The sequence below is a fragment of the Lagopus leucura genome, unplaced genomic scaffold (assembly GCF_019238085.1).
Source record: "Lagopus leucura isolate 7727_CA_CO unplaced genomic scaffold, USGS_WTPT01 138-7_obj-0_obj, whole genome shotgun sequence".
NCBI lineage: Eukaryota > Metazoa > Chordata > Aves > Galliformes > Phasianidae > Lagopus > Lagopus leucura.
This window is the reverse complement of record NW_024966853.1, coordinates 11,383-76,023: the sequence shown is the minus strand read 5'-3', so window position 1 is coordinate 76,023 and position 64,641 is coordinate 11,383. Positions and strand designations below refer to the sequence as shown.

Genomic DNA, 64,641 nt, shown 5'->3' with positions numbered 1-64,641 from the left:
GGAGAGGAGAGGAGAGGAGAGGAGAGGAGAGGAGAGGAGAGGAGAGGAGAGGAGAGGAGAGGAGAGGAGAGGAGAGGAGAGGAGAGGAGAGGAGAGGAGAGGAGAGGAGAGGAGAGGAGAGGAGAGGAGAGGAGAGGAGAGGAGAGGAGAGGAGAGGAGAGGAGAGGAGAGGAGAGGAGAGGAGAGGAGAAAGTAGCTGAAAGCATCACCCTGGAGAGCAGCTCTTGATGGCAGTTCTGCTGGTGTTCAGCAGTTGGTTGGAGGCACAGTAGATGGTTCTGAGCCACCTTTGGCCTATGCTTGGTGGGATTGAGACTGAGGGCTCCTTCCAGTCAGCAGAAATAAGAAGATTGTGCCTGACTCGTTTATAGCAATAAAATAAAATAATATAAATAATTTAAAAGTGGGATATATGAAATTTTAAAAAAAAACATGACCTCTCTTCAAAGGTTCCTGGCATGAATTAAAATTTTATTTTTCTCCTTCTCTTTGAAAGCTGAAGCCTACAAAAAGCTGGAAAACGGAAAGGGGAAAGAAACTCTTAGATCCTCTTTAATTACACTCACTGTCATCGATAATACAAGACCTTGAGCACAGCAATTGTGTTTCTCGTGCTACTCTGAGGCAGATCTTCTTTTTAAGCTGTTCTCTGGACCTCCTAACCTGGGGAAGGCCAGATCTGGTGATCTCTCACTAAATTCTGCACCTGTGATCCCCCTGTCCTAACCACACATTCAGATGAAGTGAGGGGATGCCATTATCCCACTTGTAGAGAAAGGGAATTGGAGCCTAAATGTTGGAATATAACCAACAGCGATCAGTCCAGGAGTCTCCAGCTGAAGAGGTCGCAATGACAGAATCACAGAGAAGTCCCAACAGTCGCTGAGGCTCACTCCATAACTGATGAAAAGACACAAGTGCTGTTGAGGTTGTTCAGCGAATGATGGACATCACCATTAGGATGAGACAAACTGCAGTTGCAGATTAGATTGACCAATGGTGTTCATGGGCTAGAGGACATGGTAGGATCTTACTCTCAGGCCAAAGAAGCCAGACACAGCCTAGCCCATTCCCTTCACTCAGTGATGCACCACATATAATTCAAGGATATTGCATCAGCTGTGCCAACAAACATGGAATAGTTTGGGCCCCTTCCTTTGCAGAGGAAATGAGAAAGGTCCTTTCCAAGGACCTTCACAGTGGAAGGAAAATCTCTTTGAAGCCTTCCCAAACCTTCCCACTAGTGTCAAGCTGGCCCGCTCCTACACACTGAATTTCTTCGTCTTCCATCTTCCATTTCCCTCCTCCCTTCTTCTAGGGAGGACACAACACGTCTAAGAGGGCTCTGGAGGTATTTCATGATGGCAGAAAGGGACAGAAAAAGCCTAGCAGCTTTTCCTATCAGAGTGCCTCCCTGCAGAAGCCCCCCATGGAGCTGTATTCTGGAGAGAAGATTCCCTGTGATGATAAAAATATGCTCAAAAGGTCTGCTGTCAGCCCCCATACATAAATGTGCAAGCTCAGCAGCAGGTTTGCTCTGTATGTGTGCTGGTTGGATTCGACTTGATATATAGCAGAGGGGCATCACCACTGCAGCCACTGAGAAAGATTACATTTTTTCATTCAGCAGATATCATCTTCCATAAACAGGGGCAGCCACAGAGCACAACGCTCAATGGGTATCCCATGTGACTCAGAACAAGTGGGGGGACACATATGAAAGTGGGGAATTAAATACAACCATTGCTCAGCTGTCCAGAAAACACTGCTATTGCTGAATCCCAGTACTTATCTCGGATAACAGTCTACACATGGATAAATTCCCTGTAAGATTAAAGCCTAATTCTAGAGGAATCTCTGCAGTCAACAGCTCTACAGACCCTGAGGGCAGTAGGTGCAAAGCCAACGCATTCATCAGTGAACTTACTCTGCAGAAAAATCAGTCAAAACTTATGCATCAGCAAAACTGGAGGAAGAGTTGTCATCCAAATTTTGCTGACCTGTTTTTCTGAGAAGAGCAACTCAAATTGAATCACTGCTACTGAACCCTTTCAGTGCTCCAGTGGGAGATCTACAAGTATGTGATTACCAACCCACTCAGAGGAATAAAACAAGGACCTGCAAGAGAATTATTTACAAGAAGGGCAGAAAAATTTGCCTGTAAATTGTTCCTGAGCCCTACTTCAACTCTTCTTTATGTTTTTACTGATATAAATAAGCCAAATCCAAACAAAATAGGTTACTTCCAGATGTGAATCAGAATATGAGAATCATAGCATCATTAAGGTTGGAGAAGACCAGTAAGATCATTTAGTCCAACCATCTCCCCATCACCACCATGCCCACTAAACCATGCAATCACCACTAGGTGAAACTGAGATTCAGAAATTCACAATTCTTTACCTTGCAGTGACACAGCTCAAGGCCATCAGTTGTCCAGTTTACACCCAAAAAGCCATATGATATTTTTCAGCTCTGCATCATACCCCAGAGACATCCCACACACTGCATGGCCCTTGAAGCCGTTAGCCAGGCCACCCTAAGTAGGACCTCTCCACCAAAAAGAGAAAAACAGAGTGAATTAATCCTGGATTATCTTCCATTTACCCTCATACACTTGACGATCCCAAATCTGACTCTGTCATCTACCTCAGTGAAAGTGGGATGAAATCTAAGTATGAGGCTGAACCAGCAAACCAGGCAGAGGGCTGGCTCAAGGTTGGTCCAACAACCACCACAATTAAGTGTCAGTGCAGTCCCTGGCGTGGATTTTGACCAAACTGATGAGCACAAGACATGAATCTGCTCGTTTCATGAGAGAGAACGTTGACTGTCTGAACAGGAGCTATGCTGTGCCACACAGCCCTGGGACCAGGAATAGGTCCTGCTAACTTCCAGTATAGATGCAACTTGCATGCACAGATTTAAGCACAATTTGGGGCAAGATGGTTTCTCAAGGACCAGATTTCTGTAATTTCATTGTGGACTTTTCTAGTTGGCGATGTGTCCCCCATCATCAGAGCAGGTTAATCAGCTCAGTGCATCGTCAACCAAGTACCCACAAACAGTTAATACAATTACTACATGCTGACACATCTTAGGTGAAAACACCCTTTGAGATACCCAGCATCTCCCCAGCCTACCTGTTGTATTTTTTCTCCTTCTATCGTGAGCCTGATTGTCAATTCATTATATTCTAAATGGTGGAGCTCTCCCACAGTCAATGTCTCATAGGAATTGAGTTTCATCTGATTCATCTGCAAGAATTCATTTATCTCAAGAGATGAAGAACGGGGTTACTCAGAGAAGGAGGTTGAAACTAAGACTGAATTATTTGTAAGAAAACTGGTACCAATGGTGCTTGGCTCAGTGATAAAATAAACTAAGATACATACAAACAGAAACAAGAGGAATCAAACTACCCCTTTCAGCATGGAAATCCAGAGCCTCGTGGTCAGCTTTCTTATTTGTCTTTGACCAGAGTGATGAATCTTTCCAAGGAAGGAGACCCCAGAAGACTATTTGGGTGCCTGTTCCAGTGTTTGACCACTATGGTGATGTAAACTATTTTCCTAGTATCTAATCATAATTTTCCCTGTTGCAACTTGAGTCCATTGCTTCTTGTCCATCTACTATAAACTCCACTAGAGCCTGGCTCTTGGTTGTCTCTACACCTTCCCACCTCGTAACTATTAGGACACAAGAAGCTCTACCTTATGCTTTCTCTTCTCCAGGGTGAGCTTCTCCTCAGACATCCTACACACCATCCCCACAACCACCTTGGGCTCTCTCTTCGCTGAGCTCCTTCTAGAATGTCCTTATCTTTCTAGCACTAGAGATCCCCAGCCTGGGCAGTGCTCCAGATGTGGTCTCACAAGTGCCAAAGAGGAGAAAGATCACTTCCCTACAGCTGCTGGCTGCAGTCTTGCTGGCACAGCACAATATAGGGCCAACCTACTTTGCTGCAGGAGCATTGCTGACTCACTTTTCCACCACAACCCCCCCTATTCGTCTCCATAATTCTGTTTTCTACCTCACTTGGCACCCAGTTCATGCTTTTCGGTTTTACAAATGGTACCACTCCTTATTCCAGCTTTCCCCCTGAAATTTTAATAAAATTGACTCATCAATAATTCCTTCATTCCTCTTTCTCTCACTTTTTAAAGACAGGTACTCTGATTTTCCTTTTCCTCTCTTCAAGATCTTCCATGTACTCCCTTGAATGGCTCTTCAAGCTCTGCAGTTTCACTAGCTTTCTCTTGAAATATTTAAGGATGAAGTGAGGGCAGCCAATTTGAAACCCTCTCATGCACTTGAGTGCTGAAACTGACCCTTTCCTATTGTAGACTGAGATATTGCCTCCATATCCCTGTTGTTTATATTGTCCTCTGGTCACAGCTGATATCTTTAGGAAAGACTTCACACACACACAAAAAAGACTCTTCAATATTCTCAGCAACATCCATCAATTTCTCCACCACTGAACAAAGAACCAGGGATCTCTCCAATCTTTGCTTTGCTGAGGCACTACATATGGAACCATAAAAGCAGCTGTGTAAGTGCATGCATTTGTGAAGAGACATGTCCCTTGATTTCATGAGGTGTCCTGCTTTCTCAGTTCATCACACAAAACATGCTGGAGGGGCTTTTCCAGTCAGTGCTGCACCAAACCCAAGCATCTATGAAAGACCCAGCCCTCACAGTACCCATGACAGATGGGAGACAGATTTAAAGCACCAAGCCTTCACTGAATTCTTTGTTTTGTTTTGTTTTTTCCCATCCCCTCCTTCTTCACCAGAGTAGAGATATAATTTAATAACTCAGTATTTAATTAGTAACAAAGCTAAACAGATTTGGGGGATAAGAGCTGTATTATGGCGACATTCCCTTGAATGGAGCTCCAATCATCCCTTTCAAGTCTAATTGCTTCATGTTCGCCTTGATTATTAAGATTACTCTGGAAATTCCCATGGCTCTGGTCACCAAAATGCACAAGAAGGCTGAAAGTTCCTGGAGCAGAGCCCACCATTCTGTGTGCCCATGCACTGCTGAGTTCTGGTGCTCCCCCAGAATGTCTTGTCTCTCCTGAATTTATTCTCAGTTCTCCAGTGGGGAAGTGGTTGGAAAAATTTCTTCTCAGAAAGAGTAGAAAGGCATTGGCACAGGATGCCCAGGGAGGTGAGGGAATCACCATCCCTGGAGGTGTTCCAGAGCTGTGGAGATGTGGCACAGGGGGACGTGGTCAGTGGGGATGGATGGTGGGACTTGGGGGATCTCAGTGGTCTTTTCCAACCTTAATGATTTTACATCCACCACGACTGTCCACACCCAAGCTGGTTGCAGGCAAAACAATTCAACACTAATCTCCACACTTCCACATCCACAGTGGGTGTCAGCAGAGACAAACTTCAAGGCATGATGCTTCCACTTTCCACCCCAAGGCTCTTCACAAGTGACAGAGAGTGCAGCAAAAATCCATTATTCCACCAACCTCACCACAAACCAGTTGCCACCCAGGAACAAACCAGATTATTCTTAAGACAATTACTTCTAATTGCAGTATTCCCTGTTCCACTTCTCTCACTATGCTGGCCAAATATGAATGCATGGAGTGACAGAGAGATGTTTATTGCTGAAGTTCTGTGCAAGAACGAGGGTTGGGAAGTCTGCAGGCATGAAGATGTTCAACAGCTCCCACAAAGATACTGCGTGATCTCCAGAACCCAACAGGAGATCTGGCTTCTATGACTGAAGGCTTCTCCTCTGACAGAGCTTGCTTGTTGCAAAATAACAAACTCATTTTAAACCAAAATCATAAATGCTCACCTGCAGGGATCATTAGGCTAATGGTTTGGCTTTATCTATCTGTCTGTCTACCTATTTATCTATTTTTTTGTTGTGCTTAGTAAACAAATAAGATTTCAGCATCCCCAAATCATCCAGTATTTACAGTCATAGAATCATAGACTGGAAAAGACCACTAAGATCATCTAGTTCAACCATCAGCCTTGTTGCAAGGAGAAAAGGTCCTTCTTCTACAGCAAACCTGGCACATGGGTTGGGATTCCCAGATCCCACTGGATGAGATGCTGATGCTTTGATGTGATGTTGGGTCGGTCTCTTTTCTTTGTGTCAGTCTACACTCACATACATGTGCGTGTTGACTCAGTCCCACAGTGGGTGGGCTCTCCCAGACCCTAAAGATGAATGCAGAGATCCAGACCTCAGATGAAGCCCTGCTTACTGTCAGTCACATCTGTGTGTCTCATAGGAAAAATCTTGTGTCAGTCTTAATCTAGCAGTGAGATTTTTCCCTCTCTTTATGTTCCTAACTTGCTATTGAAAACCTTAAAGCTGACCTGTTTACATATTCCTAAATGTACTTCTGCTTGCCTCTATCTCTGGCTGCAGTATTTCTGCTATCAGTGGGAGGTTGGTTTATATTAGCTTGGAAATCCATTGCATGTAATTGCTGATCTCTGTAGTCGTGTTCACTATTGCTAAATCTGCTACAGCTCTGGCAACTTCTGACTTATTATAGTTTGGATCTGGAGTCCTCCTCCACTACTGCATGAAGTTAAACAGCAATAGAATAGGCTGCATTCTCTCACTTAGAGATTTATCTACATTCGTACCATTATGAAATCAGACCACTGCCTCCACTTTTCTCAGATGGTACACAGTCCTAGTAAAACCAATTGCTGAGAGCTTTGACAAAGAACCAGCGAGGATCTAGTCAAATCTGATGCTGTTTGCTGTGAAAGGAAAGCAATTTCATGCAGCTCTAATTAAACTGTCATAGTAGTGGGAAAAAAATTACCACATATTCTGCTCCAGACAGAGACAAAATCTTCAAACACTTTCATCAGCAACAGTGCCAACTGGGAATCATGTTTTTCTCATGCTGTCTCCTCTTTGTTGCTGATGTGAGATGGCAGCATGGAAGCCTGGTGGAAACCTATCTGCTAGCTGCAGATGGTAAATCAGCTGCCTCGAAAGTGCAGCTGGAGATGTGAGTTGGGCCTAACCAACCTCCAGGCTGCATTTCTATTATCTCCAATTACATTTGTCATTCTTTGATCTTTCACAATTCTTCATTTCCAAGCTCGAGATGGTGGTTTTATCAGCCGCAGCAGACGATTCATTAGCCAGCTTTACATGCAGTTGCTTTCAGTGTGGGAATTTCTTTCTGCAAGAGATAATGAAAACATATTTATAGTAATAGAGTGGTCAGATGGTGCAACCAAGCCCACATCTTCATTTTAACAGATGGAGACCTATCCTTCTGTAAAAAATAGTAGGTACTTTCCTCTACTTCTACTAAAATATTAAGAGCTGTGAATTCTAACCATTACCTGTCAGTGATGTCTCTCCCTGCAGTGGTGTCTTTCAACCATTAGGACAGGAAGGCATTGGGAAAGGCTGCCCAGAGAATCTGTGCAAACACCACCCATGCAGGTTTTCAAGACCTACCTGGGCAAAGCCCTGAGCAACCTGATCTGACCTGACAGCCGATCCTGCTCTTCCCCCCCCATACAAGAGTAGCACACCCAAAGGGCACAGAGCCCATCTGCCAGCTTTCAAAGAACCACGGAATATCCCGAGTTCATAGAATCATAGAATCAGAATCATAGAATGATGGAATGATTTGGGTTGGAAGGGCCCTTTGAGGTCATCTAGTTCCAACCCCCTGCTGTAGGCAGGTGCACCTCCCTTTAGACCAGATTGCTCACAGCCCCATCCAGCCTGGCCTTGAACACTTCCAGGGAAGGGACATCCACAGCCTCACTGGGTAACCTGCTCCAGTGAAGGAACCCATAGAGCTTCAGTTGGAAGAGACCCATAGAGATCATCAAGTCCAACCCCTGGCTGCACACAGGACCACCCCAAATCCAAACACTACGTCCAAGAGCACTGTTCAAATAATGCTTGAACTCCAGCAGCTCAGGGCTGTGCCCATTGCCCTGGGCAACCTGTTCCATACACACCACCCTCTGGTGAAAAACCTTTCCCTGAAACTGAACTTTGATGCAGAAGGAGAGAGTAAACACCCTCCTGAGCTCCCTCCTGTCCCTGTGCTTATCTTCCATGTAAGCACAGACTCAATTTGAAGCACAGATGAGATCTTCAAAGCTGGGGCACTTTCCTAACACCTCATTTGTACTTCAACATAACTAATGGTTCCTGAAATTGCTCTGCAGCCACTGGATCAGCTCATCAGCTGCTTGCAGGTGTGAAAACTGATCTAGACAGACCAAGCAGCCAGGGCTGTACCTACCTGCAGAATCAGCATCTCGCACACCATCACTCTGCATCCAAGCAGAACAATGGCAGGAGAGTTTCTGGGTGGTCCTTCCTATAGGACAAAGTAGCTGATAGGAGGAGAAGCTGCCAGGCTTTGGGAAATCACAGACCCTGCAGGAAGCTGCTGAAGCCTCTGTGGTGAATACACATGCCAGCTGAATTTATGTCCTGGGTGGATGGGATTTATTGCAGCAGTGGTACTGATTAGGTTCAGCAAATGGCAGTGGTGCAGCTCACACGCCTGCTTCTTGGAGGTGGGGATGGGCCAAGACACTGCACTCAGTGGGCAGCACCCGGGGGAAAGCAAGCACATTTTTCACTAGCAGCAGGGTGAGGAACTTGAATTGAATAAAAATCTGTGAAGCACGCTTCAGGATGCAGCTCTTCACACCCCGTTCCCTGAAGCTGACTCAAAAACCTCAGCAACATCCTGCAAGGTCTGAGCACAAGGCGTGTTTTCCACAGTGGCTCCATCACCATCTCTTCTGCCGAGTGCTGAGGCCACCCCTCTGTAGAGAGGGAGAGGTTATTGGTTATTGTTGGCTGCAAAGCTCACTCCTCTCATGGAGCCAGCATGGTGGGATACCCTCCCAGTTCTGCGCTGTGTCGTGATATATGGCTTCTGCACAGAAAACAGCATGCTGCAGATCTAACAACAGACCCCTTACAACACACTGTCACATCAGGATTTTGATGTGTGTTCCTTTCCATTGCAGCACTCAGTCTAAAATACTGATGAGTATGGGCTTGCTCGATGCTCAGTAGGGTAGCCCTTCTGGGAGCCCTCTAAGATCACATCCTATTTCATGTCCTACTGGCTACATGCCTGTTCATACTGCCAGCTACATGCTGGCTCAAGATAGACCTCTTCCCTTGATGCACCCTCTCTGTACCAGGTTTTGAAGGTGCTACAGCTCTACAGTCACTACAGCATCATTCAACTGAGCCAACTGCATCATCCACCATCTATGTCCTGTGATGCTCCTCACATTAATACCTCCAGCTTTCAATCTCCTTGTTTCCCATCTTCCTTCCCACGAGCCATCATGCTCCCAGTCTGCCTCCAACACAAGACTCTGAAGCAACAGGAGACCAGCTTTCCCCTTGCAGCTTCCTTCTGCTTTGATGTTCCTTTTTCCTTCGCTCCTTTAGCATAACATCACACGGCAGTGAGCAGTGTACAACCCGTCATCAGAGGGAGAGGGGAGATCAGTCAGAGCCATCTTCGTATTTTTCACTTCAGCTGAAAGCCACACATGTGGATTTTAAGACTATGCTAATTTCCTGTCAGCTCTGTAGGCTATCTGTCACCCAGGCCCATATATTGTTCTCTCTCTCTCAAAGAAGGAAATAATTGAAACTGGAAAAAGAAATAGCACTGAAGAGGAAGCTACGTGGTCTCAAAGGGATTCACTTGAAAACTGAGGGCTCCCCCTCCAAGCTTTGGTCTGAGTCCCAGACAAAAGAGCAGGGACTAGAGCCTACCACCCAATGGGACGGTGGCCTGGAACCTATGAGGGACAATGTGATGATTCTGCTTTATTCTGGGATTCCAGGCTACATCCCAGTGCAGGAACAGGGGAAAGGCACGGGAGAGAGCAGATTTTAATGCAGGGAAGGCAGGAGAAACCGCAAGGTCTGTTGTTGTGCAGTGCAGGAGGCTCAAAGAGTCCCTATCAAAGCATGCACAGCCACAACCTCAGATGTTCATTAACATTCTACTAAGTCATTAGCATATGCTAACCACCAGAAAACATAATATGCTAAGCACAAGGAAATACATAGGCTGATCAGCAGCTTGTTTTGCCACATCTTTCTGCAAGCCCACAGATACATCAATGATGCTGGAACCCCCGTGTGATCACTGTACAAGGCTGTCTGCTCTGTGTCATCTCTTCATCTGCTGCATCCTCCTGAATGGCCAACGGTCCATGTCTGACTTGGAATTCTTTCTTCAGCCCTAGGTGGTCTTCTCTAGTCTCATCTATCCCATAGATAGACACAGTCCATTTCTACTGTTCCTACTTGTGGCAACCCCAGCACTCATCATCCAGCTGACAGTTTCTGCTACAGACAGAGAAGCGAGCAATATCCTGTAAGAACCACAAGAGTTTGTGGTGGTTTGGAAGAAGGTTTGGTTTTCTTTCCAAGGATTGCCATCAGGAATCATACATCATAGAGTCTTTTGAGTTGGAGGGTCTCTTAAAAGTCATCTAGTCCAACTCACGGCAGTAAACAAGGAAACCTACAGCTCCATCACGTGCACAGAGCCCCATCCAGCCTGACTCTGTGTATTACCTGGCACACACAGTTATCCTCAATACATCTGAGGAATGGATGGATGGAAGAAAGGAATGGTGTTTGCTTGGGCTTTTTGGTCACCAGAAATTCTGACTTTAGGTCAACACGATCCACCTTTCCAGTTTGCAACCCAAGGGTTTCTCTAGCAAAGTGAGCAGTTGTGCAGCCTGACCCATCTGGCATTTTATCCTGAAATCAATAGCTGGCATAACTGGTGCTACAACAGAAAATCTTGTTGCCAGGAATGTGCATGAAGAGATTTTTTTTTCCACAGTAATAACATTAGAGAAAAAAAATATTCAAGACTTCTTCAGTGTCAGTTCCGTGATAGAGGCTGATGTACCACTCAAAAACAGAGCAAACTTCTCAGGAGACAGAAAAGAATTAAAACCAGGAGAAGTTTTACTCTTTCTCCTGCCAAGGGAAAATAATCTCAGCCAACAATGGATTTGTTTTGGCCAATAATTGCACAGGGAAGGAAAGAAATAATAAAAAAAGTAAGAGAAATGGGATGATGCAACAAAGAAGTCTTGTTTAGATGTGCTGGTCCTGACTGCCCATACAGCATCCTTGGGGCAGCCTGAACTTTGCAGAGTATTTTCTTTTGTCTGCTTTTAACCAACACACCTCTGAATTCAGGTGCTCCCACCCCTGGCACTGCAAGATTTCTGAGCTGTTCTGCTTTCACCTTATCCACTGCCTTCCTAACACTGGAAACCTGAAGCGCGTCTCTTCTCCTCTCCAGATTGAGAAGTCCCAGACTTTTCAGTTTTTTGTTATGAAAGAAATACATCCACTCTTTTTCGATTATTGTAGCCCTTTTTTCTTCCAACTCTACTATAGATAGGCATGCTCTTCTCATAGGATTATAGCATCATTAAGGCTGGAAAAGACCTCCAAGATCACCAAGTCCAACCCCAGCCCATCACTACCATGCCCACTGACCATCTCTCTCCAGTCATGGAGTAAAGCAGCAGTGTCAGATCTCATAGCACTAATTGAGGACATCATATTCACCTGTTGAATTCTGGCTCATTTCTGACATTCCTGTGTCAGCTATCCAACATGGACACAAAAGCCTCCAAAAATAGAGGTTTCCCTGTTTCTCCTGCAAGTCACTTCATGGTTTCAACAATTTATTGCTGTGAAATGTTTCCTATGTCTGCCCGATGCCCTCTCCTCAAGAACTTTGGGCCACCTGAAGACATGAATAACAACTCATTCTCCCATCTCTACAGCTTCCTCCTTGTCGTTTAAAGACCATCTCCATGTCCCATTCTCATACTACGTTTTCTGTATAAGCCAGCCCCTCAGCTTTTATTTCTGCAACAAGTTTTCCCTTCTTCAGAGTCTTTCCTGAAGCAGGATCACAGAATCATGGAAACTTAAAGGTTGGATAAGATCTCTAAGGTCACCAAGTCTGCCTACAACCCACCCCTCAGTGCCTCACCAACCTCATGCTCTCCAACCACATCCCTCAGTGCCACCTCTCCACAGTTCTGGAACATCTCCAAGGAATGTGACCAGCTATCCCAAACTCAAGCATCGTGCTCAAGGCCAGGATCCCTGCAGGCTCTGTACCCTCACTGCAAAACCTTGGTTCCAGTTCCTTCAGTGATACCATGTCCCCCATGGCACCCAAACCCCTCACCTGCAGGACAGAGACAGCCAAGCACATCAGCCCAACTGATATGATCAGTTTTGCTGATCTGACCACAGGATGAGGAGAATGCCAAAGGCTAATGATCTATCATTACTTCGGCATCTGCTGACTTCACAAAGAAAACAACCCACCACTTTCAGAAAGAAAATAACCCACTTCTTCCCTTCATCTGCAGACTTAGGAAGTGCCACCACCTCCCTGTTGAGCTTCCTTCCTCTCCCGAGGAATCCACAACAGAAATTATTTTGCTTCTAGCTGCTTTAGGGCTGGGAGCTTTCTGATGCACTTCATTTTTTTATCTCTCAAATCAGACGCTTGGCAGCAAGTGAAGATCTGCAGCAGCTTTTAAATAAATAGAGGCTGGCACATGTTACAGAAGGATGTAGACCTTTTTGCATCAGCTGACGCCACTTAGAGAACCACAGCCGACCTTCCAAACTCGTGAGCCTCACTCACCTGATGAGCACAGCCCACCCACCCTCGCCATTGTGGGCTGTTATGATTGCAGGGTGAAATCAACCTAAAATGTCCTTCCAAGAACAGGTGTCTGCTGGTGGGAGATGGAAGCACTCATGAGCTCAGCAGGTTGGAAGCTTTACAGGCAGCAGATCTGTGCCAGTTCCTTGCTGGGTTCAGGAGCTGTTTCCCCTGTTGACTCTTTGCTGTTTGGTGCAGGAGGCTGTGTGAATGCACCAGCAGAGATACAGATGGATCTTGCACAACAGCTTCCAGGCTACTAAAAGGAGTGTTGAGGGTGTGATCTTGCATAGCATTGATGGGGATGTAAGGGATACACAGCGCATGGCCAGGAGCAGGAGGAAGACCTTGCTCTTTGCTTTGTTGAGACAGTTTTCCCCATACACATCATTATTGTGGGGGTGGAACTGGATGATCTTAGAATCATAGAATCCTTAGAGTTGGAAGAGACCTTTAAAGGCTGCATACTCCAACTCCTCTGCAATAAACAGGGGCATGTACAGCTAGACCAGGTTGCCCAGAGCCTGGTCCAGCCTTGCCTTGAAAGTCACCAGGGATGGGGCATCTACCATATCTCTGGGTAACCTGTGCCAGTGCCTCAACACTCCGACTGTAAAAGACTTCTTCCTTTTATCCAGCCTAAATCTCCCCTCTTTAAGCTTGAAACCATTTCCCTTTGTCCTATCACAGCAGACCCTGCTGAAGAGTCTGTCCCTTTCTTTCCTGTAGCTCCCCTTTAGATACTGAAAGGGATACTCCAGATACTTCAGGGCCCCATGCAACCCAAGCCATTGCATGATTCCACGATCATTCCCCTGCTATGTGCCAAAGCAGATGGCATTCTCCGAGAAGCATCCAGAGGGACGTCAGCAGACACAGCCAAAGAAGGCACTGGCACCATCACCAGAGACTGAGCTCATTATTAATTTTATTATTTTTTTATTTGGCCCCAGTCTGTCATCCTACCATTTTGCATGTTTGTAGCAGTTCCTATTTCCCCATGATTACAGAAAATTTAATTAATAATGATTGAGCCAATAGATCAGGGGCACTTAAGCAACTAGAAATGTACTGAGGGAAGAGAGGGAGTTTGATGATGGGCTCAAGTTTTGCAATATCTTTCAAATAAAGGTGGTTTCTTGTGTCATATCATCTGCTGAAGGGTAAGAGGAGGGCTGAGTCGTGTATCAGAGCCTTCAGGGACATAGATGAGAAGGACCCCCAAATTGAGCCCCAGCTGAAATACCTTGAGCACTGGGTTCAGCTCTGCATTTCCCATCATGATTGCTTTGATACACTGATATAAGCAGTGTAATGTCAGCTGCAAGGTCCAAGGTGACCGCTATTTGTTACAATAATCACTGGTTTAAACACAGTTTGTATGAGCCTTGAAGTGCTTAGAGTCTGCTGTCATCAGCTCCTCTCATCTTCCTAAAGCTCTTCAAAGAAGACAGAAGGTGCTGGGCTCTGCATATAAATCAAAGTCCAGGCACAGAGTGGCCCTAATACCAACCATTACAAACAGTCCTTTATATGAAATACGTTCGTAAACCCAACAGAGCCAAAATAGACAATTTATTTGGGAGATTTGATTTCTTTCCTCATTGACAAACTGTCAGGCAGCACATTAAAATGTGCACCTCTACCAGGTCATCTGCTATTCATCAAATAATTTGTGAGAGCAGAACTCGCATGCACAGAGTGCTTTTTTATTGCCACTTCATGACAAGCATTCAGCAGTTGACCTGTTTTGACTGACATTACTGACCTCATCCTATGAACCCTGCTCTTGCAATGTATGAGAGGTGATATACGAGGGTGGATGGTAATAGGACAAGGGGGAATGGCTTTAAACTGAGACAGGGGAGGTTTAGGTTGGATATTAGGAGGAAGTTTTTCACTCAGAGGGTGGTGAGGCACTGGAACAGGTTGCCCAAGGAGGCTGTGGATGCTCCATCCCTGCAGGCATTCAAGGCCAGGCTGGATGTGGCTCTGGGCAGCCTGGTCTGCTGGTTGGTGACCTGCACACAGCAGGGGGTTGGAACTGGATGAGCACTGTGCTCCTTTTCAACCCAGGCCATTCCATTATATGATTCTATGATAGGATATGATATTTAGACTGATGAGATTGTAATGCAGGCCATTAAACCCTAGCAACCACTTGAACTTGAATGGAGTCAAATCCAGCTGGCGACCGGTCGTGCGTGGTGTTCCGCCGGGGTTGGTGCTGGGGCCTGTCCTCTTCAATATCTTTATTGATGACCTCGATGAGGGCATCGAGTGCACCCTCAGTAAATTCGCAGATGACACCAAATTGGCTGGAAGTGTGGATCTGCCTGGGGGTAGCGAGGCCCTACAGAGGGATCTGGACAGGCTGGAGAGCTGGGCTGGAGCCCATGGGATGAGTTTCAACAAGGCCAAATGCCGGGTCCTGCACTTCGGCCACAACAACCCCAGGCGACGCTACAGGCTTGGGGCGGTGTGGCTGGAGGACTGCGTAGAGGAAATGGACCTGGGGGTATTGATTGATGCTCGGCTGAACATGAGCCGACAGTGTGCCCAGGTGGCCAAGAAGGCCAATGGCATCCTGGCTTGCATCAGAAACAGTGTTGCAAGCAGGAGCAGAGAAGTGATTGTTCCCCTATATTCAGCACTCGTGAGGCCGCACCTCGAGTACTGTGTCCAGTTTTGGGCCCCTCACTGCAAGAAAGATATTGAGGCCCTGGAACGTGTTCAAAGAAGGGCAACAAAGCTGGTGAGGGGTCTGGAACACAGGCCATATGAGGAGAGGCTGAAGGAGCTGGGAATGTTCAGCCTGGAGAAGAGGAGGCTCAGGGGAGACCTTATTGCTCTCTATAACTTCCTGAAGGGAGGTTGTAGTGAGCTGGGGGTCGGCCTCTTCTCTCGTGTCATTAGTGATAGGACCAGGGGGAATGGTTTCAAGCTACGGCAGGGGAGATTCAGGCTGGACATGAGGAAGTATTACTTTTCAGAAAGGGTGGTCAGGCACTGGAATGGACTGCCCAGGGAGGTGGTGGAATCACCGACCCTGGGGGTGTTCAAGGAAAGACTGGATGTTGCGTTGAGGGACATGGTTTAGTAGGAGCTATTGGGAATAGGTGAACGGTTGGACTGGGTGATCTTTTAGGTCTTTTCCAACCTTAGTGATTCTATGATTCTATGATTCTATGATTCTAAGTTCTGTCCTGACAGTACTATAAAGAAACTACAGAAAAAAATACTTGCATTTTCATTTCCATTGTGGCAGCCCACTAAAGTCATTGAAGCTGATTCTGGAGGGAGGATGCCAGCACCTGGTACAATGCAGTTGTACAATTAGTTATACTCACAGTAATCTGTATTCAACACAGAAGAAAGCCAGTACCATTACTTGAGAGATAAGCAAGTCTTTGATTAATAGCCTTAGCTCCATATGCAGATGAAGAACTGGCCAGGCAATGTCAGTAATACATAACAGCTGTTCTAGAAAATGTTTTGCCTGAAAGAAAGTGACGGAGCAAATAATGAATGCATTGAGCAGAGTTTAACTTGAAGTTGCTGCATTCCTCCGTGCAGAAGCCAAAAATCTTTCAAAATCTGACTTGATGGGGAAACCACTGAACATTTTCACTCATTCATAAAACGAACTAATTTCTTTTGGGCTTGGGACCCTCTGAAAAATTACTTCTCCCATTCCAAGCACTGACTTCATTCTTCATGAGCAATTATAGCAATGCAGCAGTTAGAAGAAGATACAGATCAATCAAGTTTGGACAAAAGCACATCACCCCTCTTCTTGTGCACATCCAGGCTGCGCTCAGCAGATGCACAATTTAGTGCTTTCCTCTCATTCTTTAGTCCAAATGTCACTGCAGTCATGGGAGATAGTAATGATGGTTGATGATGGATAGATATGTATCTCTGGGGCACCTTCTCCAAATCCAGTCAGATAAATGAAATTCTAACAAAAGAGTAAATTAATTAATGGATACAGCTGCTACACACTCTCTAAGTGGACCCAGACAAATAAGGTGCGTTTATTTCTGGTGTTTCTTTGTCTTTTTGCTTGTTTCTTCTTTTAAAAATAGCTGTTATCATGACTGTGTTTTGGATTTGTCACGTAGCATATCTCTGTAAATAGCTGCTTGGGCTGTGAATCTATATAATGTGGCAGAATCACTGCCTAGAGTGAAAACATATAGGAAAAATATTTAGAGATGAGTACAGCGATGTAGTAAAGAACATGACAAGCTTCCACAAACTCACTTACTCTGAAGGTAATCACATTTTAGCTTTGGGGCTTATTGGGTGTTTTCATACTAAAACGCCTGCGCAAGCAAAGGGTTAGAATTGACATTATTTTTTACACAATCAGCTCTGAACAAAATTAACTCTTTGCCTCCCTTTCTGTCTCAGTCACCACCTGAAGGGATGAATAGAGCCCAGAAAACCAAGACTGCTGTGGCCAGGGGAGACATCTGAGGGTTGTCATCAGCCCATCCGTCTGCTGGTGGCTGATAGTGGAGATCCCCAACATTCCTGCTGCTGGAGATGTCCTTGAGGCATTCTGATGAGCTCTCAGATTGTTTTCTGCCTCTCCAATTAATTAGGCAGATATCTTTGGCATCCAGAGCAGCAACATTTTTAATCTAGCATGTCAAGGCAGCCATCTGTCCTTCCTCCCTGAGGCCAGAGGAACTTGTCCTGTTACAGATAGGGTAATGCAATCACAGAGAGGCAGTGTCATTCAATTGGATAAAGAGACCACAGCCATATGTTTTGTCTCTTCTCCCCATCCTTTCTGTTCTCAGTTCCTTCTGCCCATTCCACCAGGATTTCTCCCTGTTTCAATCCATTCCCCCTTCTTCAGTTTTCTGTGCTTTCTACCTTCCTTTCTTCTCTTTCTCATCCACATTTTTCAGTTGGCTCAGGCATTTCAGCTATTCTCTTCTAGTTTCTACAGTCCTTCCCAATTCTCTTCCACACTTAATGCATTTCTGCACTCTGCTATCACCACTGTTTTCCTCACTTGACTTTTCTGAGCAATTTCTTCCCCACGTTCCTTGAGCCACACACTACAACTTCTTACGGGTTCTTCCTCTCCTGGGGGAGACGAGTGGGTATTATATTGTATTGATCAAAGGAGAAAGCATGACAACCTAGGTGATTGTAGGCAAGAGTTTCCATGGACTCCAAAGAGGATCTAGTCCTATTTGAGATGAGTTGGGGCACCCTGTCACAGAAAAGCATCTTCCCAAAATCTCCACAAAAGGAAACTCCACAACCTCTCCGGGCAACCTGTTCCACTGCTCTGTCATCCTTACCATAAAGAAATTCTTCTGCATGTCAGTATGGAACTTCTTATGTTCAAGTTTTAGGCCGTTACTCCTTGTCCTATTGCTACACACCACTGGGAAGGGCCTGGTCTCATCCATTTGCCTCCCACCTCCCTTTAGATATTTATAAATCAGATCCCCCCTCAGTCTTCTTTTCCCCAGGGCTGATCAGCCCCAGGTTACTCAGCCTGTCCAGTCCAATGAGGCTGTCGATATTCCTAAAATCCAGTACAGGCAAACAGAAACATCAACAGTGGGGTCGTGGGCTCCCACATTTTTCAGAAGAAAAGCTCAGTGCACTGAAAGATTTAACAAAAAGCACAACATACCCAGAGTCAGGAAAAAAAAAATAAAATAAAATTCTTTCAGTTCTGGAAAGAGAAGAGATGCCAAGAAATTAAAGAGATGTTTCAATGAAGCTTTCCCTTGGGGCAAATTCCTACACATTCTAAACCTTTCCTTAGACACATTTCTACCAATTTTCAGCTTCTGATGTAAAGTTCTGTTTGGAATTTTCCCCTGCAGGTCTAAGAGCAAGAGACAATATCCAGCTGCTGGAAACACAGTCATAACTCCTCCACTTTATACATTGAGAGGAAAAGGGAAATTAAATCTGTGCATTTTTCCTTTGTTAAACTAGTCTCTAATTTTGATTTGGGAGTGCTTGGACCCATTACTGTATATTCCTAATCAAGTAGGTTTCATAGCTGTAGCAACAGCAAAACCTTACATCTGCTGGGGAACTTCTGCCAGAATCCTCCACCAGCGTTACAGGTAGACCTAAAAAGTTTTTAATCTCTCTAGGCTCTAAGAGAGCTGAAAGGTTTCAGAGTGAGACTGAGCAGGCTCTCAAGCATGAATTTAGGCTGTTAGCAATTTAAGCAGCACGCAAGTTAAAACTGAAATCTACAATCCTAACCAGTGCCTGCCCTGCAATGTAAATCTATCCTAAGTGATTTGCAGAGGAAGCCCGTGGCAGGCTCAGCAGCAGCACCAGATCTACATTGTTCACAGGATGCATTTTCTCTAATGTCTCTGATCATGGCTCCACTACACTATTTTCAAAGCAATCTCTGCTTTGTGTACAGCTCAAATCCAGGCAGAGATGGATTTATAGGTCTTTGAATGCAAATGCCTTGTTATACGATACAGAGTGGTGGGTTTTGATTTTTTTGTTTGTTTGGTTTTTTTGCAAGAAAGCTAATTTCAACATATTTTAGAGAGGATTTATGCTCTCCTGCCCTTATGCTATCAGCTTACTCAGCTACTGTAGCAATGAAAATCACATCCAGATTGCAGAGGAAATCATGCTGATCTTTGCAGCATTCTGGACATTAATTCACACAAAGTGCAAGGTTATGTGCAGAAAGATGGTCATGAATTCAGTTTCTCACAAAAGGAGGGAAAATACTTCTGGAAAAAAATAAAGAAAAAAAGACAATGAGGAAAGAAAGGAAAGAAAGTTGAAGGAGAAAAGAGAGGGGGACCTGAAAAAGGAAGATGGAAGTTGGTCAATTAAAATTTCCCCTGAGAGCCCCAAACATTCTTTCCCCAGAGTAGAAATTGGAGTTAGAGGCTGTGTTTTAGAATGCAAGCATTGGCTTTCCTTCAGCCAAGTTTCATGCAGCCCTTGTCCAATTTATTGCACTTGTGGAACTGATTAGCCCAGAGAGGAGCCACCGTTTTGAAAAGGGTTATTTGAAACCCCAGCAATAATCACTTTATTCTGAATTCCTTTATGATTCCACAAGGGCAACTGCTGGTCTTCCTATGCATATATCAACTGCATCAGTACAGAGCAACCTCACCAGGTGATGTGGTTCTGTAGTTTGGGCACATGGAAGAACAAAAGATGTTATTTTACCAGAAATAAGACTTAAGGCATGGAGGGATGATAAATAAAAGTGGATCCCCCATCCCTGGAGATGCCCAAGGCCAGGATGGATGGGGCCCTGGACAGCCTGATCTGGTGGAGGCAACCAGGGATTGGAAGTGGATAGGCTTAAAGGTCCCTTCTAACTCAACCAATCCAATCATTCTATCATTCTATAACTTTGTGATGAAGAATCCTCCAGCAAACACCTGTCACACCCCAGAGCTATGAGTATCTCAAAGATAACTGTACTTCTGGAGACAAAAAAGAGATCACTTCTATCCACTCAACCATCTCCAATAGTACAGACTGTGCCTGAGGTGAAGGCAGACAATTCTTGCCACCTCTCATCCAGATCTGCCAGGTCCAAAGTCTCCCCACTACTGCAGCAGAATTGCTAAAACCCATGAGAAAAGATGCTATGGTAGACAATTCAAACACAACCTGGTTCTCAGTCTTTCAGGTGGGATGTGAGCACCAATCTCTGCAGGGTTGTCAGAAGGTTTTCCTCCTCTGTGGCACTGCTCTGTGTTCACCATCCATGTGTCCTCTGCAAAACCATTGCATGTCTAAAGACGTGGCATGAGAAACAAGGCTGTAGCTGAAGCTAGAAATGACTGTTTTACTCCCTTCATTGAAGGTGAAGAAGAAGTGAGAGACATTTGGCCTACACTGCCATTGGTCTCAGCATCAAAAATTAGAATAAAAGCATCATTAAAAGGGAAAAAAAGAGAAATGGACAAAAGGGGAAAAATGAGGAAAAGGGAAAATGAGAAAAAGAGAGAAAAAGAGAAAAAATGCCCAGGATTGACTGGAGTGATAAAAATCATCCCGGGTCCATTTGAAACTTGGCCTTCCCTTGCATCATAGCTGCGCAGAAACCCAGCCCAGGTCTGTTTGAACTATACAAATTGACCCCAGTTAGCTCAGGTTTGGGGCCAAGCTGACTTGAAAGCAGCTCTGGTCTCAGAGGAACAGGAGGGAGTCATTATGGAGGTGGGAAAATACATCAGGTTCACCTGCTGTGAGCCAAAATAAGGTGCTCCATCAGCTGTGTTTCCATCCAAGTGGGTAAGAGGAAGGCTTTTTTTAGAGAGAGAGAAAGAGAGGATAAACAGATGGGAGTCGGCTTCCAAACCAAAACGGCCAAATGATGACATTCTCCTTTACAAGAAATTAATTACTTTCACAAACCCCCACACGCTTCCCATTGGCAGTGGTTGGGGCACAGCCATCCTGCTCTTTGAATTGCCATACCTCCTTGATTAACTCTGCCACAAGAGCGAGCGCAGCTCCGTATGGGGAAGCTCAGCTGGCTGGCTTTCATAAATGCTTCTGCAGGCCCACAAATCTTCTGCAGGAGGTCTAAGGGGAATTAATTTGTTACATAAATTTTAGGATAAATGCCACGGTTGGGAGGCTTCCTGGCTTCGTGTGATGGAACAGAGCTGGGGAGACTCACAGGTTGGGCTCATGGGACAACAGCCTGTTGTGGAAACCCATAAGCCATTCTAATTGCCTTCAGCAGGCATCAGAGATGCAGGATCAAACACTTAACGTTTAGGGAATGCAAGAATTAGGGTAGCTGTGCTATAATGTTGGATATATATATATATATATATATATATTTGGTTTGTTTGCCAAAGCTAAAAAAAAAAATAATATTGAGGTTCAAATGAAAACAGAATTGATTTGATTTGATTTGATTTGATTTAACTGGGGAAAGGGATTTAAATCAATCCCTTGGAATGAAATAGATTAATGAGAATAAGAACGAAAGTCCTGAAGTATTTACTTGGGATCAACTTGGAACAAAAATGAACATGGTGCCTCTACTGGATCCTCTGAAACATGATGTCTGGATTCAGATTTGAAGCAAAATATCGCTTCCTCCTGCCATGTTCTGTTTGAAATGGCTGAAAAACAACCTTCAGAATTATTTATTTATTTTTCCAGCGTGAGTCCCATGCCCCAACTCCCATTCATTTGTATCCAACCACACAGACTGCAGTTTCCAACTAATTTGCTATTTGCAACCCAAAGCCGTTTGGTTTTAATTGCCACCAATTATCTTCTGTGCAAGTATGCATCACAACTTCAGTGAACAAGATGGATGTGTGCTCCTTGTGTCCAATAGTTGGGGCTCATCACCTATTTTTTGCTCAGGATGGATGGGGCTTGCTAGAGAAGAAACTGTTGAAAGTCTGCTTTCTTCCCCTTGTTTGCTGCTGTGACCCACACTGTTGTGCCTGGACAGTCCCTGCTCTGGAGACTGAACAGCTTGTTCTTCATAGCTTCCCTGCAGCACTGACTACACTGATGCTTGTGCACTTTCCTAACAGGAATCCATCATCTCATTGCTCAGGAGAAATGGTAAATCTGCTGGCACTTATCCCTACCTGAAATTTGCCTTAAAATTAAGTGTTCAGACTGGCATTTGGATTTCTTATGGTCAGATGATAAAAATCAGGTGAATGCAGAACTTCGTGTCCATTTAACCACCATCCATGAGTAGGTGGCATAGAGGTGGGAGCATTCAGTATAACCCAGTAGTACCTCCCCTCCTTCAGCAAGCTTTTGCCTTTCTCAGCCATCTCCTTTTCCTCTCCAGCAAATGAGGTAGAGATGATGGAATAACAGCCCTTCCCCTGCCTAAATGCATAGTAATGATTGATATTTTTGTGCATCTACAGTGTGTTCAGCACTTAAATCTATGGCTTTCTGGCCATTTGTTTTGCAGGAAATACAAGATTGCAATAAAGCCAGAAATGCCTGCTTTGTATTACACATGCAAGGACATCTTTGTATCTAAAAGCAATATATTTTATTAGGCATGATAGCTGGGAAAAGAAAGTGAGTTTAGAGATGCATGAACCATTTTTCAGACCTGGAAAAGCAGTAGCAAATGTCACAGCTAAATACAAGCTTGGTTTAACAAGCTATGAATTCTTTAGACCATCTGACAGAACAGCTAGTGCTCACAAGGAGAGGCAGGTGCATGATGTAGAGTGGTCATGATGCAGAGAGGCTGGTTATCTTCCATGGGGAAGGAAGATGCAAGACATTCATCACACACAGAGCCATGAGGCTTTGATGAAGGAGATTATGTATCAAATTACAAAGTTTTACGAAGATATTTCAAAGATATTTCAAAATATCTTTGGAAAAAAAAGTCAAAGTCCATGCATTCGTGCATGAGAAATACTCCCTCAAATGCAGTGGCTTGATTCTGTCCCTCTGATGCAGTTTGATCTGTAACTCAGCTTATCTCCCTGCCTGTCTCCACAGATATTAGGGACAACTTCTTCTCTAAAGGAATGGTGCTGCAGTGGCACAGGCTGCCCAGGGAGGTGGTGGAGTCACTGTCCCTGGAGGTGTTGTAGAGCCATGGAGATGTGGCACGGAGGGAGGTGGTCAGTGGGCACGGTGGGATGGGCTGAGGTTAGATTTGGTGATCTCAGTTTTTTGCAATCTTAATGATTCTAGGATTCTAAATAAGCACTGAAAGTCTTGCCTGAAGCCATACGGGAAAGCTGTAGTAGAAAAGGGAACCAGAGCAATGGTTCAGGTTTCAAACTTCCCACTGAGCCTGTGGAATAGGCTGTTAGTGTTAGCGACCTTGCCAACCACAGGGAAATTGGTTCAAGAGGGGGAAAACATGGCTCTGGACCCATTGCATTTGATCTCGGGTTCTGCTTTTATCCAAAACTACAATGGAGGGAGGTGGCCATGCTGGAGCTGGCGCAGTGGAGCACCTCAGCATCAGATTTATTATCGTATAACTAACTCACAGCATATGGAACGTATCACGGAGTATCCCATCACTGTCACACAAAATGTCATTCTCCTTTTGCTTATTCTGTATTTCAATGGAAACATGAAACAAGCTTTGCTTTATGCATGTTCTGGGGGGGCTGGCTATGTGCAGTGGTGGATCATAGACCTGGCCATGAGTTGTGCATGCCCATCAGTGCAGTAGGTTTGTTCAGCTGTGGTGCCTGTGGCAGACAGAAGATTCTGGACAAGTGAGCATCCTGATTTGGAGCATGTCTGCAGACACCTGTGCAACAATATTTACAGATGTAGTGACTACAAATGATGTGATAGTTCTTATCCATTTCAAAGCTATGCTCATTTTCAGTATTTGGGTCACAGTTATAACTGCACCACGGGAGAACTGAAGAGACTTAGTTGAAAGGGGAGATTCAGATTGGATATAATGAGAATGTTTTTTATAATAAGGGTGGTGAGGCACTGGCACAGGTTGCCAGGGAGGTGATGGGTGTTCCATCCCTGCAGACACTCAAGGTCAGGCTGGACAGGGCTCTGAGCACCTGATGGACCTGCAGATGTCCCTGTTTGTTGCAGGGGAGTCAGACCAGATGCCCTTTAAGGGCCTCTCCAACTCAAACAAGTCTATGATTTCCATTTCTGAAAAGATATCTGTGTTGGATGTGATGTATGCTGACTCTAACGGAAGTTTTGGAGGCAAGATGTGTTCCTTCACTCACTGCCCAGCAATGAGAATTGATGAGTGTGTATGAGTGATAACAGCCCCCCTTTGTGGCTCTGTTCTGTTGGAACAGGACCTCACAGGTGGTGTTTGGCACAGCCCTACTTTCCCCATCTCAACGACCCCTCCTTCTCTCAAATGACAAATGGGAAGAACGGCTGCACCACGAAGAAAATAGCAGGCTGGAGATTGGGTACATGCTTGCTGAGTGCTGCAGTCTGTATGCTTACTGCCTGGCTCTGTAGCTCCAACACCATGGGTGGTATCCATTCTTGCTAAAGATGGATGTCAAGACAGATAGCTCTGCCTAAGCTAGCTGGCATCTATTTGCCAAAATATGATCAATGTATTCAAAGAGGTCAAGGGTGTGATTTGCTTCATCCCAACAGACAGAACACAACTAATAAAGATATCAACAAGGAAATTGGCCCCGGCTTTAATTAAAATATGAGATGTTCATAAGCAATCACTACTGGTTGAATTCTGCTTCAATGCACTCAACCATTCACCCTGGAGGGCAGAGAAGTGACTATTTCCAGACTGTGTGGTCCTGGGCAGAATGCCTTCCCACCCTGTACCCCAGTTGCTTGATCTCTCACATACTATGTCTTCCTCTGGGCCACTGTGGATTGAACAAAGCTCTACAGAGTTCATGTTTATTGTTAACATATGGCTGCTCCATTCGTCTGCATTGTGAAACACTCAGTGCTGCTCAATGTGACAACCACTCTCCCAAAATAAATGCTCTTGTTTTTAAACACAGCTATATTTTTACCCACATATTTCTGAGTCATTTAGGGTCAAAGTATTGATTCCATTTGTCACCCAGCTTTATGTTGGCCAGAAAATGTGTTTGTAAATAAATAATCAGTGAGAAGGAATTCATGGGATGTGACGTATTTACTCTGCTTTCCTGGAGGGCCAAAACATCTTCTGAGTTGTAATAATACTATTCCTTCTCTCTCTTTTTCTTTCTTTCATCTGGCTTCCTATCTTTATTGCTTCTGAGTTAGTATCTTAGCACTTCACAGTGGGTCTGTTAATCTGTTAATCTCTCCCTTTCTTTCTCTGCACTTCCCTCCAGAAGAATATGAAGAAGAAGACAACCAAAGTACTTAAATTTGGGATGAGCAGCAGGAGATTTGGCAGGCAGATTGCTGTGGGTGCCCTGGGCAGGGAGCACAACCCTGGGGCTGCCTGGAGGATGCATATTGGAGAGAACAAGGCAAGCAGAGAAGCCTGTGAGATTATCTGGAAATGGGGAGAAGCTCCCCAGGATCAGGGCTGGGACATAGATGCAGGTGTTCTCCAACTTCTGTCTCTCAAGCTGGGATTGACATTCATTTGTCCTGCTGGGCAGCTTTACTACATGAGTGAATTCATTACAAACTCCTTGAACCTTGTGATTACTATTGACTCTACAAACACCAAAGAATCATTGTTATAGAATTATTAAGATTGGAAAAGACCTCTAAAATGAGCAAGTCTAACCCCAGTCCCATGCCCACTGACCACATCCCTCAGTGACACATCTCCACAGTTCTGGAACACCTTCAGGGACAGTGATTCCATCACCTCCCTGGGCAGCATGTGCCACCACTCCTGCACAGAAATGTATCAGAATACCCATCCTGAACCTCCCCTGGTGCAACCTGAGGCCATCTTCTCCTACCCGGGAGCAGAGGTGAACCCCTACCTCCCTACAGCATCTTTTCAAGGAGTTGTAGAGAGCGGTGAGATTTCCCCTGAGACTCCTCCAGAATGAACAATCCCACTGATTTAACGTGTCTCGAGCTGCTGCTACTCAGCTGCCCTCTGAATGTGCCTTTATTCAGCTCACATAGTGAAGCCTAAGCACTGCTCTGACCACAGTACAACCTGAATGCCTGATGGGTGGGATGAATCCGGAGCTGGGAGAAGCAAAGGTGAGGAAGTCACAGAAGGACAGGAACCTAGAACTAGATGCTCTTCCTGAACTAGCAAATGATTTTAAGCACACAGGAGAGGGAAGTAGAGTTCAGCCAACATTATAGGCTTTATTTCTCCTCTTGTCTACACTCTTCCTCATCATTCACCTCCAGAGAGCAGACCTCTCTGCTGCCCTCTGATAAAGGATACTGGACTGTGCTTCACACAATCTTCTTTTTAAATGAGCTCAGTTCCTGGACCCCATTACATCATTGTGGATATACTGGATAAAGCACAACTGGGTGTGTGTGATTCCCAGTGGTGGGAAGGACAGCTGGTTCACCTGAGCCTTCCTATTGGTGGACTGAGATACCAAAGGCATTACTCTGCCAGCAGGCACTGCTGTGGGGCAACAGATATGCCACTAACTGTGTCTTGGAATGAGGCAAAGAGGCAACATTCCATCACGATGGGTATCAGAAAGCTGATGCTTTTCCTGATACAGATACTGCTAAACAAAACAGATCCATATATTGAGTCTGGTGAAGCGTGAAGCATGTGGGAGGTGAGCAGGCCAGGCCCATCAGCAGGAGGATAAATACAGCCTTCCCATTCCCACCCGTCCTTGTAAAGCAAAGTATAAAAGGTTAATGGCAAACAGACAATCAAGCTACCCTCAGTTTTCTGGTTTCAAGGTATCTCTTGTTCCAGATGGCTCACGCAATTGCCAGGAAATGTCATTATTAAACAAGATAAAAGTGAGACAACTGTTGCAAGGCGCAGCACTGTGCTTGGTCTCAGATTTCATTTGAAATGCTCAGGGAAAGGTAAACCTTTTGCTAGCAGGAGGGGAGCCAACGTTCCCAGGATTAGCAAAAGGAGATGAAGAGAGCTGGAAAGGCATGGGAGGTTCAAGGCTTCTTAGACCAAAGGTTGGGTCCTGGTTGCTGCTGGAGCGCTCCCTTCAGGTGTGCAATTAGTGGAGCTATGTGTTCACTGGAGGGTGTTCTACCAGGAAAAAAAGACACAGAACTAGAGAGCCCTGGAGCTCTCTATCTAATTCATGCATTGAACCCATGGGGAGCAAGAAAAATCTTGTTCCCATGAACTAAACCAGATGCCTTCACAATGCTGAGCTATTGTTTCCATGTGACAGAGAACAGTACTTTCTGAGTCGGAAAGGCTCATTCCCTCCCAATGTGTATGATGTCTCCACATGCACTGCCCTGGCCCTTTCATGATAGAGGGTCTGTTTTTCCAGGCTAGGACCTCATGGCCCTACCCCCTTTGACCTTTTGTTCTCTGAAAAGATGACTGTTTGCTTGTTTGGGTTTGCTTGCATGATCACATGGTGTCTTCTAGTTGGAGTCCTTCAATGTATTGTAGCTGTAAAAACATTTATGGCCCTTGAAGTCCAGGCCTGGAAGGAAATCCCTTCCCCCAGAAGATGCATTCCATTCAAATAGTGATCTCAACATTCTGATAGCCTTATTTAAGTCCTGTTGTAAAGAAGAGACCTTCCCAACATTCACCATCTCCCACCAGTGTTAAAAAGGAGTGGGATCACTCAAATCTTCCCAGCTTGGCTATCAGAAGTACAACTGCAAAGTGTACAGTGCCAAATCTAAGTGCCAAATCCAGAGAGGTGGTGGATACCCCATCCCTGAAGAAACCCAAGGTCAGGCTGGCCAGGGCTCTGAGCACCTGATGGAGCTGTGGGTGTCCCTGCTCATCACAGGGGAGCTGGACCAGATGGCCTTTCCAGCTCCCTTCCAACTCAAACGATTCTGTGATTCTAAACCAAATGCTCATTGAACATAATATTCAGTGGGAAGAATCTCATCTTAGGTGTCCAGGTAAGCTAGTCTTGTCAGACCCCATCACAGATGATAGAAGTCTTCCCAGAAGGTGATTCCCCCAGTGATGTTTGTCACCAAACATCCATCAGCTCAGGAGTGCCTTGAGCTTCAGACTGATAAGAGGTCTCTTATCAGGCCCCAAAGACCCTGTCCTGATCTTCAACCTCCCCACAGCACCTGCTGGTAATGAGGCCGTGGAGAGTCTTAACCAAGGGAGTACTGGATGTGATTTGACACAAACACATTCAACTTCATGGGATGGGGAGGTGCCTCTCTTTTCTGCCACTGACTGGATGAACCTGTTCAGACTGCACTCCAACTTTTGGCTTGGGAAACGGTAAATAATACAGCTGTTAGAGACAGCCAGTAGATGTCACAGCTATGTACTTATTCATTGTTTCCATTTTCAGGAGATGGTTGAGATTTCTGCACAGAAAATATCTATATAAGAAATATTTTATATATAAGACTAATATATATGAATAAGAAAAAGAAAGCTCTCCATGCCCTCTTTATACCCAAGGCAAAAGCAGGACTCCTCATTTAGTCTAACATTCAAAGAACAGCAACAGGGAGAAAGGGAGAAAAGAAGTCTTACATGGACAGCACTGCAGGGTTTTTAAGAACACCATTTCTGCCTCCTACAGTCAGGCATTCAGGAAGATGCATGCTCTGCCCTTCTCATTCACAGCAGCAGCACCATGTTTTCTACAGATGTTTGTGCTGAACCATAGAAGCACTTTGACAAAGACTATTTGCTTGTCTAACACAGTTGGGCAAATGTCCCCATGACAGATTAATGGACTCAGTGACGGATAGGAGAAGAAAACACAGTCAAAGTACAAAGGGGAAAAAAAAGGTTGGCTGTCCTGCTCAAATCGGCCCAGAGGATTGTTTATTCCAAGCTTAAATCTGCTCCAAACTGCTTTCTCTCAAAACCAAGCACTGATACAATCTTTGCAACTGACTGTATCAAACCACCACGAAGCCCAAATAACCTGGAGACCAATCCAAGCCCACTTCCCGTTGAGATGCAGACCAAGTCCTTTCAGCTTTTGCCAGACTGTAATACTCCATGATTTCCCATAGCTACAGTAATAATCCAGCATCTATGCAAGGTCCCCAAGGACTGCTACTCTCAAAGCTACAGCACCTTTGTAAAGCACAACGGTGTGTTTGGAAGTGGACCTTGCCCTGCCAATCTATTCATGCACTTAGCATGTCATAGATGCTACCTAATTCAATTAGGGGAGCTGATTTAAATTCAATAGACTCCCTAATTTTTTTAAGCACAGCACCATACCACCTCTCTCCCTTGCCAACCACCAGAGAAGGGTTTTTACAACTTAAGCACAAAGAAATGGAAGAAACTCTGCTCAGTGCCTAACAGAATTGAACCGCCTCCATAAGATGAGGAACTGAACCATGAGTCACCGCAGAGAGAACTTCATGCTGCCTGCAAGGAATGACTTCCCTGATGATTATTTTTTTTCCTATCATTGCTGTATTATGTAGCTTTTCTCCTCCCCAAAACCAGGTCAGTCTTTGACTCAAACATATGAATCACCACCAAGGTTCCTTTTTTTTTTTGTGAGAAAGTTGCTCCCGTAAAATGAGCCAGCAAGCCTTGATATGCAAATCCCAAATCTCATCTATACCTTTATCCATAGTCAGCCCATTTGCCTGTGCAGGGTTCAAGAGCTTGAACTGATCATAAAAAGTTATTCTGGCCACTAAATCTGGTCTTCTTTGTCAAGGGTGGAGAAACAGAGATCATCCCTATTTCAGAATCATTTCTGCATCTGATCAAGCTGCCGCTCTTTGTGATATTTGGCAACTTTCTCCTAAGTTAATTGCACACACTGCAGATAGAGTGATATTAATAACAGCGAAGTGCCATCAAAGCATTGTGGTAGTTTCACTACATGGCTTCAACTTTTGCAGTGCACTCACTCACCCAGCAGACAACACAATATGATGTTTTTCTTCCTGCTTATTTGAAGACTGGACATCCTCCAGCCTCAGTGCCCTCTCTGACTAATCAGAGCTGCTGATATCCAAAGTGACATGGTGTTTTATTTATCTCTTGGGTTTTTTTCCTGAATGCCAAAGTCAGAGTGAGGTGAATACATTGCCACGTGCCACAAAGAAGCGCTCCCTGATGATGTGGTCAATAATTACTCTAAGCAGTTCTGGGTGCCTACACTGGTGATATCAAACTTCAGTCAGTTGTCATGAAGGTGCTGAAGATCCACTTCTTCATTGAAGTTCTGGGTTCAAATATTACAATCCCAAGTTTTACATTCTCCAGCAGAAATACATAAAACAAAGGTTACTGTACTCTTCTGATCTCACCACAACCTGGGAAATGGAAGCCCTCCAAAATGTTTTTGCCTGCTCTTCCCGTTCACAAACCAGGTGGATGCACTCACGGGGTGCAGTTGGGGTGGGACCCTACGTCACATAATCCTCAAGTCACAGTATGAAGGATCCCAGTGGAAAAACACAGCCATCAGGATTGGTGCAAAGCAGATTCCCCATTGTTCTCAACCGTAACTCCATGGTGCCACAGCCATAAATGGCAGCCATTAATTTGTCAGCAGTGGCAAAGTGGGCAGAAGGGGGACACAGAGCACCACGTTCACACAAGCAGGCTGTGACACGGATCAGGGACCGGCCCTTCGCTTCACTCTGTGGTGATGCACCATGTCTTCCCACCAGCACCCAACCATGGCCAGAGGGCTGGCATTTTGCAAGGCAGAAGGAATGAAAGCCTGAAGGAAAAAAAAACAAGCAGGTTCATGGAGAATCCCTCAAACTAACTTCTTATATGACAGGCTCCAAATTTAAGGTTTCAGATATATTTTATCAAGAGCTGCATAATGGCTTCTAATTTATGTTTTATTATTATGATTGCTAATAAACAAAATTTGTACCAAATATTCTCCCATTTAATGGAAATTCCAGGTTTTCCAACAAAATAAATTTAAAGCAAGAACTGCAATGGTTGTTCTGCTGGACAAACACTTGATGTGTCTTTTGCTCATGCAAGAAAACACATTCTTCTCCAGACACATTTAGAAAAAGAAGAGACTTGGCATACTTCTAAAATTCACAAGCACATTTTAAGAACGCCCAAAAGATTTCATGAGGAAGAAAAAACAACTAAATTATATGAGAAAAATTAATTCCTTTCAAGCTGCTTCAGGAAATAAGCTTATCTTTCTCAGAGCAGATTTTGCAAGTTAGCAGTTGAGCATCAAGTATTTCTGTCATCACTGCAGTGGTTTTAGGAAAAATGTCTGTGTCAAATTATGACATTAATTTTACTTCGCAACCATTGTTCATAATTGCAGCCTTCCTTCTGGAGCAGAAGCCTTTTGTAGCCAAGAAGAGTGATAAAAGCCCATATTTGCTGCTGGAAATACGTGACATTGAAATATTTGATACATTCAGTAGCTTTGCTGAAGCCAAGCATCACAGTGTGATAGACAATGGATAGATCTCAAAATTCTTCAGAAAGGGAGAAAGAAATTAAAAAAAAAAAATAAAAATGAGAGAGGTGAAGCTGTGCTTACTCATGCCCAAACCCTACAGGCACTGGGGAACACAACCTGAAAGAGTGTCCATCACTGTCCATCCATCACTGATACACAGGGTGCATTTGTTAGATCTCATGAGACTTCAGAAGTGTCACAAAAATAATTAAAAGGTGATCATGGAAAAATCAGATATCGGTATAGACACAGTGCCTGTGTGCTTATCCTCCATGGTTTTCTTTACAGAAGGTTTTTAAGAACAGTTCAACTTCTGTGAGAAACTGTTTTGGTGGACCAGATCCTATCTGGGACCACAGATGGATGAACAATTTTTCCCAGCCTCATTTTGGTGAATACTTCTCCACAGAAGCACCACATATTGCTATAGCATGAACAGACTGTAGTACAGAAGTTAATGATATATGTGACCTTTTATCCTTATTCTGTGATTTTTGATGTTGAACACTGGGGAAGTTAATCTCAGCCAGTCCTACAGGTTCTGTAAGTCTTTCCACAGAGTTGGGGCTGTTACAAGATAGAACACCAATAGCTCAAACCATGGGATAAAGTTACATTTTCTTTTGTTCTGAGTGATTTCTGCCCCATGGAGGGTTTGCACAGAAAAGGGAATGAGAGACATAAGCCAAAAAGAAATACTTTACATAGAAAATGAATGTAGAAACATGGAGTGAGCCAGATCCATAGCACATTTACAAATATAACATTATTGACAAAGTCAGGGTGAGGCAGGTTTGCACCATCTGCCCTGCAAACTCCATCAGAAAGTCTTGGGGGTTTCCAGAAGTAACTGAACCTTGCTTTGACAACAAGGCTACACAGCATCTCCTAAATTGCATCTAACAATCAGCACAATTTTCACATGCTCCTCAGTAAGAGCTTGTTCTTGATTGTAGTGAGGAGAATTGAAGTATTGTGATGCTAGTAGAAGACAGATGGGAATGAATAGGGGCAATTCTACTAACAGGAGTCATACTAATGGCAGGGAAGCATCAGTTGTTGAGTTTAATGCATCTTCCCCACTTAATGAAATTGGAGGTAATAGAGAGCAAGAGCAAATTCAAGTAATATCATTTTGAGAGATAATGGGAACAATAATGTTGTTATCAATAAAGTCTAAAATGGCACAGTGTTGTTAAGATGATCCAAAATGCAAGTTGCAATTGTTCATATCGTAATTCACTGTGGCAGTTAATTGGAATGCCAGCAATTACAGGCTCTCATTGCTCATCAGTTATTACAGCTGGCAGAGCTTGTGCAAGTTTCTGGTGGACAGGATGCATCCCAAACCACTCCACCATGAACAGAAATGTAACTAAGAGTTTATGTGGCTTTGTTTTTCTTCTCTAACATAGAAGATAAGAACAAATGATAAGAATAAGATAAAGACCCAGAATGGATGTGAAGTCAGGACATAAACTTACCCTAGCTGTGAACCACCTCTCTAACAGATGTAAATAAGAATGAAGTTATTTAAATCTTAGTTTGGTACATCACTGAGAGTACTACTAACAACCTACTGAGGGAGATTGGTGAAATGCCTGAGGACAGTTTCTAGATAAAGACACATGGACTTCTATGACCAAATACAGTCTTTTCAATGTTCACAAAGACTCTTACTGGCAGTAAGCATCCTGCAGATATTTGCAAATCACAGAGAACCAACCAACATATAAGACATCTCAGGTAGCCCATCAGGAGCATATATTCACAACTCTACTTTTGCACCATTCCAGCAGTTCTGCTCTTGAACAGTTTTTAACAAAAAAAGAAGCCAAGAACTATCAAAACAAACATAAGCAGTGATCATGGATCAAATAGACAAATTCATGTAACTTCATAATGTGTGCCCAAACCTTAAGAAGGAGGTATTTAAAAGTGATTCTAGAACATAGCCCAGAGGAAGTCAGTAGCCAATGCAGTCTTCACAAAGCTTTCCTGGTGCTGGAGGATGATGGTCAAGTTTACCCACCACAAAGAGAGTTCTCTTCAAAGCATGAATGCATCTTGAGGAGCATCCCCATAAGCTCAGAGTTAATTCACTACCTATTACATACCAGTGCAAGCCCATTGACCTCCAAAGAGCCTCTGCTGCACAACAGAGGACACCCATAGGAGTCCCACTTGCACTCCTAAATTAGAGCCAGAGAGTCCAGAAATAAGTTGATGAACCATGCCCCCATTCAGGTGCATCAGCCTCCAGCAAAAAGAAGTAAGCCACTGCTACTGGATCTCTTTAAAGGGTCCTGAGTGGTGAGGGGCCAGCTGGAGATCATTAGTGCCTGGTGCTGGCTATTTGCTCCTCCGAAGATCAATTAGCTTTCATCAAGGACAGCTGATCAGGCTGTTCAAGGAAAAAACACTGCTCTACATTCTCCAGCCATAACAAATTGCTTGGTAAGAAGAGGCACTAGGGGAAGAAGACTCCGGGGATAGCTAACTTACGGGTGCTTTTAGAGGAGTCTTTCCAGTTTAAATTTGGTGGTAAAGGATGGGGTCTCACAGCAGTCAAATCTAGCAACTCACTGAAGCTAAATTCAAGGTCCTTCTTCCATTTTCTCCCATCTGATCTTTATACTGACTCTAACATCTTGTTATTACTGCATGGATGTAGTGCTGGGGACATTACAACCCTGCCACATCTGTTGGGCAGCAGAAGCAATGCCAGCCTGTAGGGATTCTCCCACGAGATGTAGGTACAGTGGCACAGGGCAGAAGGAGAGAAGCGAACTGGACTTGCTCCAAATGCACATTTCTTGGCAGGTTTAAAAAACAGCTGAGGGATCTGCAAAGTGCAATCTGATCTGGAAGCACGCACAGAGACAAAATTAACAGGGTATCCCATGATGTCATTTTGAGCAACCGCTTTCCTGGCTGAGACAGAGGCAGACAATTCCATGTCTGCACATGAATCCTCACTGAGGCATCTGCTGTTATTCTAACTCTCTTATCCTTCCCTCTGTTACAGCAGCTCTGCCCAGGTCCTATAAACATCCAGGCGGCAATCAATGAGGTGTGAATATTTAGCTTATAAAGCAGCTCAAGCATGAAGGATATGCATTAGAAGAGGTTGGGAAAGCAGCAGTGGAAAATTATTTCCAGCCTTACTGTCACTGCACTGCTGCTGTTTTGGATGCTTCTAAACTGTATCGATGCACCCAATTAAAGAAGTCATCTGCGGGTGCTGAACTGAAGATCCACTAGAGGCACTGCATTGGGCATGAACCCCTGTGCTTGGAAACAAGAAATGAAGTATACCTGCAGACATTCCTCAGAGCACTTGGAAGTGCTTCACATATCCCCAGCAGTCTGGAAACTTACAATTTAATTGCTCTGCCCAGCCAGGATCTGGAGGTCGAGATGCCCATGGAGGCATCTGCAATAGCAAGCGAGATGTGCCAGGCAGCCCCCAGTCCTGTGTGCCTTCCATCGTGGTGCTCAGCCAGGACAACACGTTCCACTCCCCAGCTGTAACATTGCATTATTTTCACTTTCAGAGCATTGCGTCCACACAGTGACCATTCACCAAGAGCTCTTCTTGGCTGATGTGAACCTCCAAAATGTGTTTGCATCATTGCCTGTTTGACCTGAACAAAAAAAAACAGACCAAACAACACTGTGACAATTAACCAATATAGATATTTGTGGTCTTTATGGCAAGTGATTTGGTATGTCCCACATCTGTTCTGCTCTTTCCCTACCCAAAATGGTGTCTTGCTCCTCGCTTTATGGGAGGAGGTGTTCTTGGTAGACACGATGTCCTTTTCCATACAAATGCAATTACTGGGACATGTGTAGCATATATCACAAGTTGGCAAGAGTCAAAGCTGTACTGAATAGCATGCTTACTATTAAACAGCAAGGACAGACAAGTTCCAGTTCTTGAGCTCATGCCTTGGTTTGATTTATTTTACAAGTATTTGCTAGAAGTCATTGCTAACAAAAGATTTTACACTTCATTATGTGAATAGTAGTAGTGAATTCCTTAGAGTTTCTTAAAGGGTCTAAAGCAAAAGATGCCAACAAATGTCAAAGAAATACTTTGCTCATGGTGGTTTATTGCTGTGTTATTTATTTATTTATTTATTTATTTATTTATTTATTTATTTATTTATTCTTTCAGGCTGTTTGAAATTAGAGAGGGAAAAAAAAAAGAAAAGAAAAGAAAAAACACAATTTGAAATATTACCACGTTTTGTGAAGACGTAAGAGAGATTCTATGTCATGTTTCACCACTGGGGACATCACCTGTGGGAGACACCTCCACCCCTCTCTCTCAGTAGCAGATCAGCTCTGCTAACAAGGTTAAAAACAAGATCAGGCTGGATGGGGCCCTGAGCACCCTGACTGAGCCATAGTTGTCTCTGTTCATCGCAGAGGAGTTGGACCAGATGGATTTCAAAGGTCCTCTTCCAATTCAAACAATTCTATGAAAAATGATAGTAGGAATGATAAACAGTGTTGGCAGCCACTAATGGAATCTGCGTTGAGAAAGGAGGGGATTCATGCCAAGTGTTTTTCGATACCAAAATCTAGCATCTCCTCTACATCCATCGTCTAGTGATCCTCCACAAATGAGAAAGTTCCTCCAGAAAGCAATTCATGCCATCTTTGTTGCACACCAGTCTTAGGGCAGAACGAAACTCCCTGTAGAGCCCTGATCTCTCTGTATTGACTTCAGAGGGAGGCTAAAGAGCCGCTGTTCATTAGATGGCCCGCTTTTCGGCAGCCGCAATTAGTGGAGAAAAATCCCACCCATGGAGACCAATTGGCCAATTCCTTCTCCAGAGTCAGTCACCACTTCTGCTGAGCCCTCTTCCCCTGCCACGCTGCAGTCACGAACATAACCCAGCAGCTCAGCTGGAGGCAGCTCCTTGCTGGAAGGCTACAGAATAGCAAGCGATGGGGGGTTGGCATGTGGATGCGAAGCCTGCAGTGCCATGAGATTACCCAAGAGGCAAAGCAGGGTCACTTCCTGGATGGTCTGAAACATCCAGAATCTGAATCTAGCATTTTCCATTGGTCTCTTGGCTGAGCTTGCAGACTATGAAGGAAGGAGGGAAATGGGAATAACCTTATTTGCGCCATGCAGCCCAGCTCTAACCCCACAGGAGCAACTAGAAGAGATTCCCAAGGAGGAGAATATCCTTTGAATAGGGAATCCTGCTCAGAAATACTGAGAGACAAGGACAGAGGAGGAGGAATTAAATGAAAGTATGACCTTGTCTGCATCTAGAACTAAACATGTGCTGTTCTTGGCCATAGCTGCTCTTGAGCCATCTGTGCCCTGACAAGGCATCTCTTTAACCTCAGGGACGGTGTATCTCCAGGGAGTGGGTTTATGATATTCAGGCTGTACGTGCATCTGCTTTTCATCCCATCAAGGAGCCTTTATACCCATCTGGCTGGAGAAGGCGGGGAGGTTAGTCTGTGTTGAAGTTACAAGCCTCGTTTGAAATACTGCTGGTTTCAACTTACTTAGGACTGTAGACAATTACACAGGCTCTTTGCAAACCACTCCTGCAACCTCTCACTCGTGGCAGTAGAGGTCCGGCTCTGTTGGCAGCCTGAACACATTCTGTTCCCCTATCTTCACAGGTGAACACTTCCAAAGTAAAGTCAGACCCAGGTGGAAGCATGCCTCCTCGAGCCAAAGAATGAGCCAGTCAGTTTGGGGCAGACAAAGTCCTTCTATAGGAACAGGCTTCATTTTTCTGGCAAAAATTCCTGCAGCACTTCACCACCCCTCACCTTTGGAAAGGCAGTAAACATGACTGTGCAAATGACAGAGGGCAGAGGAGAAATGAGGCCCAGATCTTTGGCATCTTGGAGGTGTCTGTGAGCTGTGGGAGGACTCAGAACTGTCTGCTGGTTGAGGAACAGATAGTTGGTTTTACTGAAATACAGTTTATATTCGCAGGCAGCAACGTATGCATGTCCATACACACACGTGTTTTCATACATGAACAAAATCCTTTGGCATGTTACACTTTTCATCCCATTGAGACAAGATAAACCTGGAGGATATGTCCAGAGAAAACACTTGCAGAAATATCTGGTCTTTAAATGTGGACATCAGTGGAAGTTATCCATGCTGACAAAAGCATTGTGCACAAAGACCTCAATTTTCCATTGCAAATGTCTGATTCTGACTGTGAGCCTGTGATTGAGTAAACGAGGAGCACCAGCTCCTTCACTGAGCACAGTGTCAAAGATGGAGAAAACCTGAACAGCGCAGGATCTAGGAGAAGATGAGTTCATGAAGGGAGATGGAGATGTGGGAATGTTCCATTAGTGCAAGTGCTGTTTGGTTCTTCTGCAGACACAAGCCACGTGTCTTTTTTTGCTTATCAAGCCATGAGTGCAGTTGTGCAAAATGGAATAGCTCCAAGCAGGCAGCCTGTAGGTAGGCAGTGCTCATGTTGTTGTTTGTCACATCAATCCCACCTGCTATTGGAGGTCTTATTGTCTTCTCATTGCCAAATTCAAGCGTAATATCAGAGTTTGACGGACACACAACTATGGGGAGCTGGTGGAAGCCTGACCAGGATCAATTCTGCAATCCCTTGCAACAAAAATGCTATAGCTTTTCTTTAGCTTCAAGTCTAGACCTTTTCTATTTTTTGCTGTGCTGTTTTAAGGGAAAAAAAAAAAAGAAAACAACACAGTGTAATAGACAAGGGATGGCTATGTTGTCCCACTTGTGTTTATGACATCCTAGCCAGCAACAAAAAGCACAAAAGTGCCTGATCTCAAAATAACCCTCTGTTTGCCCCTACTTTATTTTTTATGGCCACTGAACACTGAGGAGACAACTTCATTGATCTGAACACAGTGGTGGCCAAATAGAGACAGCAATTAACCAAGCAAAGCCTTGTGGAAAATGAGCAAACCAATCAAGCTTAGGATGACAGAACTGAGACAAAAGGCAACGTGATGCTCTGCTGAAGATCACAGCATGCTGATAACAAAAGACCTCTCTTAGGTCACAAATTTGTCCTGACATGATGGGTACTCATGGAGGAGAAACAGAATCATAGCTTATTCAAATCTGCAACAGGAATAGGACTTACACTAAGAAGGCAGAAGCAAGCTCCAGGAGTGAGAGGAAGTGGAAGATGAATTTACACATCATTTAATGAAATTTAGACACCATTTAGTAGAAGGCGAACTTAGATTTTGATGCTTTGATGGTTGAACTTGATGATCTTAGTAGTCTTTTCTAACGTTAATGATTCTATGATCCTATGACACATTGAAAGCTTTTGTTCAGTGCACTTTTTTCATAGTGAAGGTAAAAAAACCAAAACATTAGGAACATGGAAATGTGAGCCGTGGGTGTCAAACCTCACTTACTCTTTTTTTAATTATTACTTCTGGAAAAGAGGTGTTCTTTGGAAAAGAAATGAGAATTCATTCCTTGAAGTTCCTTTGTCGTACAATCCAGTGCTGGACTCACTGAGCAAATCTCCACTTTATATTCTGCAGAAACTTGGATTGTTTATCAATCATTTATTACTTTTCTAACCGGAGATGACAGATAGAAAGTCTTGATTATCTGCTGCTCTCTGTTCAAAGAAGATGAAGAAATGTGCTTACCGCTACCACACTCCTTTTTCCATTCCCTTTGCAAAAACACAAATAATCACACAAGGCAGAGAATCAAATCCAGCACAGACTGTGCTGCCTTTGCTCCGTAACCAAGCTCCCTCTGGCCGTGCTTTATGTACAGTAATTCACACAGGTAGGTTTCCTAAAGGGATTCATGTCTCTGCTGGAAAGTTCCTTGTGGCACCCAACCCCCAACGTATATCTGTTGTATGGTTGAAAATTGTTGGGAAGTTGGCAAGAGCAGAGAAGTCTGGAAACACCAAGTAAAAGAGATGGCAAGGAGAGAAGGAGGGGGAGCATGAAATATAGAGGTAAGTCTTCCTTTCACACCCAATGCAAAGTAAACCAGAGGAACAAAACCAGAGTTTTCCAGTGTGCATTTAAAAAAAAAACTACTAAAAAAGTAAAAACCCAGAGAATGTCAAGGAACCAAGGGAAGGGTAAAGGAGGAGAAGAAGCAGTGTGGGAACTGCTCCGTCTCTTCCTGAACACTGGGGGATTCAGAAAGAGCCGAAACCACAGCAAAGAGCCAAAGATGAGGAAAGCCACAAGCACGTTCTGAGCACGGCCAGCTCCACTCGAAGCAGATTAGCAGCGCCGATAGATAATTGCAGAGTGAAATGCCTGCCATGTGCCACAAGACTCAAGCTTCCCACTGGGGCCTTTCCCCCAAAAAAATAAAATAAAAAATGCAAACAAGATGGGCATGCATAGCTGTAACTCACTGAGCAGGGAAAGAAGAGGACTGAGCTGGACCTCAGAACCCTGCTAAGCCAAGAGGGAGACCAGTCCACACTAACAGAGATCATCTGAATGACACTTAAAAAGGAAGGGCTGGGAGGAAAGAGCAAGAAGCTGCAAGGAATAAGACTTCAGCAGAATTTGTGCCAAAATATGTAAGTATGGGGGTGAGTGAAGGACTTTCCACGAAGAGAAACAGAAGTAGAGGAACTCGGACTTCACTGCTGTATCTGGTGAAAGCCAGAGGTGATTGAGGATCAACAATAATAAGATGTTTCTTCAGTTTTAGTGCTAATCATTTGTTTACTTATCCTTAAACTTTCCCTTTCAGAGACTTCAAGAATTAACCAAATTTTTGCAACTTGCTTAGCGTCCAAAGTTGACTAAAACGTCCTTCAAAGAGGCCGAAGAGGAATCTTAGATAAAAAATGTGTTGAGCTGGGAAAATGCATAACCCGCAATCCTAGATGAAGACCACAATGGACTTCCATGAGATGGCTTGGGATCTCATTTAGAACACTTTCCTCCAAGAAAAAACTTTCCCAGGCCTACCACTGGCTCATGTCACGTTCCCAGGGATAACTGGGACTGAAAGGTGTAGGCAGGAAGGATGGTAAGCTCTGCAGTGATGTCTTTCTCAGCTATTCAACTCTTACATTTTCACCACCTCCAGGTGCCAGATGGCTCTTGAGGGCTGGAAGGACCTTCTGCAGTGAAACATTTGCAGTACTGCACGTTCAGAATCTGGATGGGAGTGCTCAGTTCCCAGGTGTGCCGCAATGGGAACCTTTGCATTGGCTACAAAAAACAAGTGTCTGCAGAAGGAAATGCTTGGCTACAAGCCTCATCAAGGGCTGCCCCAAAGGTGAGGCAGATCTCATTCATTTTGAAGTCTTTATAGCAGGCAACTACTAAATGAAACAACGCCAAAAGTGTTGCAAATTAACATAACTTCAGGCCTATCTGAACTTCAGGTCCTCTCCGTAAATATCTAAACAGCTTTACTAAATTTCTATATTTAATAAGAACAGAACTGAAATCGTTGATGGCCCGTGGAGTTCATGATCTCATTGCTGGAGGTCTCAAGGAATGGCTCACAGAGATCTCACCCTGCCTTGAGGTCAGAAGTTGGCTCAGAGAACTGCAGAACGTCCCTTCCAGCTGTTTTCTGCAAGTCTACAAAGGATTAATAGAACATCATCCATTCTGACCGCCTTTTTCCTGAGGAAAAATTGAATTCTGCCTGAACCAACTCCTATGCTGGCAGCATTCATAACAAGTGTTATATCTCAATAAAACAATAGAAGAATGTGACTGTATCAATGTTTGTAGGGGGTAGATTTTGGTTTTCTCCATTAAAATCTTCCTAGAGGCTCTGCAGACAAAACTCTTTGGCAAGAGCAGCATGCTCTATTTAAAACATGTGCCAGACCACCAAAAGCTGACTTTGCTCACTGAGCTTTTACTGTTACTTTCTTTTATTTTTGTTCTGTTTACATTTCCTCTTGCAATTCCAAACTTTATGAGGTGAAGGAATGACAGAGCAGCGATGTTTTAATTGCATCCCTCTTTTTCACTTTCCTCTGTTCGTCTTTTTTTGTTGTTGTTTTACTTGTCTCCAGACACTGAACATTTTGTATGCTTGCAGTAACTGAAAAAAAAAAAAAGGAGAACCAAGAAATAGAATTTATTGAAAAAAGAGATCTTAAAACCCACTTAGACAAAGTCTGTAAAATAAGCTGAGGTAGATAATGGAAATTACTTTCAGATTTGCCACAAAACGAAGTCATACAGAAGCTAGGGAAGCTGTGGAGAACACATGATGCACAACCTAACACCATTAATTATACCTCTGAGTAATTAGGTGGCTGTACTTTCTCACAGGCAGACATGCAGCACTGGCAAGAGCTCAGGCTCCCCTCCCATTGACCGATCAGGGGCAGCGTTAGACTGATGAGGATGGATCCACCAGACATGGCAGGACTCACCTCAAGAAGACAAGGGATTGCCTCATCCTTTCTTCTGACAGAGCCTTGTGCCGTGGACTGTAAGCCAGCTGTGGTCTTAGAAAGCACCAAGCTGTGCAAGGGTAACCCAACCTCGAAGAAATTTCTTCCTGCTTGTCCTTAGTGCCAGTGCTGGGCATAAAGCAAGGGAAGAGAATCATACAGTGATCGTAGAATGGTTTGAGTTGGAAGGGACCTCAAAGATCATCCCAGTTCCAACCCCTCTGCTGTGGGCTGGTTGACTCCCACCAGCTCAGGCTGCCCAGGGCCCCATCCCAGGGTCTTGAACACCTTCAGGGATGGGCATCCACAGCTTCTGTGGACATCCTGTGCCAGAGCCTCATCAAAATAGATGAGCTGGTTTAATTTCAAGATCCCTGAGACATCCAAGTGTCTTGTAGCCCCATATCTGCAAGCCAATGTCATTACAGGGCAATAGTTTCTTAGATTAGGTCAAAGGCTTTGTAGAAGAGGATGAGGTCATTTGATGCCAGTGGAGTGTTCTGAGATCTTCAACAGGAAGGGTTATAAGAAAGCAGAAAATAGGCTTGTTATGACTTCAGGAACACAAAAATACCGTCAGCTTAAAACAAGAAGATCTTCAATAAACCCAAGCCTTCTTTCCAGAAAATAATTTCAGTCTTGATCCAGGAACAAAGAGACTGAGAACAAAAAGGAATCAATATTTATCTCATAAGCCACAAAGAGAGAATGCAGCGCATTTTAATTACTTTTTAAGTGCAACTGTAATGAGTCAGGGCTCTGAGTTGTCCTCATAGCATCAACATCGAGCTCCCTTCTTTCAGTGGAAAAATTCCAGCAACAACAAACGCTCTGCTGCAGCCCTGGCACCTAGGGACCAAAGCAGAAACAAACAGGACCATGGAACAAAAGCCAGGAGAACAGCAATGGTGTGGATCAGTATGAGAGGGCAGCAGGAGCCTGCAAAGGGTCACAAAGCCAAACAGGGGCCTTCAACCATGGAGAGGATGGGGTTAGGGAAATTAGGGATGGCATAGAAGCAGGCAGCTCTGTCCTGGCTCCTGATGGCAACGTGCACAGAAATACAGCAGGGGCATTATTCTGACTGGAAAAGAGAGAAAGAGAGAGGGAGGAATAAAAATAACCGTGTTTGCTTTCCATGACACTCTTAAAATGAGTAACACCAGTCATTTCTTATTCTAAGTGCAGGGTGTTGTTGTCTGTGGTGTAATACTTCCATACCACAGTGCACTGACTCCTGTTTTATTAGGAGCCACCACATACCAACAGTCTCCATAGGATATTACAGATAGGTATTTTTTAAAAGGTACCCTGTGTGAAAAGCAAGTTTGCTTGGCTGAGCACTGAAAAATCAGGAAATGCTGTGGCCTTAGTTATTATTACTGCTCCTGAAGCAGCAGGGCCACAAGCCTCAGTCTTACCTTTATCTATCCAGCTTGAGAGGGTCTGGAGAGTCACTTTGGTCTTGTGGATGGAAGAATCAGCAGCCCAGGAGAGGCTATGGCTGTAGCACCAAGTATTGCCATGCTCAGCCCACCCTGCATGCTGATGTCTTGTAAAGCGTGATACAGAACCACAGCAGTGCTCCCACCCCACTGCACCATCTGCAAACCCCACCACCAAGACCAGGCCAGTGCTGCTTTCTGCCAGATGGGGTCAAATACATTTCACCTCCCTTCAAGCAGCTTCTGATGGCACCAAGCTTATGGCATTGGTCACACTCCAGAGTGTGGAAAGGGTCACAAAAGCAGGAGGTGAACCATCTTCTCCGTCACCCACAGAGGGGACCTGATCAACTAAAGCTGAAAGAAGTGAAGCCACTCAACCAGATACTGCAATAAGAAAAAAAAAAAAGCAAATTCCAGGATATTAAAATAGAAATAGCAACATGCCAGAAATCTAGTATCCAAAAGTTGAAGTTATAGGGCCTGATGGAACAGTATAGGCTACAACAGTGTTTCTCAGAAGGATTTCTTTTCTCAGGCTCTTAAGGAGATGAGTCTTTTGATGTCACTGTGTGTATTTCTGCCCTAACTGTCCAACCCACAGGGCAGTTATAGAATCATAGAACCATGGAATCATCTGAGTTGGAAGGGACCCTTAAAGGCCACATAGTCCAACTCCCCTGCAATGAACAGGGACACCCACAGCTTCATCTGGGTGCTTAGAGCCCCATCCAGCCTGATACTGTGTGTCTCCAAGGATGGGTCATCCACCAGTTCCAGATGCTTTTAAGAACAGGGCTGATACTCTCAAAAATATCAGATTCCTGTAACACTTCTGTGAAGACAAGTGGCCAGCTCAGGAAAAAAAGAAAATTAGAGCCCTCTGAAAGGAAAGCCTACCATGAGGCTCAGCCCTGATTAAACACCACAAAACAGAGATGTTAAACACACCCTTGAAATCCACAGGCAATTTGGGTCATGCAGTGGGATGAGAAAAATGAAGATAAAAGACAAAAGCAAATGACCATAGAGGAAAGGCCATACAGAAACATCTGTAGCTAAGATTAAAAGAGAGTTCTGGCACCAGCAGGGAGCACTTTTGACCAAGATGCCAATGCATAGCAGGAAAGTGGAGGGAAAAGGCTGCGACAGCACATGCAGCATTGCATGGGGATGAATTCATCACCCTGCTTTAGCATCCGTATTTTTGGTTGCATGCTCTTTTTAGAGCACCACATCCACCACCTGGTGCAGCTCTTCTGCTGGAGCCACTGCAGATAATGAGATAATGGGGGCATCAGAGAACAATCCACAGCCACGGACAGGGAGAGACAGGGAGGTGATGGCTTTAAGTTGTGCCAGGGGGGAGGTTGTGGTTGGATATTAATGAAAATTTCTTCTGCTAAAGAGTTGTAGTGCGTTGGCACAGGCTGCCCGGGGAGGTGGTGGAGTCACCATCCCTGGAGGTGTTCAAGAACCAAGGAGACGTGGCACTGAGGAACGTGGTCAGTGGGCATGGTAGGGATGGGTTGGACTGGATGATCTTAGTGGTCTTTTGCAACCTTAATGATTCTACAGTTTTATAAGATAGGGTCCAGAGGGATGCCCAGCCCACACTCAGAAACTTGGATGTCCAAGTTTAGGGTGAGTTGCCACAAGAAGAGGTATAGAAATGGACAGCCTCAGCATGAGGGACATGCCAGCATTGCTGCTCCTCTCAAAGTATAACCACATCAACTGCAGCGCATGGGATGCCCGATATCTGTCAGATCCTTTGCTCTCCTGAGTCAATCCCTCCTCTGCTATCCAGAATGTACAAGCAGCCGTAGGACCCAGCATCCTCAGCTGTGGGGTAAAATGAATTCACACGTGGTGACTTCATGTGAAAACCACCAACTTCACAAAAGTCACGTGGAGCTAAACTGGATGTCGTAAGGAGGAAACTGATAAGTAGATAACCTAATCAGATAAGAACGTGTCAGTGCTGCGCAGACGTAACATCGAGACGGAAATCAGGTCTGTGGAAAGGCGCCCCAGAAATTATTTAGGGCAAACCACACGAGGGGCTGTGAGTAGAATCACAGAATCATAGAATCGTTTGAGATGGAAGGGACATCTAAAGGCCATCTGGTCCAACTCTCTGCAACGAACAGGGGCACCCACAGCTCCATTAAATGCACAGAGCCCAAACAGCCTGACCTGGAGTGTCTCCAGGGATGGGGAACCACCACCACTCTGGAGCAGAGTAGGCTTCATTAAAAAAAGTCTGTAAGGAAGCAGAAAATGCCTTCATTAAAACATCAGCATTCAAGAGGTCAGTCACAGCAAAGCCAGTTTGGGACTTCACAGCAAAGCCAGTTTGGGACTGATGGCTCTTCCCAGATTTGCTTCTTGCAGGTGCTCAAGGGAGGGAGGGGGAGGATGCTTAGGTTTGTTCAAGATGGCTGCTTCAAGGAACCAACCAAACCCACATGTGATGGTCTGACTCAGTCCAGCTCCCCTGGATACACCAAGATCAAAGTCGCTTCAGATGCAATTAGGGTGAATTTTGGCAATTTTGACTGATACTTGTTTTAATATCCCTCTTCTAGTAGAGCAAAGCTGCCTTAGAGCTCCTGACACATTTCAGACATCATCCCTTTTCCGTAGAGTTTGTCCCAAAATACACCCAAATCTCAGAGAACTGGGGGGAAATCTCTTTGTTTTCTTTGTTTTCTGGGGTTTGTTTGATTTTATTTTTTTGTTTGTTTCCACCAATCTTGGGGACAAGGCTGCAGTAAACAACCTCTGTCCCAGCACAGTTATTTACAGTCCAGCTCCCTACATAACAGGCAGGTATTTGGGCAGGAGGCCTGTCAAAGCCATCTCTGCATTTTTCAGGTTTCTGGGGTCACCCAGCATCCTTGGACTGTGGGTTCTTTATGTGCAGAGCATCCCAAGACCTTGGCTCACTCCATCCTTGAGAGGACCAGAGAGGCTTGAGAAGGAATAAGCAGGACAAGTGTGCATTTTGTGTTCATCAGTGCTGAGCTCAGCCCTGGGCTCTGTGTCAGGGCTATCTGCAATAACATTCACAGTTTTTCTGGCTCCTGTTACAAACACATTCATGCCATGCACTGCACTATACAGGAAAATCAGTCTCCTCTTCTTAGGACAGCAGTAGCCCAGACCTACTGACTTAACCTTTGAAGCACCTTGAGAAGAAAGCACCCAAGACTTGTCCAGAATGAATCCTGGATCCAGCTGACCCTTTAGCTACCAAAAAACCATCAGTGCCTAAACACACCCGTGAATTTGGCTGAATATTGTTCTTTATCCCAATGGGACCCAAAGAGATCAATTGGTGTATGGTCTGGCTTCACCCCTGCAGATGAAGACCTAAGATGAGACTCTTTTTTTCCCCTCCCTATGCACTGAATAGAAAGAGAAAGGCATCTCCAGGTAGTTAGTCAAGGCCATGTTTCTCTGTATCTCCTTTGACTGGTAGGGCTGAAAACAGTTCAGCCTCTATTCTCTGAGAGATCTGAGATTTTTTGCAGGGAAGAACACAAATATTCTTTATTAGATTTCTTCCACCATTAAAGTTCTTCTATCCTTTGTTACCTCAGCTCTATGGCATGGTAACCCCACTCTACGACTGTCACTGTGTCCTGAGGTTTTCTTCTGAACTTTGTCTCTTCTGAATAACACAGAAAAACTCACTCTGGTTTTGTGCCAGAGCTTTTGCTCTGAGTTTATAACGGCAAGGTGCATTCACACTGCCTTCTCTTTCCTTTCTTTTGAAGGTAAACATATAAATCAAGGGAGGAGCACTTAGTGCTGGGCACTGGCTTGCTTGAATCGTTTGTGAATCATGTACTTCAACCGATGGGGGCTTTGCAACAAGACACAATGTTCCTTGTCCTTTTGGGTTTTGGATATTGCCAAATCTTATGCTGAGCACATCAAGGAGTTCAAGCATACTGCAGAGAAGGCCGAGAAATGATGGACCTGGCTGCGAAAGATCTACATGGGCAAAAGCTATCTGATGTTTTAGACACTCTTTCATGCATGAGACAGTGATAGAAAATGTCTTTAATAGCAGTGAAAACCAGAAAGGTCCAAAATGGTAATTATGCACAGAAATATGGCAAGCGTAATTCAATCAGTGGAACAACTTCACTAAGGAAATAGATTCTCCATCTAAGAAGATTTATCCTGCAGATGAAAGAGGGTGTAATAATCTCCCGTCACTCCCATCCAGTCAGCACCACATGGCATGGCATATGGTCCTTGTTGTATGACTGGAGACCAGTTGCAGAATGATTCAGTTGCTATCCGAAACGTCGCCTTGCTTACATTATCAAAATCAGGACCAGATGCTTTTTTCAATATATACTGTGGCCCAGCTCCAAGATGTAGAGTTTAAAATGGTTAAAAGGTTGGAAGGGAGCTCCTAGAGGAGGACTCTGATCAACCTCCTGTCAGAAGCAGGTTTGGGTCTGAGATCAGACCAGATTGCTCACTGTGTTGCACAGTTGGGCCAAGATGACCTCCAGGAATGGCTGAATCTTGAAAACCTCCATAAACCAGGCAGCTTCTCTTGGCAACCTGTCTCAGTGTTTGACTGATATATAGAAAACTGTAGGGTGAAACAAGTCTTCTAATTTGGTAGACACCTTCATGGGCAGCAGGGCAGCTTCCTAGGCAGGAGGGCAGGCTTCTCATTAGTCCCACAGTGTTTGTTAGCAGGTTATCTGCTGCTTGTATCTTAAATTAAATTCTCATATTCCTCCGTTACTCCAATAGCGTGGCAGATTCACCACTGCTAAAAACACCACCTGTATTTCCAAGTTGAGCAATTACTGGGAGAATTAATTTCTTTAATTACAGAGAATGTTGTAACAAGCCTCCAAGAACATAATACCTGTATCAGGTCCGACAAAGAGTCCGAGTCTAAAGGAGGGAGATACAGTTGATAAAGTACTGCTTCTACTGCTTCTTGCTTGGCCTAATTATTTTAACGATGTGGGAAACAAGAAGAAATAAAGTAGCAAATCTGGAGTGGAAACGAGCGTTAGCAGGCAGTCAGTTGGCAGTTCATTCACCTTGGGGGCAGCTACTCCATCAAATTCAGAGATTAGTACAAGCCATATCCTTTGCAGATTTACTCTCAGTCACCCATCACTCTAAAACCTTATTTGCGCTCAGTTCTGCAATAAGAGGTTAAGGAAACTCAATCATTTGTGTCAGAGCTTCTTTCAAAGACATTTGTGGTTCTGGACAATATTATTATTACCTACATCTGTCTCATATCCCTGAACAGGAGGCACAGCTTGGTGTAAAATACCTTAAATGTTATTGCACCTATAAAAATGCTGTACTGATTGCAGTGTGATGTACAGCCACTTGTATTCAGTGAAATATCATGTGCTGTCGTAGTGCAGCCAGAGAACAAGATTTACACAGCACTCATCAAAGGGAGGAGCAGTACACTGGAACAGATCGTGTGAGTCCAGTTCTTAGATATGGATAACATGCTGCAGAGATGCAGGCTGAACTCACTGGCTACAGAAGTGGGGTGAGACCCATGTTTCTTTGCTCAGGTTGGGACAGGCATACGAAATCCCCTTAAAGTAGAAGGGAAAGGAACCAGCAGGTGCATGATTCAGATGGCAGATCTTGGATATCCACCTCAGGTGCAATGTGTTGTACACTAATCCCCACTGGTATATCAGCAAGGAGAGCATGGAGTGACTGGTTCAGAGGCTGATATCTATCACGTAGACACTGTTTGGTGAGATGAATTCAGCCTGGGATCCAGCAGGAATCCAAAGAGCCTTTGAGGCAGCAATTCATTCAAAACTAAATGCTAGAGATATACAAACACAAAGTGTCCCACATTCCTTTTATTTTTTTTTCCCTGCAAGGAACTCCTCAAAATCATACCAGTGTTCAACTCACGAGTCTCAGACCAGCAGTTACTACAGCCAGTCCTATTCTCCCAAACTCCTGCCAGCATTGCCTTGCTGGCACGACGTGGAAAGAAGTACACCCCAAATTGGCCCACCATCATTGGGAATGCAATGGCACTGGCTCACTTTGTCTTCTCAGAAATCACAGAATCATGCAATGGTTTAGTTTGGAAGAGATCTCCAGAGCTCATCTGACCCAGTGAAGGTGATACAGCATTGCTGACATCTGGTTTTGGTTGTTTGTTTTATTTGACTGGGAGATTGTTGGCAGAATGGAGGACAATGGGTCCAGTTTTGCAGCTGAGAACCAGTATGAAAACCACTTTTGTTTTGAATTGACAGATTGTAGCCTGAGGTTTAAGTAACCATCTATCTATATAAAGGAGACAATTGTTAGAAACTACAGAAGAATCCACATCCATCCCTCTGTTCTGCAGCATACTGATAGGAACACAGAATCATTAAGGTTGGAAGAGACCACAAAGATCCAAAAGTCAACCACGAACCCATCTCTACCATACCAACTAACCACATTCCTCAGTGCAAGATCTATCCTGGAGTCACTTCATAAAAACCATCCTGAGAAACACAAAAATAATAGCATTGTTATAAGAGCTGGTGGTGGTGAAGATGCAGAGAGGAAAGACATAAAATCAGCTTAAATATCACAAATTCTGTTTGGTTCAAGGTAGTATTGCATAGCTCTACTTTCAGCTGTTTTATCAGTGCAAAGTCACAAAGCCAGGAATCATAGATTCATAGAATCATTTGAGTTGGAAGGGATCTTTAATGGCCATCTCCCCTGCAATGAGCAGGGACACCCACAGCTCCATCAGGTGCTCAGAGCCCCATCTACCTTCACCTTGAATGTCTCCATGGATGGGGCATCCACCACCTCTCTGGGCAGACCTCAGGTGGTCCAGATCAATTTTTTCTCTCCTCAAGACCACTCATCCAGCCCCACTCCTTCCTCCAAAATCCACAAGCTGCCAGGAAAAGGAAGCTGCAAGCAAGACTTGCAATGAAAAGCACCATAAAGGACTGATGCCCAAAGGCTCAGAGCTTTATTATTAGGGATAGATGTAACATTTGACCCATCTAGCACAACCATGCTCACAAATGCCCCTTTTCATCCTGGCTTGGAAAGCCTTGCTAGAACCAGTCTATCTCCTCAGGGCCAGGACAGGCATCAAGCATCGGTATGAAGCACAAAGGTTTGCCAAGGCATGTGGGATTTGTGGGGAGCAGGCAGTGGAAAAGGAGATGAGAAAGCTTTGCGCAAGAGGAAGAAGAATGTCATTAAGAAATAAAGGGCCACCAATGGGAGCAGAGGGGAATGTTTAAAAAAAAAAAAAAAAGGAAGGGAAAAATAATCAAAAGGCCTAAACATCCCCAGTTTGGTTGAGAAACTCAGCATAAAGGCGGCCTTTTTGGGAAAGAAAGACAAAGCGCTACCTCTTCTGGAATTCAGGGATACAGACGTCTCTTTTTGGGAATTGTTTACACCTGGACACCAGGGAGTGGATTGAACAGCCAAAAAAGACTGAGGTAACTTTGAAAAAGCCTGTGTTGGGACTGTGGGTTTTGTTTTATATTATTTGTTTATTTAATTTTTTTTTAATTTTTTTTTTTTTTTTTTAAATGAAGCAACTAGTGTTTGAAGGGATTGAGCTTGGTGGGATCAAGGTACATTTTTAGGTTAGTGGTAGAGCTATTTATCATTTTTCAGACAAATTTGATTACCCTGATGGGAATTCGTGTCTTCGGGGAAAGCTGCCCAGTTGTCATATTAATCATTGCTTTTAGTGTTTTCATTAGGGTTTTGGTTTTTGGTTTAGTATGGGATATTCATTTTTTTTCCCCCTTTTAATTTAGCTTTCAGTTGCCCTGGGGCTTTGGCCTGGTAACCTCTGCAGAGTGTTTTTCCTTCGGTCCCCTTCCAACCTCTGAGTTTTATTACTGCTGCTGCTGAAGATCTGCTGCTCCTTCCACTGATGGGGAACTGGTGTTCAAGGGATTCTTTCTTGGATGAAGAAGGGAAGGAATCTCAGAGGAAAAATGAACATTTACTGTTTCAACTATGGTGTATGTCACATTGATGTTCTTCCATAGGCCTCCATAGGACGCCACTGCTGGCATCTTCTATTGTGGTAACACCTCAATATATTCCAGGAGTGCCCTGTGCTTGGTAAGAGAAATCTGTGCATTTCTTGCTCAGAGAAGTTGTTCAGTTTCCTCTGATGGAAAAGGAAATCGTTGTCTTGGTGAAGACCACAGATCACTAAAAGGGGTCAAGATATTCCAGTCTGAACTCATGGACATTGAAAGTCTACACCCAGGGACTCCTCCATCCAACACCAAACCCTCCTGGTGAAGCTACTCCATCTGTGGGGAGGTGTGCACTGGGATATTATCTATTATCCATCCCTAAGTGTCAGATATGCCTTTCCTACCCATGCTGCGGTGCAGCCAGGAGGTGTCCGTCCTGCTGAAGACTTGCTGTGTCCTGTTGTTGTTGAAAGGTCACACTCTGCTCCAGCCCACGGAATTGGGTCATCCTCAGGTGACCCAAACCACTCACATCAGCAAGACGCATTCTCCCAAGCAAACTGAGGCAGCTGCAGGAAAGTCATCCCAGCCTCCGTGTTAGGTGATTCATCCCAGATACTCAAGCACCACGTGAGGGTGAAATGAATCCATGGAGGATCCTGTCTCTCTTTGACCAGAATCTTGTGAGTGTCCAGAACTACCTTGGAAATTATATCTGTATTTTAGACGGTGGAAGAAGGACAAAATCCCAAGTTAAATGAATTATGAGACAACGGTGTGTCACTATAGAAGTGAGAGCTGAGCAGTGAGGAGGTTTAAGATAACAGATTTACAGCCAGAGCAGCAGTTTCATTGAAATCTGGGAATGCTAGGAAACACCACTGAGAAGTGCTGAATTTCATTTCAGCGCCATTCATTCAGTCCCATTTCATTTCAGTGATGTTTAAATAATCCTTTTTGGTAAACAAAATGCATCTATCCGCTGTATTATTTTGATTCATTCAGATTTGACTTGTGTTTTACAGGCTGCTGCTTCCGAAGCCATTTGACGTTTCTCACATTATATTTCACTTTATGACAAACTGTGATGTCGTGGCGTTTTCAAAATAAAAGCACTCTGTGTCACCAAAATGAAGCAATTCACCAGTCTCGTAACAGACCAGGCCAGCATTATCAAAATGAAATACTGAGACAGGCTGTGAGATCAGCATTTTGTAATTTCTTTCCTGCAAAAAAGAAAGTTCTTCTTTGAACAGAATCAGTGATAAAAATGTTTAAATACCCAATAAATACAAAATTCTCGCTGGGAGCTACTAAATAACTAGTGGCAATTTAAGGGAATGTGGGGCAATTCTCAATAGCACAGAGGAGGAGGAAAAAAGGTAAGAAAACCAGCAAATGGTTTCAATTCCTATTAATACCCAAATTCAGGAGATATGTAAGAAGTGCTGCAGTCAGTAAAGGTTGATCCCTCTCCTGACTGCACGTTTAATGAGTTGGCAGTTGGACTAGATGATCATAGTGGTCTTTTCCAACCACAGTGATTCCATGATGTTATATTTCTAAGGACTCCAAAAGGCCCATAAACATCACTCTCAATGAATCAAAATACCAAGCTGGAGCATTTAGATTGGGCCATGCCAGACTATAGATCCCTGTGCTGGGAGTCCCCATGCTGGCAGGAATTCTGTCTCCTTTCTCTTCCCACCACACAGCACCACATGGAGGGCAGATCCAGACTCAGCACCGGGTGAAGAGCTGGGGGGAGGCAGCAGCTCCCAGCTCTGCACATCACTGCCTCTTCCCAGTGAAACTGAAGTGCTGCCGAGAAAAACATTGGCCTGAATTGGGAATGCATAAACCCCAGTGTTGAGCATGGATGAAGGCAAGGGAGGACAACAAAGCCTCAGCCCCTTGGGTTGGAAGGCATCTCAGAGGTCATCCAGTGCCAAACCCCAAATCAGGCACCAGAGCAGGGTACCCAGGGTCCCATCCAGACCAGCCTTGAACGCCTCCAGGAATGGGGCATCCCTGCAGGGGTGAATAAACCCTAAGCTAAATGGAATCAGCCTCTTTGGAGGAGTTGCATCTGCTGTCATGACTGCAGAAGGAGCAAGGAGGTTTCTTACTTGGGCATCTTCAATAAGTTTCTAGCGCCAAGGAAGGCAATGGGAAGGTGAGCACCCAGCTGCAGCAGGAGGGGAACAGAAGTGCCACCGCGTGAGCTGCTCCGTCCCCCTGCACTTCACCCCTGCTCCCTGAAATGAGAACAGGAAAACAGTCAGTAAAGTTAACTAGTGGACGTATTTAAAAGAAATTAGAGGAAATGGACCCACATCCTGTGGAATTCACCCCTGCCAAAGTCTGCAAAGTCGAGTCCTGTGGCCAGATTTAGAAAGGGAGCGGATAATTTAACAGCCAATAACATAGCTGAGCTGCAGTGCCAGTGCACGCCCCGCAGTCCACAATAGTGAGGGTTATGTTTCTGCTTTGAATAGCTAAAAGCGCCTCTGTGACACAGGGCAGGAATGCAAGAGGCATCCCCCTAAATGCCTGCGTTACATTTTCAGACATGCAAATATTAATAGCGTTACAAGTATAGCAGCACAGGCACCCAGGAGACACAGGGCTGGGCAGTCCATGCAAGGCATTAGCAAAGCAGGAATCTGTCACCCCAGCTAAAGCTGCCTACAGTTAAGGTCGAAGCTCATTATCTCGTGCTTCCCCTCTGTCCAACCCCCATCCAAGGGAAGCAAATCAGGAGAACTTTTTGCTGCTGCGTGTTGAGATTGTACCTTCGTGCAACAAAGAGCCCAGGGGTAGACCTGATGGTTGTGACATTGCAGTGGAAAGAATTGGGGGTAATTGTTTCTACTTGCCATCCAAGGGCTGATAGCTGCTCTGCAGTTCATGTGCTGCGGTGTCTGATGGTTTCTGTTAGGGAAATTTTATCCTTTTGTAAGAGTGGTGATGCAGTGGCACAGGCTGTCCAGGGAGGTGGTGGGGTCACCGTCCCTGGAGGTGTTTGAGAACCATGCAGATGTGGCACTGAGGGATGTGGCCAGTGGGCACGGTGGGGTGGGGTTGGACTCAGTGATCTTAGAGGTCTTTTCCAACCTTAATGGTTCTGTGATCCTGTTCTGCAAGTACCACATCTGGTTTCAGAGAACAGCTGGGCTCTAAAGCTCAGAGCAGGGTCATGAGGATGGTCCGTGGCGTGAAGTGGATCCCAAGTGGGGAACAATTGCATAAGCTGGAACTTCCTTGCTTGCAAAATGTCTCAGAAAGTGCTACAGAAAGCGTGCCTGCTGTTTGTCTCTTCCTTTAGGACAGAAAAACCTCTTTAGGTTGGAGTGCTCAGCGTTTGACTTGGAGCTCCTCATTGCAGGGAAGCCTGTGACTTCTACTCTGCATTATTTCTTTTATCAGATGGCTCAGACTAGAAAGAAACTGTATCTACACAATGGGATTTTGGAAAAGTCCAGAGATAACCAGAAAGAAAACCCAATGAGGAACTCAGTAAATCACAGCTGGGAATTTGCCCCAACGTGGGGCCCAGCCGTTGTCTGTTTTGCCCAGAGACATGCAGGAGCATGAGACAGAAGCTGGATCACTAGAACTATTCCTGACAGGTTTCCAGCAGAACCTTTGTGGCTCTGCTTTCAGAATCCAGTCCATGTTGGAGCAGGGAATGAGATTACCTAACCATGGAAAACTTTCCCATTCCCAGAAGCGAAGATCATATAAAATGATGCCATTCAGAATGAGATCTCTTTGCTACAAGTCTGTTCTTTCAATTTTGGACCAGAGGCTTCTCATAGGATTCACTTCCACCCATATCTTGTATGAGGTTTACGTGCAGCTTAAATGACCCGTGTGTTTTAGACAAGCAGACACATATCCACTATCAGTCAAGGACTAATTTGCATGTGCTGGCATGTTCCATGACAGATATCTGGGCTATTTTTATTAGCTGAATGCTCATTAAAGTGAGATCAGAAATCAAAATGTCATCTGCCACTTGATACTGATTACTAACTCTCTTGACATATATTTTCCTCTTAATATATTTCATATGGCTATGAAAAAAATTGCAGTAAATCATTTATGGTGTTGTTTTATAAATTGAACAGCTTTGTTATTTTCGTTTTTCCTAAAGGCCAAGGGAGTCCTTTCAGCAATTTCTCCAGTACTTTTTCCGTGGTTCCCTTCCAAATTGATGACACTTTGCTGGTATCAAGACGTCCAGATGCCTTTTTTCCTACCAAGGATCTTCCTGATGTGACTTCTTGCTCCACAGTGTTGACGCATAAATGAATTCCAAAATTCCCCTGATTTTTACAGCTTACACAGTATTGTAACGTAGTGTCTCATAAATCACACATCACCTCATCTGGCATTTCTGCTTTCTAGAGTTTCGTGGCTTAGGGGACCAAGAATGGCAGCTCAGCAGGATCTGAAAAGACGCTGAGGGGGCCGCTCAGAGCCACACAGAACTGGTTCCCAAAGCAGATTGATGGGGAGCAAGGTGTCTGCTAAGCCTTCTGTCCTGGTGGAGAGAAAATACCACAGGAAACACAGAATCATAGAATCATGGAATGGCCTGGGTTGAAAAGGAGCACAATGCTCATCTAATTTCAACCCCCTGCTGTGTGCAGGGTCACCAACCAGCAGCCCAGGCTGCCCAGAGCCACATCCAGCCTGGCCTTGAATGCCTGCAGGGATGGGGCATCCACAGCCTCCTTGGGCAACATGCATTGGAACTGTCGTTCCAGCAGTACATAGGCTGATAATGCATAGTTAATAAGTATGTGAATAGCTCAAAGCAGAAGAGTGAGAACCATTTAATGATTCTGTGATACTAAACTCCCCATCAGGTTGGTGGTTGGTCTTCCGGGTCTGTGGTGCTCAAAGCCACTGACTTGAAAGGAGCAAAGTGTAAGAGGAGCAAAAGATGATCCTGATCTTCACAGGGCCTCAAAGCGGAAAAGAAAGTTGAAAAGGAGAAGCTAGCTCTAAAAAAACACCAGTAACAAAAACCATTACTGTAGCCTCCGTGGGGAGGTTGTTAGAGTGCAGCCAAACCTACTGTCATTGAAGAAGTGCGGAGCCTTGGGCTAGAAGAAAGCTAAAAGGCAAATAAATACACAATCAGAGTATTTAAATGACATATCCTGAGTGTTCATTCAAGCCAAAGGACTATGCTAGAGTGTCCATGTTAGCCAAGCAATGCCAAGAGAAAATAGACAAGGTATCAAATGAAAACAGGCTGTGGGGGAAATTTTAATATCAGCCAAGGCCTGAAGACAACCAGAAAAATAAGTCCAAACCACAGACGGGAAAGCAACAGACAAAAAGGAGAGGAACCTCATAAAACAAAGGTGGCAAAGGCAACGCCATGGCCCATGGTTGGACATGGACCATATCACGAAAGCCAGAGTGCAGAGGCAGCTTGTGCTTCCTTACAGTCAGCAAATCTGCTGCCAGCAGAGTAGCTCTGTGGAAATGCTCAGAGCTCATACCATGAGTGCTCACCTGTCTCAGTCCACACCAAAATCCTCGTATGGCCAAGAGCTGCCTGCAGGGCTGAGCTGGGCTAGCAGTGATCCTACAGACAACGCGGTGATGGCAGCCCAAGCCCCTTTATGTGTACCATCCCACTGTCACTTACATCAGTACAAGACATCCAACTTAAAACCATCAGTTAAACACCTCCTTTTTACTGCATGTATGCCTCCAGCAATGAAATACAAGAAAAAATGGCCCAAAAGCTGAATCAGAATCAGGAAAAACGTCTGAAGTTTATGACAGTCCTTGTCGTCCTGACCGTGTACAAGAAGCAGAGACCATCTTATTTCTATTCCTCTGACAGCAAGTAATTTTTTCCAAGCGGATGACTTTTAAGGAGCTGTCACAATCCCAAATTTACTCACAGTGTATGATATATAAAACTGGGCAAGCAAATCATTCAAGAACATCAGCCTTGGTCTCAACGGAAAGAGAAGCAAATCCACAATATGTTTTGAGATCCGGTGAGATCAGGAGTAGCCAAAAAAACCACTTTCCTGACAGCTTAGCAAATACATTCTTCCATTTCCAGCTACATTCAGGAGGGGGTTCTGTTTCCCTTTGTGACTTCATTAAGTTAGCATTAAAATTCACTGCCAGTCTTGGGAATGCGGAGCAAAGCCTGCATACGGACTGGGTTTGAAAGGATCACAAGATCAGAGGCATGTGCAGTGTGTTTGAATGAAACCTGCAGCACAAAACCAAAAAATCAACCATCAATGAGATTGCAGTGCTTTTAATGAGCGAGTGGTTGATGGGAGGTGGATCATCACCTGCTCCTCAGTCCCTTGATGCTGAAGATAAGGGCAATGTTGTGTTCAGTTGCTAGGTTTCACTGCACGCTATTTGAGCACAGACCCTGAAGGAAGCAGGTGCAGAGCTGTGGTTTTTCTCCCCAAATCCTCACCCAGCTGGCAAACCATGGCAAGGAATGGTGCAAGGTACCTTCCAGATGATTCTTCTGGAGCCACTGAGTGTTGGATGTGGAAATCAGAATAGCCAAATTCATTTCTTACTGCTTCTGCTCCTGTCTCAGCAGGAAGAAGAGCTGGAATACTGGAGTTTCCATTCCTGAGTAGGTCAAAAACCTCTGCTGATATTCCTGAGCAGTGTCATTTTAAGGGGAAAACCATGCTGATCTGGATCAGCTTAAACTCCTGGATCAATAGTCAGGTCTTCTACTACATGAATCCTGCCAGGTCCCCACAGGACCGGGGAGTTCATGTTGGCTTGGATTTCTACCATTGCATTTTCAGTCATGAATTACAGCTCCTCAGACAGAGAAGAGACAGCAGTGCATCCCGGATGACGTAGTCTAGTCAGGGACCATCCAAACAAACAGGGAATGAGATATGGAAGTGACAGCTCCAAAACACATCAATTTAGATTGACCCAACTGTATCACTTTTCTTCCTGGGGGGGATTTAGAAGAGGCAGAGGGATGTGGAAAAAAATAGTGTTTCATCAAGACACGTTCAGATAGAAAATGTACAGTATTTGTGTATAATTGGCATTATCTATTCAGGCACTTATTCCAGCTCTGAGTTTCAGAAGGGCCTGAAATGCTTCTCACTGCCCACTGAAGACCAATCAAAATGGAAGTCCAGAACTTCAGTTGAGGTGTTTCAAAAATATGAGCCAAGAATCAAAAACACTCCTAGACATCTTCATTATGCTGCAGTCATCTAAACACTAGCCAGAAATTTAGGACTGAGTAGAAGGAGCAAAACTAAAAGAAGGGAGATTTAGGTCAGATGTTTTACTCAGAGTGGTGAGGAATTGGCTGAGGCTGCCCAAAGAGCTGTGGGTGCCCCATACCTGAAGGTGCCAGGTTGGATGGGGCCCTGGGCAGCCTGAGCTGGTGGGTGGGAACCTGCCCATGGCAGGGGTTGGAACTGGATGATCTTTGAGATCCCCTCCAACCTGACCCATTCTATGACTCTAATAAACAACTTGTGCTCATGTATTTGTGGTTTTTTTTCAGAGGAGGAAATTGATCCGGGAAACCAGAATTATGCAAACAAACTGTGCTATCCCTGCACACTTCCCTCCTTCTTCTGTCCAAACTTTCAATTGATCTGAATCCACAGGTTCATGTCCAGAAGGTTTCCAGAGCTCCGAAGGGCTTGGAGCATGAAGTCAGGGAGGTGGTGGTATCCTATCTGCAGCCCTGCAGGAAAGCAAAGCCCTGGGCAGTGATGAAGGCAGGCAATGTAGAGGGGCAGAGGTGTTACTTGCATCCAGCCCTCAATGTTTTCTGGCACTGGACTTCCTAGAAGATAAAGGCCAGGCATGGGACATTGTTTCTTGGGTAAAAATGACAATGTCTTTTCAAGAGCAGAGCAATACTGAGCCCTCAGTGCACCTCAACTTACACTAAGATTGAAATTAGGCCAAATTAGTATCTCTTTAAAGCCACTGTTCTGCTTCACTGAACAAAAGGGAGCATGAAGAAGGTGGAGGACAGTAGCTTCAAGGAAACAAACGGACAGCCAAGCAGATACTGATAGTAAAGGGAGATTCCCAAACAACTTCTCAGACTAGAGAACTTTCCAGGACCAAACTGAGACCAATGATGGATGCAATTATAGCTCAAGCCTGGAGAGAGTCATCCCAATCTGTTGACCTGTTTAGCAGAAGGAGCCTGCTGTTTCCTCAGTGTAATTGGCCTGCTGCAGCACTTCTCTTTGATCCATCTGCTGAGAACAGAAAAACAGTAGTTCTTTTTTTTTTTTGTCCCTGTGCTGAAAGGTTGTCCCTATATTTTCATCTTCTAGCAGAGAAAGGAAAAATTTGGAGAAAAGGTGCTGCGAAGAAACTTCTACAAAACTTCTTCCACATGGAAAACTTCTCACATGGAAAATCATCATCTCCCTGGGAAAAGAGACTGTGCTCTGGTCCTTGGACAAGGGATCTCACCTGGGGAGAAGACTGGTTTGCACTGGGTTGAATTATAGGCACCCATTCCTTCCCACCTTATCTTTCTCTTTGTACGAGTCTGGAGCACTGACAATTTGCACTGCACATGAGAGAGAGCCCAAGGTGCTGGCCCAGATCCCAGCTTTGCCAGAGGTTTCCTGGTTCCATTTGTCAGTCAAAAATTTTGGCCAGCAATAGATCTGGGCATAACTCCCCATAGGCAACATGTCTGTCAGCAATGACAGCTGGCACTACAGGCCAGGAAGCCTATTTCTCTCTTTTCTGGGTATACAGCATGAAAATTACAGCCTTTGCTTTCCCACAGGATGTCTGTCTTCATGAGGACACAGTGAGGTGCCCATCAAAGGTAAGACCAGGAAAATGTCCTTTTTGATGGAGTCTTCTGGGTAAAGATCCTCACTGCAGATCCATCTCCCTGCCCATAGCTTTTGGCCCTGCCTGGCATCCTCCTTGAAGGATCCCAGATGCCTGTCTCCAGCTACCAACTGTAACAGAAGCAAAAATTATGAGTCGTAGTCTTGCTAAGCCGAAACAGAGTCAAGCCAGTTATTGATTAACCTTTCAGGTCAAAGCATGGAACTCAAAGAAGCAGAGATATTAGCTCATCAGCAGCCTATGTGATCAACAACTGTGAACAGAGCTCAAACAATGCATGAAGCACTGTCTGCAACTAAGTTATGGCTGCTGAGTGACTTCATCAGTGCAGCACAGTATTGATGGCACCTGAGAACCAGGACAGCCCTACCTGCACCATTGTGTCATCAGTGCTCTGAGCAGGAAAGAACAATTTCTGATAAGACTGTGACACAGACCTAGGACATAATTTCTTTCTGGTTGCCATTAGAACTACAGCCTGAGGTGATCAGATGACTTCATGGTGTCATTGGGTAACTGGTGTTTTACTGTTGATCTGAAAGTGCTTTTGATAACTCTTAGATCCATCCACAAACTCTTTTGAGGATTAAAACTGTGAGCAGTCCTACCACATAATGCCAGAAGTCTGTTGAGCTGAGTCGTTACTGACAGCAGAGGTCAGATTTAAATTGGACCTAATTAGGCACAGCATCAGGCATGGATCCTAATGCATAATGTGGGGCAAAGCTGGGGATCCTCCAAAAGGGAGAGGTCACAGCACTGTGACTTAAATATATGTGATCCAAGCACAAGAACTGGGATGCTGCAGGTAGACCCGCCAGCCATGAGGCTCAGGGGATGATCAGGTGGGGGTGAGGGAAGGGCTCTGTCCCAGAGGGTGGTGGGCATGGAATGGGCTGTTCAAGGCACTGGGTACAGCCCTGAGCTGCCAGACCTCAGAAAGTAGTGGTACCTTGCTTAAATATGGGGTTTGGGTTTGGATTGGACTCAGTGGTCGTTGTGGGTCACTTCTAACTGAGGATATATTCAATGCTTTTATGATTCTATTGTGAAAAATGCTCTAGACACTGATAGAAGCAAGGGCTTTGCTCATCTCCTGTCTACATAGAGCAAGAGGAGAGAGACCACACACACCTCCTCTCACCTGTCCCTTCTACTGTGAATATGAAGGGAATCACTCCTTCCAGGAGATGTCTGTAAAGGGGACCAGCCCATCAGGGTAAATGGACATGGGGACAAGTGTCAGACATCACAGCCCAGGAATTGGTGTCCTGCTCAGCTGCCTCGAGTCCAGCAAGGAGACAGGTAGCAAGGCAGCTGGAACCTTAAAGGCTAGCAAACAGAGTTTCTCAATCCTGACCCAGAATGAAGGAGAGAAGGAAAGCTGGATGAAAATAAATAATTTCTGGCTCCTCTGAATCAAAGCCTGTTACAATCAAAACAGCCCTCCGTCTGCAGCCAATGCCCCGGGGCCTCGTTTATCAAAAATTGTATGCATTCTTGAAGCCACAGGGCAAGGCTCTTTGACAGAGAAGACCCTCCTCGTGTCAAGCTGAGCTGGGGAATGCATTTATGCCTCTATCTCTGTCCCAAGCTCTCCTGGAGCGTGTGTGGACTCTTTGTCCAGTGTCCAACTTGGAGTGCGTTAATCCTCCTGCTCTTGCTGCAGAGCTTGTGGCAGCTTCTGCCCATGGGAACCAAGGGAAAGGAGCAGAAGGAAATGAGGATTTGGGGATAAGTTGAAATGGGAAGTGGACAAGAGAGCATTGAAGGATGCTGGCTGGAGAAACCCTCCGCACAAACGCAGGCAATCAGCCTGATTTTGTTTTCCCTTAGAGTGGCCCAGCGCTACCAATTTCAGGGGAAATATTTCTGATTTATGGCAATATGAATGAAATCTGAGCAAGTCCACTTAACATCATCCATCAGCCTGCATGTATGTGTGTGTGTGCGATGATGTAGCAGATAAAACGAGAGATCAAAAGTTCTAATATGTCACAGAATCATTAAGGTCAAAAAAGACCTCTGAGGTCACCAAGCCCAACACCGTGCCCACTGACCACGTCTCTCAGCACCACATCTCCATGTTCCTTGAACACCTCCAGGGATGGTGACCCCACCACCTCCCTGGGCAGCCTGTGCCAAAGCATTACCAGTTTTTTGGAGAAGTTTTTCCTAACAGCCAGCCAGAACCTCCACTCACACAACTTGAGGTTATTCTCTCTTATCCTATCAACGTCCCAGCTTACACCTCCCCAAAAGGCACTGATTTGTGCTGAATATTTGGACTAGATATTTCCTCTCTTCAAGACACAGGCTTGCAAGCTGCTTTTCATTGAAGTCATCCATCTGCTGCCTCTTGCAGCAGGGCAATGCGTATTGGAGCCAGGGCCCTTCACCCCTTGTGCCAAGCTGTATGACCAAGAGCAGTGGGGCATGTGCATGGAAACTCAAGTCACCAGGAGGATGGGGCAGCAATGTGGCTGATGGCAGAAATTGCCTTGGATAATCAGGACGTTGGTTGGTTTGGAGAGGTTGGAAGGAAGTGAATAAATATATTAAACATGGCTCTCAGTTTCCTTTTTCATTCAAGCCTCATGTTGCTAATACACTATTTCTTCTAGCCTGACCATAACCAACATAATAGCCTTTTCTGTGTATAGATTCCATTTTGCTTCAATGGTCAGGTCACATTCTACATTTTCTCCCTCTTTCTTAGCCCTCACATAACCCTATACAGAAATATATTTGTGGTCAGACCCATAATAACTGCAGTCCCCTCCAACCTTAACAGATTGTGATTCTGTTATGCCCTGGTGCCCAGGATATAGGCACCGCATATGCAGAATCTGTTGGGAAAATGAACAAAAACCTTTTTCTTGGATTCTCTAGGACATTTAAATAGAGTCAACTGGATGTTAATACTGTGATCTGGAAGCAAAAATGCAATAAAAAGGGAAGCTGAGAACAAGCAAGGTGGGAGCTGGGGCTGAATAACCTTTAAAGCAGTTACAATGGTCCCCCTTGTCTCGCTGCTGGAGTCTGGCCAGCAAGGTCATGAACAAGAAACTGCTCATTCCTCGGGTAAGGTATATTATTTCTTCACTTGGTTGTATTTAATGTGGCCATAAATTCACGTATCCTACATGACTGGAATGGTCTGGGGTCTTGCTTATTATAACAGCCTGACCACCTAAAGCTGCTGTTGTAAAAATGAGGACCCAGCCATTCACAGACATTTCACCACCACGGCAGTCGAGATAGACACATTCAGAAGGTGATCCAAGGTGCAAAATTCTTACCATACGAACTTCTCCATGGATTGCAGAGAGAATCTTGAGGCAAAAGTTGTCAGTGATGATGCTGGTCCTAAAAACTATTAATCATCAGATCAAGTCACTTTTGAGGACATGGAAGATTGACTTTGCAGCTGGTAAGGCTCCAAACATTTTAAGTCACATTATTGGGATTTGGGGAATGTGTTCAGAAGGATTCATTTTGATAGATACAATTGTTTGACACTTTCCTGTTTTTCTGCAGCATCCCCAATAGGCACAGGACCCTCAAAGTTCAGCGTAAGTCACGCTGGTGGAGAAGTGTGAAATATATGCTCTTAAAAGCTCCCAAATATTAAGTCTGTCTGTATTCAGCTATATTTTGGAGGACGTATTCTGATCTTTGCAATGTCTGCAGTGATGCTCTCAGTTAAGAGTGGCGATGCACTGGCACAGCCACCCGGGGAGGTGGGGGTTCACCATTCCTGGAGATGTTTGAGAACTGTGGAGACGTGGCACTGAGGGATGTGATCAGTGGGCATGGTGAGGTGGGGTGAGGTTGGACTTGGTGGCCTTAGAGGTCCTTTCCAACCTTACTGTCTCTATGATTCTATGATCCAGCCAGGCATCAAAACTGAGCCATCAAATATAATTTCATCAGAAACGAGCAGAGATGTGAACATGTCAGTAACTTGTTGGATCGACTCCATCAACTGAAACCCTCCTGCTAATTCTACAAGTGGTCCAGAAGAAGAAGAAGAAGAAGAAGAAGTAGAAGAAGAAGAAGAAGAAGAAGAAGAAGAAGAAGAAGAAGAAGAAGAAGAAGAAGAGAAGAGGAAGAAGAAGAAGAAGAAGAAGAAGAAGAAGAAGAAGAAGAAGAAGA

General features: G+C 44.6%; 2 long non-coding RNA genes across 2 annotated transcripts; both read right to left on the bottom strand.

Moving 5' to 3' along the window:
- Positions 1-29,490: 29,490 nt before the first annotated feature.
- LOC122192830 lies at positions 29,491-33,983 on the bottom strand. Its single transcript, XR_006182718.1, has 2 exons — positions 33,849-33,983; positions 29,491-31,008 (listed from the first exon to the last, which is right to left on the bottom strand). It is a non-coding gene; the product is annotated as an uncharacterized LOC122192830 (long non-coding RNA).
- A 16,610-nt stretch (positions 33,984-50,593) lies between these two features.
- On the bottom strand, positions 50,594-54,053 carry LOC122192831. Its single transcript, XR_006182719.1, has 3 exons — positions 53,937-54,053; positions 53,730-53,858; positions 50,594-52,826 (listed from the first exon to the last, which is right to left on the bottom strand). It is a non-coding gene; the product is annotated as an uncharacterized LOC122192831 (long non-coding RNA).
- Positions 54,054-64,641: the final 10,588 nt, after the last annotated feature.